Source organism: Sceloporus occidentalis, unplaced genomic scaffold (assembly GCF_023333645.1).
Source record: "Sceloporus occidentalis isolate IW3139 unplaced genomic scaffold, rSceOcc1.0.p SCAF_5, whole genome shotgun sequence".
Classification (NCBI taxonomy): domain Eukaryota; kingdom Metazoa; phylum Chordata; class Lepidosauria; order Squamata; family Phrynosomatidae; genus Sceloporus; species Sceloporus occidentalis.
Window position 1 is genome coordinate 69,669,524 of NW_028316985.1, and position 72,089 is coordinate 69,741,612.

A 72,089-nucleotide genomic window follows, 5' to 3' on the forward strand; every position below is an offset into this window, starting at 1 on the left:
ATGGTGATGATGTAAATATTAGGGAAAGATGGTGGAGAGAGGGAAAAACACATGGACCATCACCCTTTCATTGGCCTCATAATGGCATTATGCTGCCATGGATTTTAGAACACATTGTTGCCACAAGAGGAAGCATTTAATGTACATGTGAGCAACCCATGGTCCATAATTATTCTATGGAGCTTATTGCTTTGCTTAAATAACCCGGCTTCTTGCATCCAAATTCAAGCTTAAATCGAGAGGCAGCCGGGTCCTACCGCAAGGATTTTGCCACCAAAGTCACCAGGCAAGTACAACCCAGCTGCAGCCTGGGTCCCAGGCAAACTCCAGCAGCCATTTTCCCAAGTTAGAAAGCTCCCGGCTTCGAAATATGGCCACTGGAGCAAACCTGGGACCTGGGCTGCAACGGGGCTGGACTCGCCCAATGACTTCAGCAGCAAAATCCTTACAGTAGGGCTCAACTGTCTCCTGATTTAGGCTTGAATTTGGATGAGGTAAGCTGGATTTATGTAAGCAAAATAATAAGCTCCTATGAGTGGTCTCTGGAACCATGGGGATTTCTGTCCACTATTTTTTACTGTCCAATCATTCAGGTATCAAGATGGCCTATAATACACAGATGTCTGTCTCTCTATTACTGTTAGCAGAGAGAAGCAGGAATCTTCATCAGGAGCTGGGGGCTGGGTGTCTTTTGAAGCTAATGCCTTTTTCCTCCTCAGTGATCCTGATCAAGATAATTCTGCCCTTGAGGTAATAGTAGCAGGGGAAAGAGATCCTATCCATTTCAGGATCATTGAGTGGTGGGTAGGTTTAAACTTCTTCCACAGCAATCTCTGGGGATGGAAATTTTAACTTGTCCCATTCTAGTGATTCCTGCAGCCCAGAGGCCCTTTTACATCATGAACAGTACTATGATCACACTTTTACTACCATGATTGTATCCTACAGATTTCTGGGTTTTGTCATTCAGGGGGACACTAGAGCTTTCTGGCAGAGAAATCTGATTTCCTTTAGCTAAACTGCAAATCCCAGGATTCCATTCCCAAACTTGTCTCAGACTCTTCATATTTTTCATGCTCGCTGCTCTTTCAAAACTCCCTCAAACTTTGTGCAACAACAGCATTGTGATCACTGACACTGTCCCTTCATTTTGATTCTTTTTAGGCTCTACATACTACCTACGCGTTTGAGAAACTGATCAAGCAAATACATTACTTGTGTCTTCTTGTTGTTTATTGGAATCCATATATATGTTTAAGAATTTGAGTCTCCAGACTTGTAGTACATCAAGGTTGTACTCAAACCTGTCCTTTATTAGTAACTTCCAAGGCCTCAAGCACTCTGTCTCGCTCTTGAGCTTAACAGGAGTTTGACTAGAATAACCTTATTGTCCATCTTTAAATAGTTTGCACTGTTAAGAATTCTTGGGAAAGCTGAAAGGGTATGTGATTACATCTCCTACATCCTTAGAAAGCCTTGAGAAACTACTGAGAATAGGAAGGTTAACAATTCCAATTTTTGTTTTAATGAGATACTGCTGTCTTGAGAAAGCATTGGAGATAAGGAGTAAAATAACGACAAAATAAATGAGAAAAACCAGAGCTATAATAGAGTAAAATCAGGAGATACAAGCTATGTTTCAAACAAAGCCCTCATGAAATACGCTGTGGAAAATACACTGAGCCAATGTTCAAAGAGAAATATCTCATCTTTTGTCTCCTGTTCTATTTTTACAAAATAGTGACAATCATAAAAGAGCATTTGGTTATGAGATCAGATCCTGATTACATAAAGGACACAAAGCTGAGCAACAGAGCTGAGTAAGCCTATTCCCTTGCATCCAACTTTCATAGTGTGATTCAATCCTTAACTCAGATGAAGAAAAAAGTCTCTGCAAGTCCTAGGCCTGTTACAGACAGCCAAAATAAAGCTGCTTCGAGTCACTTTGGAGGTATGGTATTTCAATGATACATGCGGCCTAAGAGTCCAAAGGCCGCACCAAAGCCATGCTCCAGTCCTAAGGACTGGAGTGCAGCTTTGGTGAAACTTCCAGACTCTTAGGACTCATGCATCATTGAAATACCATACCTCCAAAGTGACTCGAAGCAGCTTTATTTTGGCTGTCTGTAACAGGCCCTAGTTTTGTTTTCCTCTGTGCAAACTGATTTTTTTAAAAAAGACTACATGATATTTTCTTCATCTAAAGTATTTCAAGGAAATTCCCAGCATTACTAAGGACTTTTCATTCCTACTTCCCAGGTTAATTCAAATTAACCCAGTATTTTCCAAAATGAAACGTATCTATACTTGGCTGTTTGTATAATTTTAGAACTTCCTAAAATGGTAGTCACCAGTAAACAAAGCTATTCTTTTCAGGATACAAATCCAACAGAAATCTAGTAGGAAAAGCAGATTTGCTGTGGGGCTGGGTAGGTTCATGTCCTAACTATATGAAATAGGCATACGTAATACTACAAATGCGGAACAACAGTCTGCACTGAATATATTCTACAGACAGTAGTGAAAGTAGAGTTGTGTACCACGTTGATGTGTCTACAGATTACACATTGCACCTTATCAGTTACACATTGGTCCCATTTCTTCATTGTCCAGTGGCCCTATTTAGCATATATTTAATATATCTGCACGTGAATGTTTACATTATGCTGGGGGGATGTTGGATTGCAGTCACAATACTAATTAGATTTTTGGATCACAAAGTTATTTGCAGAAAAGGGAAGAAGGAGCTTAAACCTCTTTAAACTCCATTATCCTATCCTTAGCAAGCCACATGGACTCTAGACTATAGAGACATAGCCATGTTAGTATTCAAAAGGATCTTGTAGCTAGCACCTTTGAGGCTGACTGAGTGAAAGAAGTTGTAGTATAAACCTTTGTAGACTTTGTGCACAGAAGTCTATGAAAGCTCACGCTTCAACTTCTTTTACTCAGCCTCAAAGGTGCTACAAGATCTCTTTGCATACATGGATTCTAGTATGCGGAAGAACTGTTTAAATAAAATATTTACTATTAATTATCTAATTCATACCTTGTTTTTGCTTTCTGATGAGGACCAAAAGGAAATGATAACACTGGAATCATAAAATTATGATTAATCATAATAGTCTCACTATACATTATCAAAATGAATAAACAATCCAGCTGAAATGAATTATACTAAAATCAACAACATCGGGAACAAAAATTACCTTCTGAAATGATATGTTGTGAAGCTTTGGTGACCTTCCCAGAGGAACAAATTCCACAGTGAGAATGCCACAAAAATTAATATTAATGATATTTGTTGTTGTATTCTGTGCCTTCAAGTCATTTCTGACAACCCTATAAGGATAATCTATAATGGGGTTTACTGGAACTGAGAGTGTGTGACTCACCACAGGAAGGTTTCTATGGCTGAGTAGGCACTCAAACCCTGGTTTCCAGACTAGTCACAATCCAATGCTCAAACCACTACACCATGCTGGTTCTTGTTAGTAAATGAAAATGTTCATATGTTTCTCTTTGCATCAAGTGTAGTAAATAAGATTAGTTCAAGATTCTAACAACTTTTTAAAAGCATTTTAATGATTATTTCAGTCTTTTTAGTGGTTACTACATATAGCATATATATTTTGTCATCAAATATACCTAGGAGAGGCAATGGAAACCCTCTGAACAAACCAAGAAAAACCCCATGATAGGGTCTTCATAAGTCAGAAATAACTTGAAGGCACAACACAACTACAACAATAACTACAGTCTTATAGGATAAAATGTGTACAATTCCCTTTGATTATGATTTCCATTGGAAAATCAAATGAAAATGTTCATATGTTTCTCTTTGCATTAAGTGTAGTAAATAAGATTAGTTCAAGATTCTAACACCTTTTAAAAAGTATTTTAATGATTATTTCAGTCTTTTTCTAGTTACTACTAAAAATAGGTTCCCATTGTATCCCAGTTAAACTCAACTTCATTTAGGGTACTGCTTAAAAATCCCCATAGCTCCCAGAAAACAACTAAACAACGCTCTGCATTGTTTTCTCTTGTCATGCACCTGCATGGATTGCATAAAGGGAAGATTTTTTAGTACTTGTCATGTGTCTTCTTGAAAAATGATTTTATGATTATTAAAAATGTATCTTGGCTCCAACATAGGCACAACAACAAATCATTTCAAATGTTTTATGGCAGTGCTCCCAGGAGCATTGCAAATTGACACTCAATCCCAGCTATTTTATCTTTACAGTTACTAAATTCACGATAAGGGAAATAAATTAGAGTTTTATAATAATGAATGCAATATGACCAAAAAACAAACAAACAAACAAAAAGTTAAACCATTGCTTCCTCTCCGCAAATTCATTTCAGTGCTCTTGACTCAGTTATTGACCTTTTTGCGGCAAAGAGTTGCAACCTACTGATGAAGGGAAGCACAGCATATGGAGCAAACATCTGACAAACATAGCACATTGCTGGAGGTAAAGAAGCCCCTACAATTTACACTAGCAGAGACACTTGAAGAACCAGAGGGAAGTGATCCAGACATTGGATGGCTCATTGGATGCTATCTGATACACCAGCTACTAGATGGAGGAGAAAATTTGGGATGGGACACTATGGGAGTCCAAACCACTAATACACAGTAATCCAAGCCATGACAGCCACACATAAAATTCCTGTACAATTCAGATATATCTAGTTGGGCCCATCGCCCATCCTTTGGAATTCTATAAATGTTCATTTGTGGCCTTAGAACATCAGAACTAGACTTAAGCTTTGTATCTTCTAAGTCCAAAATGATATAAAACATTAAGGACTTACTTTTTTAAAACAACAACACTTTTCCATACTTTTTGTACAGCTATAGCCTAAACATCAGCTATCACTACTCAGTTCATGATGCTATTCAATCTACCACTTTAGCCAGTGTTCCCCAGCCATAAATTAAATGATGGTCAACACTGCAGTTGATAGCAAACCTGAAATGGTAGCAATACCCAAGCAGGTGGACAGAAGCAAGCTGTAAAATCACATTATTTGAACCCATTAGATCAGTGACAGATGCAAAGGAGGAGGCAAGAAAAATAACAGTGCATGGGAAATGAGCATGGTAATCAGTTTTCATAACACAAGTGTCACAGTGGTGTTCCATCCATGTTTGTTCAACTTTGTAAAAGAAAACTTTTTGTGCTTTTGGCAAATTGAAAAGGATGGTGGTGCTTTAGATTTACCATAAAAAATGCAAGTGTCACAACAATCCAATATATTTTGACTAAATTTCCATTTAAATGTGCATTTGAACACAACCATTTTTCTTTAGAAGCAAACCAGTGAATACAAGTCTTATTTAAAATTATTTGCATCCCAGTCCTACCAATGTCCTTATTGGGGTACTAGAGGTCATGATTTACTTGATTCTAACATAACAGCAGCCTTATAGTACTGCTTGCTCTTTGTTAAAAATGTAGAATAGGGCAAAATCTACCGTTGTAGAGACCATATTAAATTCTTCCAACCTATAAAAAACTCAAGTGTGCCACCATCACAACAATGGATTTTAGCAGCACAGTAGCAGTGTCCCTCAGCTGTATTTTCATAACTTTCAAGTGTCCTGATTTTGCAGTTCCAGTATAGGGACTCAAGGTGGCTACCAACCAATTTAAAATACTACAAATTAAAAGCAATACAAAAACATCACAAACTATCAATATAGAAACAATTAAACAATTAAATTAAAAACATTAACATTAAAATATTAAAAGTTATGAAAAATTATAAACAATCATTGACATCTGAATTGCACAGTATTTAAAATCCCAGCCCTTATCAGTCTGCAAAAGCCTCCTAGGGAAGGAGTTCCAGAGCAAGAAGGCACTCTTCCATGTTCCCACCAAATGAATCTGAAAGGGTGGTGGGACAGAGAGAAGGGCCTCTCTGGATGACTGTAGCACTCCAATGGGCTCAAAAAGGGAGACATGGCTCCTCAAATAACCTGAATCCAAACTATATAGGACTCTAACTTAATAAATGGTGTGAAAGCCTCACCTGTCTTGTTTTATTGTAGCCTCAGGACTCGATAGACAGACACTTCGCGCTGGCCTGGGCCCAAACTAGGGATGCACGGGGGTTGAGCGTTTACATGCTCAGCAACCCTACTGTACACCCTGGCCACCATCACTGCTATGCCCATCCATACGGGGTGTGCAATGATGACGTCTGCACAGCGCAGCACCCTAACAGCACTGCGCAGACGTCATAATCGCACACAAGCATGCTGTGGCATTTGGTTGCTGTGGTCTCCATCTGGGGCGGAAAGAGGTGGCGTCTCCCTGTCCCTTTCTCCCAATCTGTATAGCCCCCCATTGCCTGAATGTGACTGTATGGCAAAAAAATTCAGTTATGTGAGAGCTTGGGGTTACAAAACAGGACAGAAGCCCGGTGTGCAGTTTATAGGCCATATGTTGCTATTCTTGATGGAAGCTGTGCAGGAAGGAAGGGAGGCATGTGCTGGAAAAAAACAATAGCGTGCGCTCCCGTGGTGTGTGCCCAGTGTGCCGCTGTGCTGCCACAGGCATGAGCCCCATTCATTTGAGCATCCACGTTTTTTCCTTACGTGGGGCCCCCGGAACGGATCCCCCACATAATGGAAGGGATGACTGTACTCTACAGTCTGTCAGGACTATTAAGGATGGCAAATGTAACCCAGCCTACAAGCAATAATTGTTAGGAAGATAAGAATTCTTCATGACTCAATAAAAATTTTCTTCACTTTCCAAATTTTGCACATTGCAGTAACTTAAAACTTCAATTGAGCATTTAGAAATACAGTTTTGAAATCCAAAGAAAAAGGGCAGGCAAAGTTCCGAAAGGGATACAAACACAGCAAATGAGTTTTAGGTGTGAACGATTTTCAGTGTTTCACCCTCTGCAACACTAGAAGTTTGGAGACTAAAGGAAAAATTCATTGTGGGAGAGTTCTTATTTGAGGGGGGGCAAGGCCCTAATTTCCCCCTCCTTAGTTATATCCCTAATCTGATAAAACAACAACTGTGTTCTCATAGTTTGGTATAGAAATGTGGGGTATCAGAATCAACAGAGCTCAGCAAAAATAATATGCTATTATTATGGATACATTATGTGTTCAGAAAAGATGAGTCTGCAGGGCTTTTCTTTGTTGCATTATTTTTCCAAGCTGTTTTTGACATTTTCAAAGATAAATATATTTTTATAATCTTTCCTTTATTTAGCTTCTTAAAAGAACCCCTATGCATGTCAGGAGAGAAAAGTTGGATGAAAGACAATTTTCTCTACAGTCTTCCAGCTATGTGCATACATGTATTATTATTAAATGAAAAGAAAAGAAAAATGGGAGAGATCAGAGAATGTCGTCTTCATGAAATATTAGGTCTATCACTATTAGCTGGGCTCAAATTGCTATTCATATTGGTATTTAGCATTCTCTTGCACTGCCAAGATGTTCTGACTGCCTCAAGTCAGTTTCTTGTTTGCTTCTATTATACTATGTTTGGAATAGTGTCTGCATAGAAATGAGGCAAGACGTTAGTGTCACATTTTTGGCAGCATATATGATAAAGTGAGTGGCTGGAATTCATTTTTTTTTTTCATTATTAAACTTTGATTTTCCTCCTTCTGAACTATGCTAATGTTTATATTAAATCCATTGTATTGTTGCCATTGATAGTGCAGCTGACCAGTCAGGTGTTTATGCAACTGGTCAGCGGTTGAGTGACAAAAAAAAATTATGGCCAGCATTGGCACCAGTGTATCACCCAGCCCAGTGGACCTGCCCTGACTGTTTCCACCACTGGCCTCCTGGATGCCCCCCCATCTCTGCAGGCATGCAGTCCACATGCCAGCACAATAGTTTACTCTTTCCAACTGGAACCAGAGCAAACTGTTTGTTTGTTTGTTTGTTTGTTTGTTTTGTGCTCCAGTGCTTAGCCCTTCAGTCCATTTGCCCTCTCTTTTGGCCATGTGTGTCATCTAAATGGATATGTTTCAAATTGGGTTGGGGCTATTTCTTTTAGCCCATATGAACAACCATTTGGTTTTTCTAAACCCAGTCACCATAATCTGAACTCCCAAATCCATTAGCGTCAACCACAGGTATTCACCATTTATTGCAATGCATGGCTCTTCCCCATGCAATGACAAAGGATCTGTAGATGTGTACAAACAGCTACTTAACTTGTACAGCTGAAATTAATAGAGAAAGCTAACTTGACAAGAGTTCAGTTTAGAGATGTGAAAGCCTCTCAAAGCCCCCAGTTTTTCCCACTTTCTCCAAACCATCCCCCTCAAAAACTGGGGGGAAATAAGAATTTTAAAAAATGGATTATGGGTTATTTACCTACAGAATCATAAATACTATGAAGATTTTCACATAGACAAAAATGATGGGAGCAAAGCGGGATGCTCCCATCACTACTGCACAATTGCGTGAAGATTATCAGATGACATTGCATGGTATCATGATAATTGCGTCCTTATGCAATGAATAAAGAGGAATTCTAGTGTCACTTTTTATTCATGAGAAAGTCCCATGAATAAAAATTGACAGGGAAATTCCTCTTTATTTACGGGATAAATACACAATTATCCCGATATTGGATGACTTTGTCTGATAATCTTTGCACAATTGTGTGATAGTGATGGGAGCAACCCGCTAATCTCCTGTCACTTTTGCCCATGGGAAAATCTCCTATGTTTAAGACAAAGTACATAAAGGTAAAGGTGATTGTCTAGTCATGTCCAACTGTAGGAGGTGGTGCTCATTTCCATTATTATATAGTTACAGTGGACCCTTATTATACGCTGGGGTTTGGTTCCAAGATCCTCCATGGATAACAAAATCATTGTATGCTCAAGTCCCATTAAATACTATGGCATAGCGAAATGGTGTCCCTTACATAAAATGGGAAAATCAAGGTTTGATATTTGAAATTTATACTTTTGTTGAACATTTTCAAACTGTGGATGTTTGAATCCATGTATAAAAAATCCGTGAATAAGAAGGGCCAACTGTATTGACCTTGAATTATTTCTAAAAACTATGGCGCGTTACAGACCGCCGGATTGCGGCGGTCTACTGCCGCCGCCAGTTGCTGTGTCCGGGAACTGCAGCAGCCAAATGGCGCGGTTCCCGGACACAGCAAAGAAGGAGCGCAAAAATCGTGCTCCTTCTTGCAGCCCAGAAGAGATGCCGCGAGGTGCTAGTCGCACACTCGCGGCATCACTTCCGCCGTGCGACTGCGGACGCAGAGCGTCCGTTACGTCAAAATAGTGGCGGCCGTGTGGAACAGCCGCCGCCATTTGTTACGGACTCAATCTGTGCTAGGGTTAGGGGCGTCTGGAAGAGATGCCCCTTTCTAACCCTAGCACGGACTGAGTCCGTCCTAGGGTGCCTGTTTGTAATGGGCCTAAGTAACAGGAAGATTTTTATTTTAGGACAATATGCCATTTTAGATCATTATAATTTCTGGTCTTAATTTCCTTTTCTCAGTTGTTTTTTTTTACAGTAATGAGTGATTTATCTCTGCTTGATGCTTTGAAAAATAGAGGGGGAAAATTCTATGTTACTAATGTTTTGCAGTTTTATTGCTCTCCTCCCACCTCTTAATAAGCTAGCAAAACCAAAGAGACTCCTTATAGGTAGGACCTTGTAGCTTCCTTTAAAACAGCTTTTTAACAAAGAATTTCACTTTGTAATTAATAATAATAATAATAATAATAATAATAGGATTTATTTATATGCTGCCCAATCACTGGGAATCTGGGTGGCTTACAACAGAGGGGATAATAGACGGTTCCCTGCCCTCAGGCTTACAATCTAAAAAGACACGACACAAAAGGAGAAGGGAATGGTGTGTGTGTGTGTGGGGGGGGGACCCTGTCCAGCATTCTTCTCTCCCTCTGAGGCCTGGACCAAGGCAGATGGACTGGAGGGAGGGCTCTTCTTCTTCAGGCTAGCCCTGATGGAGTTGGGCCTGCCTGGTCAACTCCCTCACAGGCCGGAAGATGACAGATATGGAGGGAGGAGTCTCTTCTTCCAGGCTAGCCCTGATGGAGCTGGGCCTGCCTGGTTATCTCCCTTGCAGGGTGGAAGATGACAGTTATGGAGGGAGAAATCTCTTCTTCCAGGCTAGCCCTGATGGAGCTGGGCCTGCCTGGACAACTCCCTCACAGGCTGGAGGATGACAGTTATGGAGGGAGGAGTCTCTTCTTCCAGGCTAACCCTGATGGAGCTGGGCCTGCCTGGGCAACTCCCTCACAGGCTGGAAGAATAATTAGTGTTGGAATAAATTGTATTTTTAATGTGCCAGATAGAATACATACAATGTTTCTAAAGTAACAAAGAAGCTTTCATTTTGTTTGTTGTTGTTTGATGATAACTGCCCTAGAATCATCCACAACCTATGGCAACCCTGTACATGAGACGTCTCCAAGACCCGCTGTCCTGTACAACTCTGCTTAGATCCTGTAAATTCATGACTGTGATATGCAGTCTCCATTCTGATCAATGGATGGGAACTTACTTTCTTTATATTCAGTTTGTAAAGGGTGTAAATATTAGATCTTTTTGTCCAATTTTTTTGGAATCTGGGGAGGAATCTGGTAATAACACCCTTTACAAATTGAAAGTTTAGGAAAAAAACCATTTCCCCCTCCCCCCCCCCCCCCCGGCTTCAAAATTTCTGGAAAATTTTCTCCTCTAGTTCCATGAAGTCTTGAGAGAAATGAATTCCAATCTAGACAGAGAAGACTTCAGGGCACAGTGAGTGATGTTTTAGCACTCTTTTAAATTTCCCCAGTACTTTATTAGGGGTTCCCCCAGCTTTGTAGTCTCAGTATATAAAGGTCCTCTGTAACTGAAGAATCTCCATTACAGGCACAGTCTACCTTGTTTTAAAGCCTTTAGGATTCAAATAAAATTTACAAAACAGTCACTTGTTAAACTTAGTACACTCTAAAGCTAAAATTTAATAAGTGCTATACCACGTTTTAGTTTTGGCCACTAGAGGGTCTTCTGCAATTTTTCAGCACAGCACAAGGAATTAATTTAATTGTAAGTGTGAGTGCCAAAATGTAAAAATCCTAAAGAAGCAGATTTACAGCCTGTTACTAAAAGTTACTGTGACACCACAGCCTTGAAATCCATTTGGGATAATTAGTTTTGGGTGGGGTCTTGTCTCTGCTCTCATATGATCACCCTTGCAAATTAGAGTCTCTACTTCATACATAAACAAGTATGAACCCCTCACTGTGATTGTAGTTAACTGTGCGAAGGCTGAATAACTCACTCATATGGTTCTCAAGTATGTAGTTATATTTGCTCCTTGAAGATTCTGTGGCATACTTTCAGTTATAAAACTCAATGCTTTCTCAAGGCTCATATGTTCTTGAAATGCCAACCCTGATTATAAAATGATCAGTAGTAATTTATTTTCAAAGAGGAAAAGGAAGGAGTAAAGGTTCTGTTACTTTCTTTGTGCTTTCTTTTCAGTTTGCAAAATTCTTCACCAAGAAGTAAAGGCTCCATTTTTTCTTCTTCTCTGGTCTGTTTCCCTTTTCCAGACGTCTTTGTAATTTGGTATGCCAAAGAAGAGGCAGTTACCCTGCAGCAAATAAATTTAGATGCTCAACTATCTGGTTTTAACTGCCTTACGTGAACTTCTAATTCATTTTTCTAAGGATGTTAATGCATGTATTGGCTACTGTTGGATTCATTGGTTAATTTTCTTACTTTGTCACAGCTTTGGCAGTGTGGACTGGGAGGGAAACTGGGCTTTGAACCCATAATTCCCTTTGTTACCCTTAAGAGATATTGGGGGTAGAGGAATTCCAGGTGATGCCCAGCAAAACATCTCTGAATAAATCTTGCCAAGAAAGGTCTAGGCAAGGGTCACCATCATTTTGAAGGCACATAACAACATGGAGTTGGTAGCTAGAAGCCACTTTGCCACGGAGCCACTATGTGATTTTCTACCATCTGAGGACAAGAAAAGTCACATCCCTGAATTTCCTCTTGCTTTGGATCAGGAGGCCAGATTGCTCTATATGTATTTGGGTCATTCAGGTCCAGCTTTTGAGCACTGGATCTGCACCTCATCCCTGACCAACACTTGTAATTGTAAGCACATCAAACAAAAATGTACAGTTATGTCTATAAGGGAACTTACACACATATAAGATGTCATAGGATTTAGGTTTAATGTATGTAAACCTAATGGACTTAGGGGACCTTTGATAGGGTGAAAGTCAAGCTCTGTCTAAAATATAATAATTGACCCAATTTCTCTTATTTTTTAAAATTACGACTTTGTATGTGTGTGTGTGTGTGTGTGTGTGTGTGTGTGTGTGTGCTTCCCTTGCTATTTTAAAATCTGTATTAAAAACTTTTTCTAAAGCATTTGGAACTTTATTGTTTTTTCATAATCCTGTATATTTGATTACATGTATTACTGTATAAATTCGTGTATATGTTGACCTCATGTATAAGTCAAAGACAGGTTTGGGGGGCAAAATCATGGATTTTAATATGACTCGTGGGTAAGTTGAGGGTCAAACTCAGGGGTATGTAACAAAGGATATAAATGGAAGGGGGGAAAACAACCACTTCGCTCTCTCCTTCTCCCTCTCTGGACCGCTCCCAAGGGTCACAGCCTGGGCATGCAAAATGTGGACAGAAACCTCCAATTTCCATTCCTTCCTCAAAATTTTCCCCAAGGCTGCTGTCTTGCAAAAACAGAACTCCAATTTCTCTCCCTTCTCTGCAACTTTCCCCAAGGCTGATGACTTGCAAAAAATAAGAAGACACAGATCTCCAATTTCCCTTTTTTCTCTCCGTCCTCCCTTCTCCACAGCTTTCCCAAGACTCATAGAGAAGCATTACCATATTGACCCATATACACGTCTACCTAGGATTCTGGAGCTCATTTTTGGGCTTACATTTTTCGACTTATATACGGTAGTTAGTTTGGTTTATATTATATTGTATTTTTGTATTCTGCCTAGATAATTTGATTTACAATGGTACTGTATAGTCTTATTTTATTATTCTTTCCTTCCCTCTGTGTATATGTGTATACACATATTTTAGATTGTATGCCTTTGGTAGAACCCATTGTTTTAGGTTGTTGTACCTGTAAAGCACCATGTAAATTGATGGTGCTATATAAACAAACAAATCAGTATTTAAGCCCTAAGCTCAGTTTGTCCTTCAGAGAAATTGGTCTCTACAAATGTGAATACAAAGGAGTTCTTTCCTGAGTTGTTATATAGGTCTAACCCTCCACCCCTTCAAACCATCTGACTTGAACTTTTTATTATTATATCCTTTGACTCCACTGGAGGTTGTTCCCTCCATTATTATCTCTGATTCTGCATATTGTGTTCCTTGTTCTTCACATACATGACTGCCCTGCCCTGCCCTTCACCCTACCAGTGCCAGTGGACAACTGCTGCCAAAATAGTGAGGCAATTTGAAACTAGAAGAAGAAAGATACCAAGGGCTCTTTCAGTCTTGCATCTGGTGCTGCATTTTATGATGGAGTGGGCTGCCTGTCACCATTGGAGAATACTTTACCTCCATTTGGGATCTGCATGAAGCAGGGCTTGTGACAAGCCAGTGAGGAAAATTGTTCACAAACTGTAGTTTCTTTTCTCTATGCTAAGGAAGACTGATATGCATTAAGCACTCATTGTTAAACTGCCAGACTGTCCCTTGAGTATTTAAGAGAAAGCCTCTGTTTCACAAGGGACCATTACCAGTTAGCAGAGGTACTTTAACAGGATGGCTGGAAAAAGGATAGAGGCAGAGCCTGACAAATAAGTGACAGATGCAGAATATACCCATGGCAACACCTATAGAAATATTTGCTTATCTTTATTGATGATTTAAGTATAATAGCTGAGTTAATTGCAAGTTTAATTTTTCAAAAACAAACAAGTAGTAAAGGCAGATGGGGAATGGAGTGGACCTCTTTGCATCATAGTGGTCCTGCTGTGTTCTGCATTGGGCACCTCACAGAGATTCCCCATCTGTCATGGAAAACCAAATTATGAAGCTCTTATACCTCAGCTTTTGCTGTGATACATGTGGGAGATAGCAAACTAAAGAAAGGAGGAGGAGATGAATATATATATATAGATAGATAGATAGATAGATAGATAGATAGATAGATAGAGATATAGATATATTAAAATGATGCAATGATTTCCTTCTCTCCCAATGTCAAGTGAAAAAACAAAGGGGAGGGAGTAAGTAAATTGACTGGTGATATTTTTCACTTATGTTCTGGGAGCAGAGGCCTTTAACTCAGTGCTTCTCAATTATTTTCTGTCATGCCCCCCCTGGGAAGATGAAAACATTTCGCGCCCCCCCCCCCCCGCGCGTCTGTAAATAGTATCATTTGTCTATAAAATTGTTATAAGTACACCTCTGCATAACAGAGCCTCACACCCCCTTTATGGAGCCTCGCGCCCCCCCTGGGGGGCCCGCTCCACTATTTGAGAAAGGCTGCTTTAACTTAAAGTGAAATGGCAGTTAAACATAAATGTAATCATTCATTCCCCCCTACCTCTAATGTAAACATAATGGAAATGTTATTGAATGCATTTTAGTTAATGATCAATTTAAATAAATCAACTCAGTTTATTCATTATTAAGTAAAATGTATTTCTACTAACTTCTTATCTGGTCATATCAAGCAAACCCATAGCCTACATGCATGGCTTATACCTGACCACTTGGATAGACGGTGTATACACACTGCAGAAATAACACAGTTTGACACCACTTTAACTGCCATGACTTTGTCCTACAGAACCCTGGCACCTGTAGTTTCATGAGGCACTGGGGCAAACCAGGCTAAATACCTCATCAAACTACGAATCTCAGGATCCCACAGGATGGAGCCATGACAGTTGAAGTGATGTCAAACTGCTTTATTTCTAGATTTCAGTCCTAGAATATATGAGGGGGAAGCTTTTAAAGCTTGGTTAGGTGTCTTATACCTGTCTGAAATGACTGATATGACATCAAGAGGTGGGGTGTAGATGTGATTTATCAACTGTCTTGAGGCCATTTTTCCTTATTCAAAAAAATACCAGACAGTAAGGCTGTGTAACATAATTGTTTTAATCATTTTTTTTTCTGGGGAGGGCATTTGCTTTACCCTTTCTTGCTAACTGTTGAAATATTATTATGGATAGTCACAGTGTATTGTTTCTATCTGTAGAAATCTAAATTGCTTTAGATAACATACTCTAGGCATTCCTGCAATGTTTGTTATAGCAAAGTGTCAAGACACAATTTCCATAATAATACTTCTATTTTGGGTTCTGCATGTGTGAAGAACCAGTTTGATGTCACCCTGTGAAACAGACAGGTTCATTTACTGCAGTGTTTGCTTCATCTCCATTATCTGCAGAACGGCAGGCAAACAGTTCACAGTGTGGAAAGTATCCCCAAGCCAAGGAAAAGGACTGTCATGTTAGGCTATGTCTGATGGCTTGCTGAAATAGCTTAGGGAAAAGAGTCTCATAGTAAATAAGGCTAGTTTGCCCCCCTCAGATTATCAGAAGCACGCTCTTCTCACAGATTCTTCTCAGGTCTGCTATATTGCATGCATAGAGGTGATTTAGGTTGTACCAATTTAAGATAGGACATCCAGCTAGTTTTTGCATCAGTTAGATTTACACACAAATGCAGAATGCTGGTGTAATCTGAAAATGACATCCAGCTGCCAAAACAACAGAGGGTCTTGGGGCTTCTTAAGTAGTAGAAAATTTATTATGGCACAGGCTTCTACAAACACACGTTCTGGTCAGATATAACATGGACCCCCTTGCAAGTAGTGACAGAATAATGTCGTGCCTAATGTTATACAGAGAACAAAATGTTCATCACTCATTTGGCAAAACAGCAAAAGCATGATCAGACTAAAGGTCAATTTAATGAAAAATCATGTTTTTCTCAGTGGTCAGTCAAATACCTCTGGAAAGCCGAGCATCAAGACATAAAGAAAATTGTCCTCTAGACACAGACACAGAAAAAAAAAACCCAGATCCGCAGTGAATTTGCAATGTTGCAAGCCTACCTTCATAGTGGTACCAGTCAAGATGACCATCCCACCCTATAAGCCTTGCCCATTTGTTCACTGCAGACTACTCCCACTTCTGCACCCTCTTTTTCCAGTTTGACTGTACAGTTCTTTGCTAGCTTGCTCCAGGTAGGAAAGGAAGATTCAGCAGTCGAGGTTGAGAGAGCTAGGCTGCATCCATACTGCAGAAATAACCCAGTTTGACATTGCTTTAATTGCCATGTCTCAATGCTATGGAATTCTTGGAATGGTAGTTTCCCAAGACATTTAGGTTTCTCTGTCAGAGAGCTCTGGGGCCGCAACAAACTACAATTCCCAGAATTCCATAGCATTAATTCGTGGCAGTTAAAGTGATGTCAAATTGGATTATTTCTGCAGTATGGATGCAGCCCTAGTTGTGGACAGGATAGCTGTCCCACATCTAAACTCCATCGTTAATGTGGGCTCACAGTGTAGCTGAGGATTCCCTTTTTATATTACATCTGTATTCAGTCTTATTTTACCCACATCCAGGACTCAAAGCTGTATTTCATTTTAGTGGGGGACAGTGTGAGGTGGGAGAGGATTAAAGCAAAACAAAACATGCATCACTCAACAAAGCATGAAATCCTGATTTCTGCTGGGACATTCTGAACGTCCTGAAACCTTCCGTCCTGAGATAAAAACAGAACTGCCTCTAGTTCACCACTATTTAATTATCAGTGGCACAACAATAGTTTTTCATTTTCACTGTGTCAATCTTCACAGCTCCCTAGCTTCCAAATGACCAATTAATGACAAGGCACTGAAGGCACTTCAGTTCTCCTGGTTTAGAATGCAGTCCAGCTTTCAGTTATGAGTGTTAACAGCCTTATAATTAGATTTCTTTCTACATTTAAGCTGGATTCAGTGAACAATTCTCAAGGTTTAAGACTTAAAGCAGTTACTTCACTGTGACTATGGCTCTTCTCTTAACCATGCCTTTGAATGGCTTTCTGTTGTAATAGGACATGGGCTTCATCTAGGTTTGTGAGATTCTCAAGTCCAGGTGCCATATTTGATCCATTGTTTTTCTTTTCTACTTGAACTGTGCCTGTGTGAGTGGCTCCCATTATTCTTTACTTTTGCCCAGGCAGGCAGGTTGAAACACTGAGGAATTACATTTGAGACATGGCATGTTTTATTATAACAATGACATGATGGAACAGTATCCAACAACAACAAAAAACAGCCCAAACACACCTAGACATGTCTGCTCAGAAACAGAACCTTTTAACTGCAATAGGACTTACTTCTAGGGGAGTGTTAACAAAAGTGAAACAGCTGTTCAGTGTATACACAATTGCCACTTGGAATTATACATACAACTTGTCATTCTAAATGAATTCTTTATCATAAAAATCAATGAGAAATAGACAGCAATCAATCTGATGTTGCCCAGCTTATGCTGCTCTCTGAAATTAATAAAACCTCAGTTTGTCTTTCTTTATCTATGTAAAGAATGGGACTTGAGTAGGACAAATGATGCCATCTGTTGATCAGGTATATTGGCCCGTTACAGACCTCCCCTTTGGGGCGGCCAGTAGGCACACCTTTCCCCGCCGGATCGGGCCTTAGCGGCCAGAGCAGCAGCCGCTGAGGCCCCGATCCACCGCTTTCCGGGCTGCGGGGAAGCGGCAAAAGGCCCCTTCCCCGCAGCCTGGAAAGGGGTGTCCTTGGGGCTTCAAGCCCCAAGGACACCCCGCGGCGGTGGGGAGAAGGAGAAAGGGGCCGTTTGGCCCCTTTCTCCTTTGGTCCACTGGGTGCAGCCGTCTGAAGGCTGCGCCCAGCGGACCAAACGAGGAAGGAGCTCTGAAATGGAGCTCCTTCCGGGGTTGCGGAAAGGGCGCCCTAGGTGCCCAGCCGCGACCCCACTACATCACAACCGCGGCACCTCGTTTGGAGGTGGCGCGGCCATGATGTGTCGACGGTGGCGGCCGTGTGGAACGGCTGCCGTTATTTTGTGCGCGCACAGCGTGCACTAGGGTTAGGGCGGTGCAGAAGCACTGCCCTGCCTTAACCCTAGTACGCGCTCTGCGCATACTTTTAAGCCCGTATGTAACGGGCCATTGTTTGATAGGATCAGTGAAACTTGTATTTGACAAAGGTTTTATGAAGTGAGATGAAAATCTGAATGAATGGAATTTCAGAATGAATATAGTTACCTCTTCAAGCTCAAATTTGCAAGTATAAAGCTTTTAAATGCAAAACCCATCCTATCACATAGAAATGTTAGATCATAAGATCTTTGGTCAAATTAAAAGCTGCTAAGCCCATAAGTCAACAAATTATTACTAAGTTCAGAGTCGAGTATGTCATACAATCAACATAGCACCATCCACTCATGACAGGGAAGTATCAGTAGAAATCAAAGGAATACCAAGTTTTGCAGAAATATAAGACATCTTTAGGAAGAAAACCTCTAAATGGAAACAACATCTCAATGAGGAATGAGCATGCTTAGCAGCCATGGAATACCAGCTGTTTGTTGGAAAAAAATATTTGTTTTCATATATATTTTATTGTAATGCTACTTGAATGATTTACATCATTCAATTATATATTGTTATATTTTATCAAAAGTAAGATATGTTGTTGCTGCTACTGATGCTGCTACTGCTAATGGAGATGTGCACAATATTTTAAAGCACCTTATCCCCAATGAGATAGAGGCTCATTTAAATTTACAAACAGATTTTGTCACATTCACTGTGGCTGGACAAATGCAGCCCATATACAGTCTGGATGCCAGCGGGTTACATTCGCCCAGCCATGGCTGAATGTGATAAGTCCTGTTTGTGAATTTATATGCACCTCTATCCCATTGGGGATAAAGCACTTTAAAAAAAGTGTGCTAATCTCCCATATCTGTCTACTATGAATAGGGAGCCTTTAGTCCACAAAGTCAGAGCACTATGATTCCACATTTACCACATGGCTCCATGTTGCAAAATTTTGGGCCTTGTATTGTTGACTCTTTGTATCCATGGATTCTTTATCCATGGATTCAACCATCCATGGCTTAAAAATATATTTAAAAAAATATATATTTCGAAAGGCAAACTGTAATTTTGCCATTTCGTATAAGGGACAACATCTGAATGGAAGTGGAAGGTACTTGGAAGTTGCAAGTGGTGTGTTTGTGCAACAGTGCACATGTATGGTGGGGAGGCAACAAAAATAATTACCTAACAGCATGGCTTGACACCGTTACTGTGTGGTCAGGCCATGTGTATTTGGCCTGTCTTGGGAGTGGGTAGTGCAGGTAGCAGGGTTTTGATCCACCTTTGGAAAAAGCAGGATCAAGCCACTTTTTCCTGCCTATCTGTTCCAGCTCTCTGTAATTATTCTTTTAATATTCTTCAAGGCAAGGTAACTACAGTGTCAAAAATTACATTAAAATCCTTTACTATGTACCCTACATTTTAGAAGAGATGAAGACTGATGGGTTATTGAACTGACCAACTGATTTGCAGTGTCAGTCTCCCCCACAACCATGGGTACTGGATTTATATACCACATCACAAACGTTGTGATTGGAAGAATTCATACATTTCTAAACTGTAATAGACAACTGACATCAGAGCAATTGAGTTGTAGATTGAAGATAACAGAAAAAAGAAATACTCTATCTGTAGCTTTTAGCCAGTCTATGGTAGACTCTGATTTTAACTAAATACATACAGAATGATTAAAATTACCTCTGTTGAGTTATACAACTGTGCTCATTGCTGTTGAATAGCTGACCAAGAACTGTTTAAGTTGGTATACAAATCAATGCTATCTTGGGGAAAACAAAGCAGGTAATGATTTAAAATGCTACTTGAAAATGCTTTGTTTTCTACTATGGTTCATAAGGTTCCATAGGCAATAATTTCAGTCATTTGATTCATTTTAATGTGAATGTCTTGGAAAAACAGCCAAGGTTACAATCCAAGAATGCAATCTTCTTTCTCTCCCTGAAGCAGCTGACTACACAATCTGTGGAACATCAATGACATTTAGACAAATGACTCCATAATACTGTTAGCAGGAGAAAGAATCTTCCCAAGGAAATTCCATTAAAAAAGAAAAAAAGAGAATACAATGACCAACTGCAGACTTGGTCTCGTATATGTAGTAATAAAAACCTTCATGCCCTACAGTTGTACTATGAGCAAAACCTCAAGTTCCTTAAAATATCTGTCTGTATATATGAACCTAGCTCTTATCTGGCTCTTAAGGGTACAAATGAAGAAAACAGTTTGCCAGCTTGGTTATACTGCCGAGTTAGGTCCACTTCTAATACTGGTGGAGAAAGAAACAGGCAAGAGATGTCCAGGGTCACACATCAACGACATTAAAGATTCCTGTATTTTCTCAGAATGGGAGGGAAATGGATTTAACAACAAGGACAACAAAAACCTAGAGGAAAGGAATGGTGAGTGCTACTATCAGCAGGAGACCAGCCAGTCATTGAAAATTTCATACTGCTCTGATCTCATAGGGCTTTGGCTTAGTAGTAGCACTGCACTGTTCATTTGCTGGTTAGAAAGAGTCATTGAACAGGATGTAGACCAAACAAAAATCTTGCATTGGCATTTCAGCTTTTTTCCTTTGGCCTTATATTACAGCAGTTCTGAAATCCTGGAGATAAATCTCACAGAAGGTACCCCATTCAGGGAACCTCAGCTACATATTTTGGGACAAGAGTCATTCTTATTAACAATAAATCCATGGATTTACTGCTGAATTCTTTGGTTTAGAAATGGCTTCATAGTTCCTCTAGGTGTGCATAACCTTACGGGACTAATCCAATTGTAATTTCCTACTGCAGTAAATCTATTGAATCAATGGAACTTACATATTTGTTGACTTAGTAAGTACCCCTTGCTTAAGTGGGACTACCAATTGAATTCAAGCCTAGATGTCAAATGTCTGATGTAAATCTAAAAGTATTGAGTTCCTTCCTATGGGATGGATCCCAACTAAGTTAGTTAGACCCCAGTGAACCCAACACAGCATGTTAATTAGGACTTAAGTCGATTAGTAATTAAATGCAAATACCTTATTCTGGATAAAAATCATGGTTTGTATGAAATGCTTCCTGAACATGCATTAGTTCACGAGTATAGTTCAGTTAATCATTAGTATTTATATTCAAGACTAAGAAAAACAATTTTAGAAAATAAACACAAAAGTAATCAAAACCATTTGACTTTCAGTACTTTCAGTGGAAGAACTTTAATGGATTTTGTTGTTCATCCTCACATACATATTTATAGAGACTGAACAACAAAATCCATTAAAGTGGTACCATCTAGTAAAAACTAGTAACTTTCTGACTGAATCAGTTTTGTTCATATTCTCAAAAGTTGTCTCAAGCAACTTTGACCAAGGTCAATACCCAGTATGGCTAGCAAATGCTATGGCTAATGGGGACAGACCAGGGCCTATGGGCACTAAGTAAGATTGATTTTGTTCTCTCCCGTTTCCTTTTTTTTAAAAAAAATAAATAAAAGTATTCATTAAAAAAATGATCTAGCCCTGTAGAGAAGCACAGGACCAAGCAACTATGGGCACCATTTTCTTCTTTTCAATGCTGCTAGGCCCTGCTCCTAACATGCCAAAGACACTGAAGAAAAGGAAGAAGAGGGCAGAGAAGCAGCCTCTCATGCCTGACTAGGCCAGCATCAGGAATGGTAAGGGACTTGTCTCTATTAGTATTACTTGAGGGAGGGGGAGTGATAGCAGAAGTGAGCAAATCCCTGGAAGCCCTGAGTAGCAGATGAACATCTGTATATCTGGCCAATATTCTCTCCAGGGAACAGCAGAGTGGTGTGGGAACAGTAAAGAATGGCAGTAGGGAGCCCTGATGGCATGGTGGTTACATGTCCATACTGCAGCTATTCACTCACAAACCATAACACTGTGAGTTCAGTCCCAACCAGGGGATCCAGGGTTGACTCAGCCTGGCATTCTTCCAAGGTCGCTAAAATGAGTACCCAGCTTGTTGGTGGCAATTAGCTTACACATTGTAAACTGCTTAGGGAATGCTTAAGTGCACTGATAAGCGGTATAGAAATATACTTGCTATTGCTATTGCCATAGCTGGTGAGCAACCACAAAGAATTGCCTCTGACTCTATTACTCAGGGTTGTTCCTTGAGTAAAACATTGTTTCTCAACATTAGATGGAGCCCCAGTAAAGGTTTTGTGTTCATTTGATTAAATGGGGTGTCTTGAAGCCTATCTGTAGGGACGTCACTAGTGGGGGGCATGGGGGAGTTCAAACCATTCTGGGTGACACCTAGATGAACATGCGATATGGCAGCTGTCCCTAGATGGAATGGGCTCCAGCAGCTCCAGCCCCCCATTAGTAGTACTTTTCTGGGGTGGCATGACTACTGCATGAGCAGCAAGGCCAGATTTAAAAAGGTCAATTTGCCAAGAGATAGAAACCCTCTGGTGCTTTCTGAGTTTGTACAGGCAGCTCTACCAGACTTAGAAGGAATGCCTCACATTGTTGCTGCTTTCTGGGTCTGGTGCAGCTTCATGTGCAGCAGCCACACCAGACATGGGAAGACTTGCCCTCATCAGCACTGATTTCCAAATGCCCCAGCAGCTTCAACCCCCCATGGCAGAGGTGATCCGGCTCGTGGAGTCAGGTGGCTGTGAGATGTGCCAGCCAGGGGCAGGGCATGATACCATGAGTTATCACATCAGGGTAACACTAGCCCTAGTGGTGCCACTACCTACTTGACTGAAGCATACAGAAAGGACTTTGCTATGGACCCTTCCAATCTCATTCCTATATTCCTGGAAAAGAAGATGCCTGGGCAAAGGGATCTTATAGCATTTTTGAAACTAACTGTTTGACTAACTCTTTGGGTTATCTTGTTTCCCAAGAACATAGGAACTGACTTACTCAAAGAAACTAACTGAAAGGTGCTACAAGATCCCATTGCATATTGATATTCCAGACAACCACAGTTATGTCTCTGAAGACATCAGGGGTAATTTTAACCACGAGTGTATGTGAAAGTGAGGTCCCAAAACACACTGCAGAAACAATCTAATTTGAGCCCACTTTAACTCCCCTGGCTCAGTGCTAGGGAATCCTGCAAACTGTAGTTTAATGGCACCAGAGCTCTCAAACAGAAAAGGCTGAATGTCTCACAAAACTACAGTTCCCAGAATTCCCTACAATGGTCTCAAAGTGGGTTATTTCTGCAGTGTGTTTTGGACCTGGATGGGAATGGAAGGACTCCAAACAGGAAGAGAAATTTAACCACACAGAACAAAAACAGATATGGGGAACAGTTACCAGAAAGTGACCCAGCGCTAGAGAAAAGAAGGTATAGAGAGAACTTGAATGCAATAAAGTTGTTTGTTTTTTATACTGTAATTATTGCTATCTGGTTAATTTCTTATCTCCTGTTTCTTGCAACAGGGGACCAAAGGCAACTAAAAATTCAGTTAAAACAGAATGCACTTAAAATAAGGCACAAGAGAAAGTTTAAAGCCCAATTAAAAACAATAACAACACTAATTAAAAATGCTGCCTGGCATGCTGTCAGTTACGTACAATGTTGCTAATTGCCATTCAGTTAACTTTAACATATTGTGACCCTATGGATGAGAGACTTCACTCTGGATATCAAGGTCTTGATACCAGACTGTGCTCAGATCTTGCAAATTCAGGGCTCTGGCTTGATTGCTTGAGTCAATTGACCTCTAATACAATCTTGCTCTTTTCCTACTGTCTTCTACTTTACCAAGCATTATTGTCTTTTCTAGTGAATCATATCTTCTCATGATATGCCCAAAATAGGACTGTCTCAGTTTAGTCATCCTGGCTTCTAAGAAGAGTTAAGGCTTGATTTTTCCTGGGACCTATTTATTTGTCTTTTTAGCAATCCATGGAATCCGTAGAACCCTTCTCCAGCACCAGTGTTAGTGTATCTCATATTCTCACAATATGGCCAAAGTGTGACATCCTCCATTACATTGTAAGTTAGACTTATGACTGTGTAACTGTTTTCTATTTACATTTATGATCATGGTGCCATCAGCATGGTCATGAATGCCCCCTAAATGCACCTTAAAAGCCAGTCATCTGTTCTGAGGCAACATAATGCTACAGTGCTGGTGAGTGGGGCATTACAAGAAGATGTGACCAGTCTCCCCTTGCCAGTGAGTGGCAGTGCAAATAGAAGATGCAGGGCCATGTTGCCTCTTTTTGTTACACTTTTGTTAGCTGGCTGGAGGAGGTTGGTCACATCATTCAGGAGCACCCCGCTCAGCAGAACCACAGAATATCATTGCTCGAATGTGAAAGGGTTATGTGTGACTAAGCTGACTGCATATTAATGTGAACAGATAAAAAAGGAATTCCCCTTATCTAAAAGCAAAATTTGTATCACACACACAAATTCAGTCAGGTTATATGTGTCAGGTATACCCTTGCTTTCTCCTCCCTAATAGGTAAACTTGGCTTGTTCCACAAAAGCTTCATCACTGGAGTTTATTAATAAAGGCAATAATATACTGTTCTGAGCATGCTACCCAAAATGCTGCTAGCATTTGCTTTCCTATTTCTCATATACCACTAAAATAAACAGAAAGGAAAATTCTTAGGGAGTACAGCTAGGTACACTTACTTGGAACTAAGAAAATATGACTTGCTTGTATGTGCACATATATAAGGTCATGTTCCACCTTGTTTCAGAAATGTAGGTACAATTATTTTTTAAAGAAATATAATAAATGTATTATAGTAAACTATTTTTATTTGTAGTTTTAAAATACTGGCATCTAATTGAAGTATGTGGTAATGGAATTAAATCAGTGGGAAAGTTAAACCAACAATAAGTGAATAGCCATTCATTACTATAAACAGGGACTGACAGTTGAACACTGGCTTGAGTTAAGGACATTTCAGTGACCATAAGTGCTCCCAATTTTCACCTATCTACCTCCTCTTTGCTGTTTTGCTTCTCTGTGTCTAGTGTTGTCGTAATTTTATTATTAGCCATTAATCAAACTATGGCAGACTGCCAGGAAAGCACTCAGAAACACATTCTATTCACCTGTCCATTCCAAAATACAATCATCCATCATGTGCTCAATTTGACTCTGCTAGGATTCTGTGTTGCCCAGCCAAAGCAAAAGAGGAAACCACTATTATGAAAAATAGTGTATACATGCAAAGGAAAAAAGTTCAGTCCATTATGGCTTTTAAATAATGTTATAGTTATCTTCAACATGGATTTGGAAAAGTTTTTCTACCAGATTCGAAAATTCAAGTTAACTCAGTAAATGCAGCATTCATTACAGTGAAGGTTCTCATGTTCAGTTTAGCACTGGACTGCAGTGTAGCTGCTTAATTAAGAACAAGTCTCATCTTCTGAGCAGGTTTTCTCTATTTTTAAAATTATTTTCAATGAACTAATAAAAAAAAAATCTAACAACTACTAACACTTTTCCTGTTTCTTTGCAGCTATTCAGAAATCTCTTTCATAGTGTTTCAGTGCATGAAAACAGATTTCAAACCTAGCACAATAGCATAGGTTGTATACCATGGCACTTGTGCATGGCAACAGTGCTGCTGGTAAGATCCCCCATGTCAGACAGGCTTTTGCTGAGGAGTCAGACTAAATGTGCCAAAGAGCTACTTGGCAGCAGCAGTAGTTGGGGGTGACATTGGCAGAGGATTTCATAGAAGGAGACATGGTAAACCCCTTTTGAATGTCTTTTACCATGAAAACCTTATGAAAATTCTATGATGAGACAATTCAAAATGAAACAAGTGCCAGAAGATAGGATTCCCAGGTTGGAAGGCACTCAGCTAGCTACTGGGTACAGTAGAGGATAAGTAGTGCTATGTCTAATGATGCAATTGGACTCAAGCTTTTGACATGGAATATGAAAAGCTAGACACAGTAAAACAACAAATGGGACATATAAACATTGAATACTTTGTGTAAGCAATCTAAAGCAGACAGATTTTTTATACACAGATTCAAGCATCCATGGTTTGAAAATGTTCAAAAAAGTATACATTTCAAAGATCAAACCTTGATTTTCCATTTTTAAAAAGGGACACAATTTTGCTCTGCCATTGTATTTAATGGGACTTAAGCATACACAGATTTTGTTATCCATGGGGGATCTTGAAACCAAATTCCAGCGTATAACAAGGGCCCACTGTATTGGTTGGAATTGTGTCAGTCACTGTCTTAGCTGTTAAACATTTTCAGCAGCAGACAGATAAGAGTAACAAGACAGCTAAAACACCACTGCATTGCTTTTCCTTCAATCCTAATCCTTCTTCTGCTGAAGCCCTCCAATCTTACTAAATCTGGCACAGAGAGACAAAGAGAGAGAGAGAGAGAGCCTCTACTCTTTAATAAATTCAAACAATCTAAAATAATTCATTTGAGTGTAGGATTAAATTCAGTATTAATCATGAAATTTATGAAGTTCTGCTACATTGGATGGAAATCAAATAAATAATTTAGTGAATTATTTATTTCCTAGCTCTACGTAGGGTTATGCAGCAGCTGCACAAAAAAGCAGACAAAATATGGAAGCCTAGTCAGCCTAGTTAGCCACTACCCTGCTTCCCTCACAGTTGCATTGCCAACATCCCTTATCCTCTTGTTACTACTGCTTATGCTCACATAGTTTTGCCACAAACAAGTTCCTGGTCATTTGAGAGAGGAGTTTTTAGCTTTTAACTATAATAAAATATGATAATTTATCACATCAGAACCCTAGACATGTTCACTCATAAATAAATCCCACTATATTTCTCTGAAATAACTGTGTATCAGATCTCAGTCTTGGGTACAAAAGAGTAGATGGCCTTTATTTTTGCTAATAGGATTTCACAGAAATGTTTGTATATGGTAAAATGTGCTACTTGTAAGAACACTGCATGTGCTAATAGATGATGCCTTTTGTAATCATTAAAACAATGCTGAATGATAAATAATCTTCCTCAAGGTTATATATTACAGAAACAAATACAGCAGTAGCTTCCTGAAATGGCTTTCCTCTTATACTCTGGAATTCTGCAGAAAAGATTAATGTAATGGGGCTTTTGTTGTTGTATGGTTTAACTATTTACCATTTGAGATAATTACTTCATGTTTCTCTCAGTTGTTTTGTTATTCCTATTAATGCTTCAATATGCATTGGGATAAAAATTCATTTTAAAATTTGGGAATCATCATGACAATAAGAAAACGTTATTTTAGTATTCTTGGTTATAATGAGAATCAACCTCCATAGACTAGTACTTCACCGGGGATTTCTATATAAGGAGCCAGGCTCGAATTCATGTGATTTCATTTTATTTCTTGGATTTTCTGTACAGTTCTCATAGATGGCCTTGCTAACTAAGAGGCGTTACAAACCGCCGCTTTGCGGCGGTCTCCCGGCGCTGCTGTTTGCTCCGCGAGGGAGCCGCCACAGCCAAACCAAAGAAGAAGCCAGAAGACCACCCCCAGCCAAAATGCACCTTCTTCTGGTGGCGTGATAATGACGCCGCAAGGCGCCAATTGCGCACTCACGACGTCATTAGCACCGCGCGACGTGCGGACGCACAGCATCCGTTACATCAAGATCATGGCGGCCATGTGGAACGGCCACTGCCATTTGTTATGGACAGAGTCCGTAACAGGAATATGGGTGTCTGGAAGAGACACCCCTTTTTTAAACTGGGACGTCCTGAGGACGTCCCAAGTGGCAGTTTGTAACCCGCCAAAAAGTCTTATTTGACATTTTAAAAATTAGACTAATATATATTTCCCCCTATCAGTTCTGCATTCAAATCATGGGTAGACAACATTCACATATGCCTCCTCATTGATCTTAAACAGCTGCTACTGGTTACACCATCCACCTATCTGGACACCTCTACTTTTTTAAAACACAACATGTAGCCTCTACAAAGAAGTCTGAAAGTCTGACGCACTTCCTAAACATCAGGGAATCGTCCCCTCACCTCCAGCGTCCCTGAATCATTCGGGAGCAGCCATTTCGCATTAACACAAACTTTCTGTTAATGGGAAATGGCTGTTACCCGAATGATTCAACAACACTGGAGGTGAGGGGACAATTCCCTGATATTTAGGAAGGGCGTCAGGCTTTCAGACACGTGCGCTTCCTAAATGTTTTACTGGAGTTTTACCAGCACTTACCCACTGATACCATATTCTATTCAACATTACATGTTACAGAATATGTCAGCTAGGCTGGTCACTGGACGCTCCAGGGCCGACCATATAACACCAATTTTGTATGATCTCCATTGGCTGCCTGTTCGCTTCCGGGCACAATACAAGGTGTTGGTTATAACCTATAAAGCCCTAAATGGCTTGGGCCCAGGGTACTTGGAGGACCGCCTCTCCCCATATAATCCATCCTGCACACTCAGGTCAGCTGGGAAGAGTTTATTGAGGATCCCTTCTACAAGATATAGGTCAACCTCTCAAAGGGCATTTTCCATCTTGGCCCCTGGGATCTGGAACACCCTCCCTGAGGAGCTCCGCACCGCCACCTCCCTGGATCTCTTTAAAAAGAGACTGAAGACCTTTTTGTTTCATCAAGCCTTCCCTGATGTTCCGTGATATGTGTGCCCCCCCCCCCCCATATGATTAACATCTTCGAGTATATTGCTGGCTTGGTTTAATTTGATTTTATGTATACTGTGCACTGTTTTGTAAGTTTTAATTATCTATTGCAATTTTTATCTTGTATTGTATCGTTATTGCTATTGTTGTACACCGCTGTGATCGAATGGAATAGTGGTATATAATAATAATTATTATTATTTCACCACAAACATACAGCAACAATGGTGGGATTTAAAGACATAGCTATGTTAGTTTGAAAAAATCAGTATGCAAAGGGATCTTGTAACACCTTAGACTAACTGAAAGAAAGGAGCATGAACTTTCGTACGCTTGAGCCTACTACTTGAGTAGTACTATTTCTGTAGGCTCAAGTCTAGAAAAGCTTATACTAACAACTTCTTTCTTTCAATTAATCTCAAAGGTGCTACAAGATCCCTTTGCATACAACAATAACGTAAAAGGATTTTTATCCTTGGCAGATAACTCTTTCATTAAAAAAAAAAAATCTCCATTGCTCATTTTGTATATACACATTCAATAATCTTCTACCCAAAAGACAGAAAACCTTATTCTTGGGATAGCTATGATTATTCAGGTAGCCATTCCCCCACCATTTCTGGCTCCCTTCCCTATAGCACATAGCTATATGCCTATAGGACATCTCAGTGTTGGTGTATATGATTTACATTGCTTGAAAAAAGTAGGCAAACTATGTATTTAGAACAATGATTCCATCATATGTATATTGGTTCATCATCATGTTTCCTTGCGCCTTTTGAGAATGAAAAGTTAGACATCCTACTAGTGCAAAATTAAACATGTAATTTCTATTAATACCATGGTCTCTGCTTTGATAATTTGCCTCACTGTTGATACTCCTCTGAATGTAATTTAATTTCTGGAATGTATCATTTTCACTCCTGAATAACAATAGCTATTGTCCTGAATACAAACAGGCAGCCTTAGATAGAAGTTATCACTAGTTTAAATAGACCCCTGAGCATGTTTCCCAAACAATTATAGAAAAGAGCACCATTTGCAGCTTTTGTATTGCATATTATTAAGTTGTCTCTATTTCATTACAGTGCTCAGTTGGGGCAAAACACAATAATCTATAACTGCAATAGCTCAAGGGGATTTTTTTTCCAAAAAAGAGTGAAAAAGTGTGATTTCTGTCAAACTCAAATGCTAATTTAAATTGTTCTGCTCTGTGAGTTTTGGGTGTGCAGTCTCTTTATTACATTTCTGCAGAGACTACTGAAGGAAAATGAGAAATAATCTTATGTCTGCACTACATTTGGTGAGGATCAGTTCTCATATTACTTTTTAATCTGGAAAGACACTGTGAGATTATTTTAAAGATGCTAGTATTATGTCACAAATATATTTCATTTGAATATGCCCTCATGTGGTGACAGCTGGAATTTATCACACAAAGGGAGCTCTTACAGCTAGTATTCACCCCGACAAAACATCAGCTCTTAGCAAAAGGCATTATTTGCCAACTGATCTTCATCCACATGCAATAGACGAATAAAATCGCCTCTCTGAAAGAAGAAAAGGAAATGGGCCCAGTTTTCTCAGTGATTTATTTATGAATGACATTTCTATATTGCTTTCCAGCCCACAAGGGCTCCCAGGGCAATGAACACATAAAAACAATTAAAATAGAACAAAGGGATTAAACAGTACAGAGTATATTAAAATATACTCTTTAAAAACATCTAAAAACAGTCTAAAATGTACAAGTACACATGTCTGTTTTAGTAACCACAACCAGTTAATGGGATATTGCTGCTATGTGCCATCAAGCCATTTCTGACTTAGGGTGAACCTAAGCCAACAGGGATGTGATCATTGGTGGTGCTTCTAAAGTGTAATTGAGGCTTCTAGCTATGTTCCCATTATGGAATTATTCATGGGGAAGGAGGAGGAGCCGTTTTCTGAATAACGGGAAATCCCCTTATTCAGAAAATGGCTTTCCTGTGAATGATTCCATGATGGGAACATAGCTGGAAGCCTCAATTACACTTTAGAATCGCCACAGATGATCACATCCTGGCACTTCCACAACGTTTCTGGAATGTTTTGATGATGTTTGGGCCAGGTGTGATAAGGTCCTAAGTGGGATTCCAATCCTGGTCTTCCAGAGTCCTCACCCAACACTTAAACCACTGCACTATGCTGGTTTGCTAATGGAATATAAGGATGTCAAAATCTGTTAATCTCACTATTCCTTACATAACACAAAATTAACTGGTATTATGTCTTGTCCCATTTTGGTATTGGGTGCAAGATCCTCCCCCCCCACCTCCAAAATGTGCACATCTTCTTTGTGTGTTTCTAGTGTGTATTTTTTTCCCATGCACTTTTTATGCAACATTTGCATAAGTACATATATCTTTCTAGTCATGCACATTTTAACAATTTATATATAGTTTGGTGTACACTTTTTCCAGCTGGAGTGCCTTGTAAAGTTCCCTAATGTACAAAATTTTGAAGCAGAATGCACTTTGGCTCACTGCCAAGGTTGGGGTGTGTGAAATGCATATTTTCATAGGGAAATGCCAAATCAACAAATTTCTTTTCCATCCCTAATAAGATATTTAAGAGTCTTAGTATTAACTTAGATTGTGGCAGGTATGTTTTTTTTTTTCTTATGGGTCTGAAAAGCCATACAGCTTTTCCTGCCAGGAAGTCTTATCTCTCTGCTGCAAAACTAAGCAGGTTTGATGCACTAGTAATGTGATAAGAGATGGAATAAATGCTAGTCACGTTTACAAGAAAACAAGCTATTATTTCATGGAATCTCCAACTGCTGGAGATTCTTGGATTGCCAAGAAGGAGAATTAAATATATGGAAGTAATGAAGCTTCTTTAAAGCTTTCATGTAACAGCAGCATATGTGATTCATCCCTCCATGAAAACATTAAAAAATATTTCTAGATAATCAGTCATACTAAAATATTTTGAACGGAAGTGAGAGATCATTTTAGGGGAGTGACAGGTTTTGTTTGTTTATTCAGCAGATATTGAATATATATGGGTTATTCCAGATCTGATCAAAAGCTGTTAAGATGGGAAAGGAGGTAAGAAAAGATGAACTCTTTAAGTGACATGAAGTGTATCTATATACATTTTTTCTCATACTACTTTTATTGCCATAGCTCTGTCCTATAAAATTCTGGAATGTATAGATTTGTGACTGAATTCTCTGCAAGAGGGCTCTAGTTCATTTCCCTGAACTATAACACTAGAGTCGTAGTGCAGGTATGCCATTTGATGTAATAAAAGAATTGCAGAAAAGAGAATGTGATGATAGATAAGGTCTGAGGTATAGTAAGAGTACAGTATGACAAAATCAACTGCATAAAAATTGTTAACAGTGGTCAGTGCTTAAGGTATACATTTCTTCTGAGTAAACGTTATAGTTATAAATCAGTGTATTACAAAACTGAGTAAATACCAGTTTTTCCACCCACAATAACAGAAATGTTAAGACTTGTTAAAGAGGTGGGGTGGGAGAATGTACCTTAAAATTCACATATGGAGGGTCCCATAACACAGCATAACATAACATAGCAATGCATACCAATGACATCTGTCACAGGGTGTAATGATGCTGAGTGCAATGGGATGGGAGTTAGGATTCCATGCAGTTTCATGCATCTGATGTGTCAGTTACTGTTGCAAACTTTACCACAAGAAACAGAGCCATTTTGATCTTGCAAATATGTGGGATTATGTGAGGGATGTCTTTATTCATTTTATCAAATGTTTAGCAGTGGCCTCCAAACCCTTGTACATTTTATGGCACCAATATGCCATTCCTAAAAATTTACTGCAATACCTCATGTGTATAGTTTATTCCCAGTGAAATTTTACATATGCATGCTTTTCATTACAAGTGACTTAGCTGCCATATAAACTAATAGCTCAGGGCAATATAAACTCAAAACATACAAATAAAATCCATATAATTCAAATAAAAAAGTATAAAAAAAAAGTATAAAAAAACAAATCAATACATTAAATAAAAGCAGCAGAGACTCATATAAGTACCATGGGGGGGGGGGGGGGAAATCTCAAAATACTACAGGTAATTAAAACTTTTAAAAAACACAATGTAATAGCAGAAATACAAGAAAATTAAAAGTACTAGGGGGATAAAAGGAACCTTCCTTGGTGCTAAAACACCAACCATGTAGAGGCCAGGCAGATTGGGAAGGGTATTCCATAATTTGGGAGAGGCTGGTGCATACCCTCCAACATTTCACAGATGAAAACTGGAACATGTGTGACCAAGCGACTCTAGAGTGTTGTTAAGACAGCAAAAGTTATTAATGAGGAAGAATTGACATGCTAGGAGAGGCTGAAGCAGTTTGCATTTGACCAAGGTTGCATTTCCACTGTAGAAATAATCCAGGTTGAAACTACTTTAACTGCCATGGCTCAGTGCTATGGAATCCCAGGAACTGTAGTATCGGAAAACACTGTATCAAAATGCTTAGTTAATATTCTCATGCCCAACCCAAAAAACTCTGGAATGGTTTAGCTGTCCCCAAAGGAACTTGGTGTCATAATGGTTTTTCAGCTTTTAAAAATGTCTGCCTCATTTCTAATACTTTTTAAAAATGATTTCTCTAAAGAACAAATCAATACACTCTTAAAACTGGGATTGTTGAACAAATACTGACTTTTCAAGAGGATATTTTTTTTCTTCATAAATGTGTGAATGCTGTAAATGAAAGTTTTCAACCCACAGAAAATAATATATTTTAAAAGTTTATATGGTGGGTTACTTTTAATGCTGTTCTTAATCCATCAGAGTGGACTTCCCTAGTAAATAAATCTCTCCGCATGCCACCAAACCTTCTTATGTTTGGTGGGAATGGCCTAGTACAGATGGGCTTTTTAACACGTAACGAATACGTGCTAAGGTTACCTTGGGGCATCGCTTACAGACGTCCCGCAACTCTAGTACATATTCGGTATGTCAAAAGGGTGGCACCTTGTACACACAGGTGCTACCATTTTGACGTGACAGATGCTTAGCATCCTCATGTCGCAGTGCACTTGTGACATCATGAGTGCACCATTGGCAAACTCGGGGGTCACAAGTGCACCAGAAAAAGAACCCGCTTTTTGCGGGTTCTTTTTTTTGCCGGCAGGAAACCACACGGTTTATCCGCTGCGGCTTCCCACCGGCGGAAAAGGAGGCGCCGGCAGACCACCCTTTTTGGGCAGTCTGTATCCCACCAATAATATCCATTTCATTGTCATCTACCTTCAAATGTTTTCAAACCTCGTCTTTCTGTGTGAAATATGAAGACATTTGCATATGTTGGGAAATTCTACAAAAATGCCTCCAGCATCTGCACTGGCCAAAAGGGTTGCTCCACTGTGGAGAGGAACTATCCTGCCCTGAAAGGAGAAATTGGTCAGTTTTTATTTCTCCCACATTCATATCTTTAAAATCTTTAAATCCTTCTACCTCAAACATGAGCATGAAGAAATTTGCAAAGTTTTGCAAATTCCTTCTCAGAAATGAACAAAAACCCTCCCCCTTCCTAACCCTAGCTTCTCCACTGTAGCTTGTTGAGAAATCATGATAAAAATTCTAAAAAATATACAACAACAACAACAGAGATAGATTTAAAATAAACAATACAGGAAAAGAAAACTTAACATCACATGGATAATTCCATTATTTGTGGTCAGTGAGATTATAAACCCAAAACTTTTTTTGTATCGTGTTCCAAAAAATGTACGGAAGGAAATGCACTGAGGGTCAGGGTTTAAGACACCTGGTGGTACTATCTGATGATGGGAGGATGAAGGGATGCATATCATGTGCAACACAGCAGACCAAGCATTGCAGAAAAGTCTTTCATATTCTCACACCCCATCTCACCTCGGCAACATTGCTTTTCAGTGGAACCATTTTAATCTGGGAGAAGGTCTTTTGCAAATAAAAGAGGTTTTTCTCCCTCTGTGTTTGTGTGTACATTTTTAAAAGACTTCCTGCCAGATGCCTCAGCTGCTGGATGCAAACTCTGGCATTGAACACCAGAGGCATCTGGCAGGAAGCAGTTTTCTATCTCCACAATCTAACTCTAAGCTAAGGAGGTCAAGGAAAGATAGCGCAAGAGCTCAGCTTCAGTAGCAAAAAGAATAATAGCCTTTGATGCTGTTATAAAGTGAATTAAAAAGCTTGCCTATGGCTTGTTTAGGAGGGAAAAAGTGGCTGCATGGCTACTTTCTCCTGAAATTCAGGAGCATCGCCAGCCTTGTTTAAACGTCCTTAAAATCTTAATTCATCTCTTTATTTATTTATTTTTAACTTTCCCTATAAGTGTCCACATTTCGGTCTAAAATGTATTGGATATATCCATCCCTCTGTGAACTGAATTGTTTCTTCCATTTCTGAAAGCAACTGGTTTCAGTCCCTTTATGACTGTAAGGAAGCCATTCTGTCAGACTATTTCAAGAAATATAACTTTAAAAACTGGCCTGTGAGGTTCTTGCTTGCTCCCTCCCTCTGTCTCCTTCCCATTGTCCTTGTGAATCATGTGGACGCTCACACCCCATTAAATGCAACGGCACAGTGAAATGGTGTCCCTTATATAAAATGACAAAAGCAGGGTTTGCTTTTTGGAATTTATATATATTTAAAATATGTTCAAATTGTCAGTGGTTGAATCTGTGAATAAAGAATCTGTGGACACAGAGGACACAGAGATATGAGGATTGCTTAACTTCAGATATTTGTATGCTACTTTACAGGCGTCTTAGGTTAAGAAGATGATTAATAATAATAATAATAATAATAATAGGAAAGGATCTAAGAAGTGAAAGTGGTAAGGGGGAAAACTTGTCCTATTTTGGAGTTCAAGAATGGAAGCTTGATAAATGAAAGGAAGCTGTTTAACAACATGGTGCCAATCTACTTGTCAGCACTTCATCTGAACAATTGGCCACTGAAGCAAACATACTTTGTAGAAGTTTTGGAAGACATAACTAACAACAGCATACACCATATAGCAAACTATTGGAAGATACTGGAGATATATTAGCCAAACATGAACATGCAGTAATTAAGCTTCAATAGAAAATTAGCAAGCATGTCAAAGGTGCCTAACATTTTCCTCATATGTCAGATTGTTATTGCTAATAGGAGAAAGCACCAGTTAGTCAATGATCAAGTCAGAATGCTCTGGCAATGCTTAAACTACTTTCCCTTGAGATTACTGTGTAATTATGCAGTGTTTTCCTTGGGCCGAAACAGACAGGCCCAATAAAGCAGGCCGCAGCTGCTCTGGCGTTGATTGCACTGGGGCCACGGCAACTGCATGTGCCCAGCCCCAATTTGGGCTGCTGCTGTGCTTTTTAAAACAGACCAGCAAAACAAGTGGATCCTTTTTTGGTCCAGTTCTTCAGCAAAGATGTGGCCTTGGTGCAGCTTCTGATCATGCTTGGGACATGAGTCATTTAAACTCTACACCCAGAATGTGATTGGAAGCCAGGTTATTTGGACTGTCTGTTTCATGCCCTTGACTCAGAATACTTTTCTTTTAGCAAAACTCTATTTTACTTGGCCTTGAAGTCAACCCGTGATCTATCCCTTCGTTGTTCTGATATCCCACACTGAAAAAGCTGAAGAGCCACAACCCATTTTACAAATAAAAACAACTGAGATATGGCCTGTTGAAGCCCAACTAGAATTAAAATCTCCCAACAGCCAGCCCTAGTTTATTTGAGACTCATGGTCATGTATTGAAGACATTGTTGATTTCTGTGGGCATTCCTTCAGGGTACTCAATAAATAAGCCCTCTTTATGAACAATGACATTACTGCAAATGTGAAAAACTTCACTTAACTTCCCAAGGGTCTGCGTAATCAGGAACCAAACAAGGAAGGCACTATAGAGTAGGAAATATACATACATAAATAATAAAAATCTAGACACTGAATGGCTGATCACCCAGTCTTTGAAAATCTAAGTGACAGAGATATTATGCCATTTAGCATTCTGTTTAAAAATAGGTGGATTTGGTCATTCAGGAAATTGACAGAGGACTGGATCCAGACTTACTGTATATACTTGACTGAAGTTGGACTCATGTATAAGTGTAGAGCAGATGCTGGAGCCAAAATTGTGGAGTTTGATATGATCCATGGATAAGTCCAGGGTAAAACTTCAGAGCATGTAAAGGATGAATGTTAGCAGTGATTATAGCTTTTAACTTTAAAATGATAATATTGCCTGATTTTAACACAGAAAAGCAGGCAAACATACACTAATGTCTTATTCAAATCCTTTAAAGCCCAATTGATCTTGGCATGCATTTCAGGAGAAGCACCAAAGAGCTGCTACTGTTGCCATTTTCCTGCTATTGAAAGAGATCAGAAGGGGAGAGATTAGATGAGACCACTTCTTCTTTTAGGTTCTCCCAGGATTGACTAAACTCCCACTCTTTGCCACTCTACTCAGGGAAGGGGATGGCTACTTTTGTGTTAAAATACAGTACTTATATTGACCCATTTTGGCCATTTTAAGCTAAAATGTCTACACATGCATGAATATATACAGTATTCACACTTTGATTTGACCTACTGAACCCACTGGGATTTTTGTTTGTCAGGATGACAAAATCCTCATTTGTTTCACTGGGTCTGTTCCAAGTATAACAAAAATTTGGTTCCATCCCATATTGTGTACTGGACCAAAGTGTTGCTCCGTCTTTCTTCATTTGAACACACAGAAGAAAAATGTTTCTCTATTTTCCAGGCTGCAAGCACACAATAGCCATTGTACATCTGGACTGAAATTAGATTCCTGGTTTGTTAATTCACCAGAGTGCATGGGGGGGGGGGGGAAGTCTTCACGAACACCCTTTATGGAAAATGAGCTATCCACCTTAGTCTAAAGAAATAGATGGCTGATCTACATGGTAATTTAATACATCAATATTTAAGATTGCACTTACATATTCTGGATAACATTTCCTCTGAACAGACAGGAATTTGAATTACCCTTGTTTTAAGAAATCTGCCTTGAATCTTAATGGTCCTTTTACCCTCAAAGGCATGTTATCATTTTTCCTATCTCTTTTTTTAAAAGACAGATACATTTCAACTTCCATTTTCGAATTAGTGTTAATCTCTGCTTTCTGTCTTCTTGCTTGCTTATTTCTTAGTCCTTTTCTGTTTTCTTTTCCATTACATTCTATTCTGTTTCTTCTTTGGTTCCTCCTAACTTCTCTGTGGAAATCCATTTGAAGAGGTTCAGCCTGAGGTCAGATGTTTAAACTCACATGTTGAATACAGAAAATCTTCATTAAAACTTTAGTAACCTGCAGATTAATGTTTCATGATTGGACTTGGAGAAATACTACTGGACTGTGACAAATATCTGTGCTAAAACTACTGATGGAATATCCATTATTTTTCATATTAGTAAGATGCTATTCACCTGCTATATATCAAAGTTCAGAGACTCCACTCAGTCAGTAGTTATTTGCTTAGACTATATTGATGTATAATGAGGTCCTCTGCTGTCAACTGATCATCATTCAAATTAATAAGCAGATGATAGCCAGTGTGGTGTAGTAGTTTGAGTGTTGGACTATGACTCTGAAGAGCAGGACATGAATCCCTGTTTCCATAAAAAAACACTAGGGGCTGAAACAGACAGCCCTTTTCCACCACTCTCCAGGTGGCTTTGGAGCACAGCGTTTACATGCCACACACTCCCAAGCCACCCAGAAGCCATCTGGCCATTAACACTGCTGCAGCTTCAAGACACTGGGGCGGCTTCATGACACTCTGGCAGCATGGCTTTTATACACTTCACACTGCAAGAGATTTATGAAGCTGGCTTTCAGCAGTGATGCGGCTGCAAAGCCAGTTTTTTTCCACCAAAAAAGGAGCAGCTCTTTGCCACTCCTTTTTCAGGGAGCTTCAAGGCGGATTGGAGCCATGGCATGAGTTGCCAAGGCCCGAATCCACCTTCAGACAGGATGGCTTAAAACATCTGTTTTCTTCTGTATCTGTGAACTGGATTTGTTCATTTAAATAAGCATTGCAATTTGCATGTACTAAACCTCTTATGTGCATGTAAACACACAAAATAACTAGAATGTGTGGGTGAGTTAGGGGCTGTGCAGACAGTCTTTTACAGCCAGATCAGGGCTGTGGCAACTGCATGCCCATTCCCAATCTGGCCTTTCCAGGGCATGAAAAGGAGCAGAAAAAAAGCAGCTCCTTTTTGCACCCTAGAAAGGGTTCAATAGCCACATCACAGCAGTTTTATGGTGCTCCTTCATCACTGCATCCCAGAGGAGTGCCATGATGCCATACACCATGTGGTGCAGCATTTGGTGTCACGCTGCCCTAGGGGCAGAGCCAGCTCATGCGTCATATGGATGCTACACCCCCAACCCAGCCTTTAAGGACAGTCTGCAAAGGGCTTAGTTAGAATTATGAGCATGCCTAATTTTAAAAATAAGTTGTTGTTATGTACCTCCATGTTGACTCTGACTTATGGCAGCTCTATCATAGCATTTTCTTGGCAAGATTTATTTGAGGTAGTTTGGCATTGTCTTTACCAAAGCATGAGAGCATGTGACTGGCGCATGATCACCCAGTGGGTTTCCATGGCTGAATGGGGATTTAAACCCTGGTGTCCAGGAGCCCTAGTCGAACACTCAAACCACTATGTCATGCTGGCTCTCTTACAAACTGGGAAGGGTTTTTTTTTTTTACAGATTTCTATGATTCAAACTTCCAAACCTTCTTAATTAATGAAGTGATTGTTCAATCAGCTCTGACGCTAGCACTCAGTCACGATTCCTACTGAAATGTTTATTTTCAGCTAATTTTTACTCTTTCATAGATGAAAAAAGAGCTTATTTGTTTGAAATAGCAAAAAAAAAAAGGTGGGGGAGAAAGAAAGGATGAACATTGACATGAATTAAACATGTGCATTACCTTTGTCTCTAAAGGTAAAAAGATAGTTAAAAATTATGCTTAGCAATTTCCAGCTTAATCACATGAAGTGGAATTATTTGATTTTACCAAGTGCTTCAATTAAAAAAAAAAGTAAACAGAACATTGAGTTCCTGTCACTGCTTGTGTGACATGGGTCTTGCATAATTCAAGCACCAAAGTGCATACATAAGGGACAGATAAAGAGTCTGTGCGCAGGAACTAGCAAAATCTATTAGGGCAAAAGGATGACAGTTGCTTAGACATATTATCTCAGAACCTTGTACTGTATTTCAAATTGTCTGAGATCCCTAGAGCAATTTCAAACTGAAAGAACATGAGCTAATATAATTAGGTTAGAGATCACGCCTTCATTGGCAGGTGAGCTACAGCATGAGCAATGAGATATTGCCATCAAAGGGATTTGACTTCATCAGTGATTGCACTAGGCTGATTCATCCACTCTTTCCAAATCCTATCCAGAGCAGAGTTCAGAATCCAAGGAAGCTCCAGGCATGTTAAGAATGCAAGCCATAGTTTTACTCAGCCACTCATAATCAGTGGCACCACATGCTTGTCATTTGGTGGACTCCTTCTCTGTGGAAACTGAACCTGCATTGATAAGGTAACCGACAGAAAGTAATTTCATTAGATGCAAGTGATTTCATTTAGTTCAAGCACACAGGAATGCAGACACTTGGCTGATTAGCTGTACTGAGACAGTTGAAGGTTTTATCTGGGCAAGCAAGATGGCAACTTGCAGGATTATAGCAATCATTAGGTCTAAGAATAACTTTCTATCATTGTTGATTTTGAATGTGCAGCAAGTATTTCAGGGGGTTGCTAAATATTCCTGAGCTTGGAAAACTTACATGCTTGATTTTATCTTTCAGAATACCCCACACTTGCAGGAGGATTCTGGGAGTTGCTATCCAAAACTGACATTTCTGAGCTATGCTCTTTTATAAAAATCTATAAATCTGTAAAAAGACTTAGGGTGCCACAAAAGAACAGCTATTTATTTTGAGTCTCCTTTATCGGGAATTATGAAATCCATAATCTAAAATTGTCCACTTGTGTGTATGAGATAGTGACACCTTGTTGTCTGTTGGTTCAGTGTACACAAACTTTGTTTCATGTACAAAACTATTAAAAATATTATCTATAAAATTACCTCCTGGCTATGTGTATAAGGCATATATGAAACATAAATGAATTTTATATTTCCAAGATATCTCATTATGTATATGGAAATATTCAAAAATCTGAAGAAACCAAAGCAAAATACAAAACAATTCTGCTCCCAAGCATTTTGGTTAAGGGAGACTCAACCTGTAGTAATATACTTTTATTAAGAAACTTGCTTATGTGATTGTTTCATGTACCTGAATAATTGGGCTGATTTTGGACACTGTGCTTCTTGACCTGGATAACTGAGTGTAGATGCGGTGCTCTGACTCAGGCAGAAAAATGTCTTGGGCCAATCCTGTGCAAATATCTGGGTCACTTACAACATAATTCCCATTTTCCAAGGCATATGCCCTAAAAGATTGGGCTTATTCCCTATGAAGGATGGTGTCAAAGGCTGGATGTTTGACCTGATATGGAGGGGACTTTACATAGGTTTCCTATTAAAGGATGTATTGCACTGAGAGCAAGTTAGGCCAACAGCATAATAACAGATGAAAGATTGCTTCTGCTGAGACCCACAAGACATACACTCACAACTTTTGAGACCACCACCAGACTCTGCTGCTCAGCTGTGAGGAGGCTGTGCCTGTGAGAGAGGCATTTCTTAAGGCCTGCTTGCAGGTAAAAGCCTCAGACCACCACCAGACTCTGCTGCTCAGCTATGAGGAGGCTGTGCCTGTGAGAGAGGCATTTCTTAAGGCCTGCTTGCAGGTAAAAGCCACAAACCACCACCGGACTCTGCTGCTCAGCTGTGAGGGGGCTATGCCTGTGAGAGAGGCATTTCTTAAGGCCTGCTTGCAGGTAAAAGCCTCAGACCACCACCGGACTCTGCTGCTCAGCTGTGAGGAGGCTGTGCCTGTGAGAGAGGCATTTCTTAAGGCCTGCTTGCAGGTAAAAGCCTCAGACCACCACCAGACTCTGCTGCTCAGCTATGAGGAGGCTGTGCCTGTGAGAGAGGCATCTCTTAAGGCCTGTTTGCAAAAGCCCCCTCCGTTGTCTACCGGGCACACCGCTGCTGGAGCTGCGACTGCTGCCGGGCGGCCTTCCCCGGGTTGTCAGAGGTGCGCATTTGCGCACCGTCCCGGGGGAGCCGCCCATGGACTGGTAGTTGGACTTTGCCTCCATCTCAGCGTTTCCCGCGGCGGCTGGAGAAAACCACATTGAGGACACCTGGGGGGAAGGCGAGGGAGAGGCGCACCAGTGAGAGAGGTGCGCATAAAAGCCGGGTTGCCGGGCCTTCTTCGCCACGCCCCCCTCCGCTCTCTACCGGGCACACCGCTGCTGGAGCTGCGATTGCTGCCGGGCGGCCTTCCCCGGGTTGTCGGAGGTGCGCATCTGCGCACCGTCCCGGGGGAGCCGCCTACGGACTGCTGTTGGACTCTGCATCTCCGCAGCTGCGCATTTTCAGCGGCGGAGTGAGGGCAAGGGAGGTGTTCCTGTGCCGAATGGGGCAGAGAATGACTGAAGTGTCTTCTCTCTGCCCTTTCCATGGTGCTACAGGGGGAGGGGGGGATATGGACTCGGGGAATGTTTTGGCTGGGGAGGTAGAGGGTAACTCTCTATGCTTTTACGGGGCTCCCATTGAGGTAGTGTGGGGCAAGGGGAGGTATGGCGGTAGGAGAGTGGACCAGCGTTACAGGGGAAGGCGAGATCGATGCGTAATATCTATCATGCCTTCCTGTCCCTCTCCTAACCAAAGAGACCTGAGGGTCGCTCCAACTGTACCACAAACCCTGTCTCTGCTCCTGTGCAATGCCAGGTCTATTAACAACAAATCCCATATAATATACGATCTGCTTGAGGATAACAACTGTGACCTGGCTTGCATTACTGAGACCTGGCTTGGGCCTGAGGGAGAAGCTGTATGGGCTCAGGCCCTACCTGCTGGGTACTCAGTGAAGGACCAGACCAGGTTAGGTGGGCGGGGAGGGGGTGTTGCCTTGGTGCATAAGAACACCTTGTCTCTAACCAGGAACCATGTGCATCAAACGTCCTATATTGAGTGTATGTATCTGACCCTGAAGGCCAGAGACAGTTTAGGGATTCTCTTGGTCTATCAGCCATCCCGTGCGCTAACAGACTCCCTTAACGATCTGACACAGTTGGTCTCGAAGCTGATGCTGGAGTCCCCCAGGCTTTTAGTCCTGGGGGACTTCAACATCCCCCTCGCGGCCAACTATGTTCCATCCAGTGCGGCTCGGGAATTCATGGAAACCATGACAGCCATGGGCCTGTCACAACTGGTCTCAGGGCCTACGCATTCTGCGGGTAATACACTCGATTTGGTCTTTTGTACGGACATGGAAATTCCGTGGGCGGAAATATCGAATATTTCCCCCTTGTCATGGACGGATCATTTCCTGGTGGAGGCAAAAATCAAGGCTTCTACCCAGATCCTCCCCGGGGGTGGCGGACCTATTAAAATGGTCCACCCTCGAAGGCTGATGGAACCCAAAAGGTTCCAAGAAGCCCTAGAGGGGTCTACGGTTGGAACCGACGGCGACTCTGTTGATGCCCTGACTGGTATCTGGGATACCAACCTTTCCAGGGCTATACACAGCATCGCTCCCAAGCGTCCTCTCAGACCTGCTTCCAAAAGGAAGCCCTGGTACACGGAAGACTTCCGGGCAAGGAAGCGGGTTCTGTGACGACTAGAGCATCGCTGGCGGAAACACCAGCACTTATCCGACAAGACTCTCCTAGACCACCTTTTGGAGGACTATGGAGAGGCGATACGTGCAGCTAAGAATTAGTTCTATGGTGCACGTGTTGCGTCCGCGGAGTCGCGTCCGGCAGAGTTGTTCAGGGTTGTGAGGGAGCTAACCCAGCTCCCTCCTGCCCCGAACCAGATCCTTGAACCTTCCAAGGCCTGCTGTGACAGATTTAACAACTTCTTCGCGGATAAAATCTCTCGGATAAGTGAAGGTCTAGATGCCAGTGTTAAAGCAGAGACCAGAGTAGAGGTATCCAGAGCTTCCGTGGACTTGGTTAAACTGGATCACTTTGAGCCTGTAAGTACTGAGGATGTGGACAGGATCCTTAGGAGTGTTAGGAAGACGACCTGCTCCCTCGATCCCTGTCCCTCATGGCTGGCGGCTCAGGGGGGACCGGTGGTAACTTTAATGTTACACTGGATTATCAATACATCTTTCAGGGAAGGGCAATTTCCATCGAAATTAAAATTGGCCACTGTAAGACCTTTACTAAAAAAGCCCTCCCTGGACCCCCTGATGCACAATAATTATCGGCCTGTATCGCTGTTGCCATTTTTGGGTAAGGTGATCGAGAGGGCGGTTGCGATCCAGCTCCAATCGATCCTGGATGATACGGATTATCTAGACCCATTTCAAACCGGCTTTCGGGCGGGTTACGGGGTTGAGACTGCCATGGTCGCCTTGGTCGATGACCTCTGTCTGAGCATCGACAGGGGAAGCGTGTCCCTGTTGGTGCTCTTGGACATCTCAGCGGCTTTTGATACCATAGACCATGGTATCCTTCTGGAGCGCCTGGAGGAGGTGGGGATCGGGGGCACTGTGCTTCAGTGGTTCTGGTCCTACCTCACTGGGAGGTTCCAGATGGTGCAGCTGGGAGACGTGTGCTCCGACAAGAGACTCCTAACATCTGGGGTCCCTCAAGGGGCCATTCTGTCTCCCATGCTTTTCAACATCTACATGAAACCGCTGGGAGAGATCATCCGGAGACATGGGGCGCGGGGTTATCAGTACGCTGATGACACCCAAATAATTTTCTCTATGTCTCCGACTGATGCAGTGACCGGGGATGGCATCTCTCCTCTCGTGGCCTGTCTGGAGTCGGTAATGGGCTGGATGAGGGAAAACAGGCTCAGCTTGAATCCAGAGAAAACGGAAGTACTCGCGATAGGTTCTCCTGGCCCAGGGATGGCGGTGGTTCCACCTGTCCTGAACGGGATCACGCTCCCTGTGAAGGACTCTGTACGCAGTCTGGGGGTGCTCCTTGACTCGTCGCTCCACCTTACATCTCAGGTGGATGCGATGGTCAGGAGCACCTGTTATCAGCTTCGGCTGATACGCCCGCTGCGTCCCTACCTGAGCCGGGGGGACCTAGAAACAGTAGTACACGCTCTGGTAACCTCTCGGTTGGATTTCTGCAATGCGCTCTACATGGGGCAACCCTTGTACCATACCCGGAAGCTGCAACTAGTGCAGAATATGGCAGCAAGACTGGTCACTAATACACCTAGGACCAGTCATATAACACCGGTCTTAAAGGACCTACATTGGCTGCCTATTCGCTTCCGGGCGCAATACAAGGTGTTGGTTATAACCTATAAAGCCCTAAATGGCCTGGGCCCAGAGTACTTGAAGGACCGCCTCTCTCCGTACAATCCGCCCCGCACGCTCAGATCCAGCAGGCAGCAGCTACTAAAAGTTCCAGAGGCTAGATTGAACAACACCACCAGAAGGGCCTTTTCGACCTCGGCCCCCATCCTCTGGAACGCGCTGCCTACCGAGCTCCGTTCAGCAACCTCCCTGGCCCAATTCAAGAAGGAGCTAAAGATGCTTCTCTTTAGGCAGGCTTATCCCTAAGCCTCTGCCTTGTGAGCCCTTCCCCCCTCTGTTAAGTCCCTGTTAAGTCCCTTTGTTAGTTCCCCTGTTAGCCATTGGTGAGTCATCTGTGATTTGGCGCAGACTATTTTTACTGTATTGATGGTTTTAATATGTTGTTTTAATAATTGTATGGATGTCTGCTGTGAACCGCCCTGATGTTTCGAAGGGCGGTATACAAATAAAGTTTTATATTATATATATATTATATATTTTGGCTTTACAACAGGCATTTCTCAAATTACAATACCCTCCTAAGGAGTGAAGAAACAAATTTACAAGGCAAGATTAATTTCCAGGAACCATCTTCTATATGGCAGACCAAAACCACAAAATGCAGAACACTCCCAGTTGTTACTTACACTCCTCAGCTGAGACCACTCAAAGGCATAATCAATGATCTACAACCAATTCTGGAGTAGAGTTCTGGGAGGCATACCTTTATAGACCTACAGACCAACTCCAAATCTTAAACAACTACTTATTTATAACATGATATATAAAATGAATTGTAATAGGGGTATGGATGGGACAAGACCCTGACACAAATACAGATGCTAACTGCCTCCCCACATCTACTATGGGAGCAATGTTATGGAGGCCAACAGCATTGTTCACAACTTCAGGGGTGCATTTACTTGTTCTTTCTTCAGTGTGATATATACCATTCCATGCCAGCAATGCCCTTCTGTATTGGACAAACAGAACAGGCTCTATGCAAGAGAAAATGGAGAGAAATCTGAAATTGGAAATGGAAGTACCCAAAAACCAGTTGCAGGACATGTCATCCTTCCCGAATGTACGGTAAGGGATTTAAATGTTGTGATCCTTGAACAAGGAAATAACATAGGAAGACTAGAAAAAGAAACAGCTGCATTGAATTATATTCACAAATTCCAATCCATTAGCAGAGGTATGGACAAAGACATTGGTTTCATGGCACACTGCTTATATTTATACAAGAGTCCTCAGTACTGCACATGTAGCAAAAAGGATTTCCAGAGAGAGTTTTGAACCCAGGAAACTGACTTTTAGTAAGCAGATTGATTGTTTTTATACATCTGCATTGTTTTTATACCTCTGCACTGTAAAGATCTGAAATATTTGTATCACCTCATCCAGCCCTTTGAAAATTTAGGGCAAAGAACATGATTTGCATCTTTCCAGATCCTTTTACATTGTAGCCTACTCCCACAATTATATAAAATGCTTTATTTAATACCGCTTAATACCACTCGCTACTGTATCTGAAGAAGTGGTTTATATTCATAAAAATAAAAAAAGGTTTTAAAATGCTGCCGCATTTCTTTTTTTACTCCCTCACCCTTCCTCCCTTTTAAACCTAAGGATAGTGTGAGAGATTCCCTCCATTTCTTTGTGGACAGTGGATGGAGGAATAGCAGTGGACCTAGGAAAATAAAGGGCACAACCTGGAAATGTTATTGTTTTGGCCCATTTTTCCAGGAATTCTCAGTAAATATGCTGTCCAAACAAGAAAAATGTACTTTCTGTACAACTCTGATAGTCACAGTAAAAAATATAACTTTTCTAATCTCTAGCATTAACTGGGTGTACTCAAAGTCCCTTGTTTTTATAGATTACATAGGAGACTATGACAGGTTATTTCTAATCCTGAGAACCAGCATAATATAGTGGTTTGAACATTGAACTGTGACTCTAGACATCAGGGTTTGATTCCCCACTTGGCCATGGAAAGCCACTGGTGACCTTGGGCAAATCACTCAGCTCCAGAAAACCCCATTTTACATTTGCCTTAGGGTCGCTGTAAATCAGCAATGACTTGAAGGCACACAGCAACAACAATTTTTAATCCTGTGATATTTATTGTCATAAGAACAGACTCTGGTTATGACATCTTCTGCTCTAAATACTTTTCATATGCAAATAAAAATAACCTTCCATCCATCTGTAAAACAACTGTGCCTTGAAAAGGAGGTGAAGAGGTGCAGATAACATGAGGGCTGTCATTTGAAAATGCCAATGCGATACATTGTTATCACCATCTTTCTTACCCCCGGGGGCATTAAAATTCAAATGCCTCATTCTTATAATAAATATTATAGCAAGCACAGGATAAAATGTGCTATAACATGACTACATTCATTTGACAGTGACTGTAATGAAAATGGATTGAGTGGCACACATTTAAAACGTGGCCCTCACTGTAAGCAGGGAAGTGGAGATGCTGGGATTTATTTAAGGTTTCCCAAACTTACTTGCTGATGACGGTAACAGAATGTAAGAGTGAAACGGTATGTATCCTCAAGGACAGCCACTTTGGGGGATGTTAGATGCAGATAGTACCCACAAAGAGGGTCAGGGATGTGGGGTAAAAGGGCTGGTGGTATGCAGAATCAGGCAGTGTCCCAATGAGGCAGACTTGCAAGTAATTTCTTCCTGTACTGTATCTTGTGATTCAATGAGCAATACATTTATGAAAATCTGCTTTTGTGACTACACTTCATTGTCTGGTTAGACACCACACACCCTTAGAGGCAGATAGAACTTTTAAAAAAATTACTCTTTTGAACTACAGCTCCCGGAGTACCTGAGCAACATAGTTGGGGTCCACATTGGAGCTATGTATCTCAGGAGTTCAGTATTGTACAAGACATCCCATATTTGAGGGCTTAAAATTCAGTCTCATATTGGACTAACAAAGGATATCCCAAATCCCATATTTTTCAATTAGTTTGTTGTGTTGGAATTTTTATCTTTTCCTTTTTTCAAAACTGGTTTATTTTCAAATGGTTTTAAATTTTTAATAGTTGAATCATGTTTTAACTTTTGTATTTTGTGAATTTCAGCTATGTGTTCTTTATCTGCTGCATGTTGCCTTGAATCCCAAACTGGAAACGGGGGGATATAAATAAATTTAACAACAACAGCAACTGCTTGGACCAAGTCAGCCCAGAGAGAGAAAAGAGAAAAGGCAGTGCTTTACAAAGCAAGGCTCAGCCACCAAATATTAGATATGCAGCAAAATTATGTGCCAGACTTTGAGGTGGATGTCAGTGCTGGTTCTTCCTCATCTTTTTTTCTGAGCAGTAATTTTTTGATCTCACAACTCTTGCCTAGTTTTTCTTAAATAAAATTTAAGAATTTTATGAGATCTGGAATTGAGATGAACCTTATTTAGGCTTAATTCATGTGTTCCCAAAAACTCTTGCACTGGTTGGCTGATAGGATATGTTAAATTTTAGAATGTGAGTGACTGTAGGTAAGCCAGATTTGCCACTAACACAAAATGCATGTTCAAGTTTATTAATTATACTTATTCCTCTTAGGGTAAATTTCCAAGTTCAATAGAGAAGCTAGCAAATGAGATCTAGCTTTTCTGCTGAAATCCTTCTCTAAATATTTGAAAATTACCTGAGAAACATTCCAGGATTCTTTTTCTCTGTGTTTGCTTAAATGGCTTATCTGTATCTTTCAGCCCATTCCAGTCCACCTCTTCACAAAGATTTCTTGTGAGGAGATTATGGAACATATATATTCTGCAAGAAAATATCAGGCATATAATAAAGACTAATCAATTTCATTAGGCAGATGTTTGTTCCTTGAGCAGATAAAGTACAGATAAGCAGCCTGTGGCAGTGTACCCTAAAGACTAATCAATTTATTATCTTTGTTTTTAAGGCAGATTTATATTTATTTGGGAGTGAATCATGAACTGCAATGTGATCGGAAATTTGATTCTGAGTGGTAAGAATCCAGCTTAGAAGGAAACCCCACTGAGATTGACTTAAATACTGCATTATAGGCAGGTTACAGACTGCCATAAGGGACGTCCTCGGGACGTCCTCAGGACGTCCTGGGTTTAAAAAGGGGGGTCACTTCTTGACGCCCCCAAGCCAAATACGTCCTGAGGACGTACAAGATGGTGGCGCCCCATCTACATGGGGGCTGCCATGATGGCATCATGAACGCGCCATCTCCAAATGAGGCGGCGCGGATGTGACACCGTTGCACCGTGCGAGGGCGCTTAGTGCGCCTTTTCGTGGGTGCAGGAAGGAGCTCTGAAACGGAGCTCCTTCCTCATTTTGCATCGCTGGCGCAGCCTTTAGATGGCCCCTTTTTCCTCTTCCCCGCCGCCGTGGGGTGTCCTTGGGGCTTGAAGCCCCAAGGACACCCCTTTCCAGGCCTCGGACTGGAAAGTGGCAAATCGGGGCCTCAGTGGCTGCCGCTCTGGCCGCTGAGGCCCCGATCCGGCGGGGAAAGGGGCGGGTGCAGGCTGCCGCTTTTCAGCAGTCTGTAACGCGCCATAGGCTATGGTAGAGATTCTACCTCATTCTGTGTTTTGGAACTTGATGAATCCAAATTTATGTTACAGAAATGCAATGCAACCCTGCAATGCACAGCCATACACCAGCAAGAGTGTTCCGATGCATATTAGGTACTTCTGATGTGCTTTGGGTACCACTGATGATCATCAGTTTTGTGATGCCCACTGGGCACCTCTGATGCACATTGGACATTTCTGATGTGCACTGGGCACTTCTCATGCTCACAGAATAGTTCCTTTTTTTAATTTATTTTTATTGAAATATACATATATATACATATATAGCCAATGCACACACATACAAACAGAAAATCAAGCAAAAAGCCAAAGAAGAGTTGTTCAGTTTCCATTACATTGACCATTACTCTTATCTTCCCATAATTTTGATACTCTTTCCCATTTTTCTTCATATTGTTGTGAGGTTCTATCGTTTTTGAATATTGAAATCATATCAGATATATCTAATTCATTCAGCTTCAAACTCCACTCATCTAACACTTGCAATGTGCATTGGAGGCTTCTGACATTGGTCACTTCTGTTGCTCTCTAGCACTATCTAGCCAATGGCTGGCTGTGTATTGGGAGTGCCTGATATGAATCAGTGCTTATTGCACGTTGGGACCATGGAATATCAGGTTCGTTGATAAATGGCAAAGAAATTACAGTCCTTCAGAATAAGAGAGAAGGATGGGGAATCACACCCATTTCAACTGTTCTGGTTTCTTTAAAATAAATTCTTTCCTGTTTTTGATGTATACCCCGCAATAGTAGGCAACACCATTCTAAGTAGTAGCACCTGGCAATAAATGCCTTAACAATTAACATATTTCATTTGGCAGATTTATATTTACACAGCTAAAATACAGATAGACAACTCGTAGCAGGACACCTAAGAGATTAAGAGCCGAAACAGATGGCTGTATAGGGGCAGCTTGATGCTGCTATTATGAGTGCCAGATCAGGGGCTGCCACATTCACCTGCAGGCGGCAGCACTGAGCTGGCATTTTTCTGGTGCAAAAAGAAGTGGCAAAATGCCACTCCTTTTTGCACCAGAAAAAAGGGCTGCTTTTCTGTCCTTTTTGGCTCTCCTGTGTAAATGCTGCATTGCCAGAGCACCACAACTCTGGCTGCCATCTAGATGGGTGAGTGGCATGATGCTGGCTTGGGGGCAGTGTCACAGCATGTGTCGTCTAAACACCATGCCACCATGTTGCCTGAACCCAGTGTATTGTGCCGGTCTGTTTCACCCTATCACTGTATCACTGTTGTGCATCTAGAATTTGGACTGCCTTTTATTACTGTTTTGAAAACCTGGCAACCCTGCTTGTGAAATTCTGAAAAGTGTAGTAAAAAAAAGTAACTTTGAACTCATTGAGCTGGTATGAAAACGTGATTGCATATTCCGTTTTGTACCGCATTTTGTTCTCATCACGAAGTAGTGATGGGAAACTCTATCACTTCACTGAGTTTTTCTGGATCCCACCAGAACGTTCCTTTTTGCATTAGGGAGGCAAGGAGACGGGGGAGGAGAAGGAGTATTGCCTAGAAATTCATATGAATTTTAATGCCTTTTCCTAATATGTTCATCTGGACACTCACTTTACCCAATGTATACTTTTTATTTCATTGATTACAGTCTGTTTGTACACTTTCTCCAATACTGTGTATTTTTCACTGCTGAGATTTTAAAAATGTTTATGTATGGTTTCACGTCACTTTATTTCTCTTAAATACTCCACAAACAAGTAGATTCTGAAAGCAAGGTATATTTCTTCTTGCTTCAAGTTGCAAGAGAAGTGAAAAAGTTACTTGTATTCTGACTGGCAAATCAAATGAAATATTCTTCCATCTGTATTACTGACTCCTATGCCCAAAAAGATGGCACTGACAAACAGAGTAAGTGACCATAGTCATTGCATTCTTGTGGACAACCCATTCTTGTTAATGTTTTGGAAACCTATGTCCATTGATTCTGCCCATAGTAAACAAGTCACACACTTGACAGATATGCAATTGCTTCCAATTTTCCTTATTGTGTAGTACTTCTCCTAAGAACAACAATGTGATTGTTTGAATTCCAATTTGCCCTACATTAAAATATGTTAGCTAAAGAGAAAGGGATATTGAAGACTGACTAGAATAGAAAAGCAAAACTGTGTCATTGATCTATGCCAATGGATGAGTTTATAATCCAATCTTAAAGAAAATGAATACCATATTGGATGCATTTCTGTGTTTTCATTTTCCAAGTAATTTCCAGCCAATGTGGTAAACTGAATGTAGTAGTTTGTGGGCTGAGCAAGGAATAAGGCTTATGTCATATGACCATTGATTATATGACAATAATATTCTGCTTACCAGCATTTTTGCATATACTGAAATAGATGGATCAACTTATCAGCAATGATCAACTCAAAAAGAGGCTAAGGAATGAAAGGAAAGCTGACAAATGTGGAACAGGGCATGTAAAACCACTGCAATCAGACTCAATGATCATTCACATTAAGGCAGGTGGTAATTTGCTGTGACTTCTCACATCTTCTCATCATTCAGGAAGTGCTCTGTCAATATTCTATTTACACGGCTTGAATTACTGAGCTCAGTAGGGAGGAGATCCTTTCTCAATCCCTGAGAATATATTGGCCTTGCCCACTGTTTTACAACAGTTATGTTCCTGTTGATGTTTAATGTACATGTACATGTAATTGAAATGTATAAGGTCAATTTGAGTTCAGTGATAATTTTACCTGACTAAGGACTATGGAAGTTTGCACCAAAGTTTTACATGTTGTCCTCAACATGGTTTCAGAGCAGCATACTCTGACTCTTAATGTTTTCTCTCAGTGTTGATAGAAGACAATGGCTGCATCTGCACTTCAGAAACAATGCAACTAACCACTGCTATGGAATCCTAGTATTTGTAATCTTCTGAGGCACAAGAACTTCTGTCAAAGAAGACTAAATACCTCACAAAACTAAAAATCTCAGCATTCCATAGCATTGAGACATGGCAGTTAAAGCAGTGTCAAATTGCATTATTTCTGCAGTGCAGATTTGAGTCAGTGGCTTAGGACGTTATCAAACAAGGGAAATTGGAAGTATAATCCAATGGTAATCCGATAGACTACCACACACAAATCGGGCAATGGGAAGTCAGTCCAAACGCAATCATGGGGTTTCATGTTATTGCGTGAGAGGTGATCACACGCAATTTCGAGCAATGGCAAGCTACTTTTGGGCAATGGGAAGTCAGTTAGAACGCAATTCGAATTCACATAAATTTGCTGAACTAGCGAATTCACACGAATGTGTTCTGGCCCCACTTTCTTTTCATTCGAAATTAAGAAAAATTCCTCCCGTGTGATAAACTCCTCAGTTTAGATGGAGAGAAACTATGGATCAAGTTATAAGAACAAGGCTTGTCTCCCTTGATAATGAGAAAATGATGTATTGTGTTTGTCAATAGAATGGGGCTTTTAGCCAGAAAAAACAAATTAGCCTTTTGGTTTAGTTTTTGCATCACTGAACATTAAATGGCTATCCCAAGCATTGTGTTCTGAAGATTAAAACATTACCAGGTACATATTCTTAAAAACTGATAATGAAATATAAATAGCAATGGTGATGATTGTGATGATTTCCTTTTGAAATTACACATTATTAGTCAAAGTTGCTTATCACCAGTGTATCAGAAAGATAACTGTTACCGCTAAAGAGAGAAACCTAGAGGAGAACTTTGCTCACACAAGCTGCCCTTCCTTTTACTCACCATTACAGCCTACTTTGGGCTTCTCCTAAATGGTATTACATACAGTTGGAGAAGAATTGGTAATGATAAGCAGGAAGTTTGCATATGATGATGTGCTTTCTGGTTGTGTAAGAGCAAGTTTGTTAAGAGCAAATTTTGATTGCTATAGGCGGGTTACAGACCGCCGAAAAGAGGCGACCTGCACCCGCCCCTTTCCCAGCCGAATCGGGGCCTCAGTGGTCAGAGTGGCAGCCGCTGAGGCCCCAATCCGCCACTTTCCAGGCTGCGGGGAAGCGGCAAAAGGCCCCTTCCCCACAGCCTGGAAAGGGGTGTCCTTGGGGCTTCAAGCCCCAAGGACACGCCGCGGTGGTGGGGAGGAGGAAAAAGGGGCCGCTTGGCCCCTTTCTCCTCTGTGTCGCTGGGTGCAGCCGTCTGAAGGCTGCGACCAGCGACGCAAACGGTAAAGGAGCTCCATTTCGGAGCTCCTTTTGCAGCCAGGGAAGGGGCGCACTATTCGCCCTGGCACGGCGTGACGACGTCACATCCGCGCCGCCCTGTACAGAGGCGGCGTGGTCGTGACATCATAATGGCGGCGGCCGTGTGGAACGGCCGCCGCCATTTTGTGTGTGCTCCGCACGTGCTAGGGTTGGGGGCGTCCGGAAAGGACGCCTCTTTCTAACCCTAGCATGCACTGAGTGTGCACTTTAAGGCCCGTTTGTAATGGACCATAGTTTGTTTGATTTGTGCTTTTTTGCCCAATGAGCTCAAGTCTCTCTTCATCCATGCTTGTTTCTCATAACAACCTCATGAAGTCAATCAGGCTGAGAAAAAGTGACTGACATAAGCTCTAGTCCAATACTATATGTATCACACCTCAGTGGTACAGCCAGCCCTCTGTATCCACAGATTTTTTTTTATCCATGGATTCAACCATCCACAGCTTTAAATTTTTAAAAAAATATCATAAATTCCAAAAAGCAAACCTTGTTTTTGCCATTTTAGTGAAGGAACACCATTTCACTATGCCATTGTATTTAACTTGAGCATCCATGCACTTTGATATATAAAGGGGGAGGGGGTCCTGGAACCAAGCCCCAGAGGATACCAAGGGATCTCTGTACCACACTAAAATAAACGTGATTCAAATGGTTACTTTTGGTTTTGTGTCTAAGAAACTTGTGGAAGAGACATGAAGTAATAATGTCCATTTTAAATATTTCCAGTCTCCTGTGGAGGAAAATAACTGTGAAATGATTAACAATTTAGTGGCCTTCCTAATCTAGTGGTTCTCAACCTTTGGTCCTCCGAATGTTTTGGATTTCACCTTCTAGAAGCCTACCCCAATGTGGCTGAAGGGCAGGAATTCTGGGAGGCCATGTCGAAAAGATGGCAAAAGATTGAGAACCGCTGTCATGTGGTGCACCTATATTATAGAAATAACATAGTGTGATGTCACATTAAATTCTGGAGCTCAATCCTATGTAATCCTGGGATTTGTAGCTTTACAGTGTCTTCAACCTTCTCTGCCAAAAAGTGCTGGTGCCTCACACAACTACACATCCCAGGGTCATGCAGGATGGAGTCATGGCAGTTAAAGTGATGTCAAACTGCATCGTTTCTACAGTGTAGTTGCACCCCTAATCTGTTGATGATAAAGCAGTCTAACCCTGATTTATTTTTCATGCTAAACAACTTCATAAGGCTGAAGCACATCTTTATAACTGGCTACAGCAAAGTGTAAAGCCTTTCAAAGGTTCCATGTAGTCTGCTTCTGTTATGGATGGACAGCTGTATTTCAATTTTATGTTTAATTCAGAAGCACTAACACAGCAGGGAGGCAAGTTATTTTTTTGTTAATCCAGTCAAAGAGTCTTCATTTTCCCCTTTGAACAGCTGATCAGTAGGTGACACAGTGAATGTGAACTTCATGGCAGGAAATCGCAGTATGGTGCCTTAGTTCAGAGAGATCCTGCTATGGGAAGACCACCATGGCCTTCTGTATGGAGTTTATTTACCTCTGCAGAAAATGTGCAGTCAAATGCAGCACTGGTGGCACAAAGCAGCTGGAAAATCAAGCCAATTGTACTTCATAAAAGATCGAACCACCTGCTATTAGATTCCCTGGTTATTGGGGTTATTAGAAAGGGATTATTAGAAAGGGAAGTCATTCTATTTATAGTAGGCATTGGCATACAGTAGAGCTCTTCCCCAGGCTGATTTTTTTCACATAACAAAACCTGAAGTGATCAGCTTGAGGGCAGAATACAGTTTTTTTAAAAGACACTGTGCAATTCTTAATATGAGAATAGCCGAGAATTTGCTGCAGTGCCCCTTTGTCTACTTCCTGAAAGATTAACACATTATTATTTCAAAGGAAAGGTGGTACATATATAGTGCAGGAACACTTTTTAAAGGGATGGCTGTAGTGACATAAGCAAAGATGGACTGTGGAATGTATCTCAGCCTCTTCCCACCTCTTGGGCCTCCATAGGCCACATTTACAGAGTGTGAGAAAATAGGATGTTAATGGAAAACTACTTAAAAAGTGATTTGGAATGAAACAAAGTTAAGGGCATATGCCTTGTTTTAGCTGAGAGATGGAGTTCCCATTTTTTCTAACTACTTTAGGATGGTCCTTGAAAGCCGCATGAAAGGTCCTCATAGCCTTCATGTAGCCTGTAGGTCATAGTTCCTAACCCTAATCTTAATATTGGTCACTTTGGTACCCAGAACCTTAATTAAAAGACAAGAAAGGCTCAAATTTCAAGTAATTTTTAAAAAATCCCATGCCTTCCTTCCTAATGCTAATAACAAACAGAATGTTCCTCAGATGAGACCATGGGTGTATCCACACTGCACAGTTATAGTATTATAATTCCACTCTCTCCTATAGAATTCTTGGATTTGTAGTTTGCTGGTATACTTTGTTGGTATACTTGGAATTCTCCAGTGGACCTCCTTGTACTTGGGCTCTCTGACAGAGTATTCTAAATAGCTCACCAAAATACAAATCCCAGGATTCCATGAACATAGCCATGGAAATTAAGGTGTTATCATGCCACTACAATTATGTATTATGGATAATCCTCATGCCATTTATGGATACATCTGAGCTTGTGTGGTATTTTTTTTTTTTTTGTAATAATGTTGTCCCTTTCTTTAGTCAACAGAAAAATCTGTCACATTTGGAGCCTATAAAGTAGATCACAAAGGTGTAAAAATGACCAGGTAATTCCAATTTCACACCAATGAATCATTTACCATTCAATACATTAAAATAGCTGACTTGCACAAAGTGCAGTTTGGAACTGAAGAGTGTAGGTTATAGACAAAAACAAATTTAAAGTCAATTACAGAATCTAGCACTAAAAAACAAAAATCTATTAGGCATCTATTAGGCGTTTGGCTTGTCCCCAAACATGAAGCAACCCAGTGTTACAGCTACAATTTTGTTATAAGAAATAAGCAAACTCACCAAACTACTGTCTTTTCAGCACCTTAACTATCCATTTTTTGTACAGCATGACCTCAAATATGCAAAGAAGGCCATGCTACAAAATGAAATACAATATATGTCAGATGCTATTCTTTAACATATATCTTGTTATGTAACAAAGAATCCCCTGGGTTGTGTCAATAATATTTTTTAAAAACTCATTATAATATAATCTTCACTTTCTCAGATTAAACACAAAAAGCAGCTGTGCAACAAATAATGGTTGAACTTTTACTGCTAAATAATTTGAATGTAAGCAATAATACAGTTGGCCCTCGGTATCTGCGGACTTGCCATTGACGGATTTGAGTATCTGCAGATGGCCAACCCCCTGTCCCCTGTGATGACACATGCCTAATGCTGCATCATCATTAGGGACAATGTTTGGAAACTACCTGGGTAGCCACACTCCCACAAGCCAAGCAAGAAGTGTCTCTGTGGGGTGGTACTGGAGGACAGTGCTCTTTTCTGTGGGCACCAACATGGCTGGTGGGATGGGGTCATCCCACCTTCCATGGCTGGGACGTTGAGGTCCCGCTCTGTCCACTGGAGAGCCGAAAGGAGGATGTTTCCACTGCCGATGCCCCCCCAGGATACCTTTCCCTCCCATCGCAGCATGGACGGGCAGGAGGCTGCTCTGTCACTCCCATCCTGCCCGCCCCACCACCGCTGGGGTCTCTCCATGGCTCTGACCGCATTGAATAGGACAGGGGCACTTCTCTGCAGCACTGCCATGTGGCAGGCTTTCTTTTTCCTCTACAGATGGCAAGCCTCCAGCCGTGGCAGGGAAGGAGGAACACCCCTGACCCCCTGGGTGTGGTCAAGGCCATGGAGAGATCCCAGCTGGGCATTGGGGGGAGCCAGCAGAGGTGGTGGGACTAGAAGTCAGGGAGCATCAGTGGAGCCTCCTGCCTGCCCATGCTGGGGTGGGAGGGAAGGGTTGTGCAGGGGGTGGCAGCAGCATAAGCACCCACCCTGACTCTTACCCTTTGGCTGTCCAGTGGGCAGAGGGGGACCTCAACTCCTGAGCATGGAAGGTGGGATGACCTCATCCCACCAGCCATACTGATGCCCACAGAAAAGAGCTCTGCCCTCCAGTCTGCAGAGAAGGAGGAGGAGGAGGCTTGGACACAGAAGAAGGAGGAGTGAAAATAGGAGGAAGGAATATCAACAATCTAAGATAGGCAGAGAACACATAATACTAGCAGAAAACCTCCCAGGCCTAGAACAGCTATTAAAGAACCTCAAAGAAGAATGTGCAAAGGTAGGTCTACTGTTGAACATAAAGGCGGGATACAAACCGCCGCTTTGCGGCGCTTCCCTCCGGCGCCATTTGCTTTGCACGGGAGCTGCAGCAGCCAAACCGCGCGGCTCCCGCGCGGAGCAAAAAAGAAGCTCCATTTCGGAGCTTCTTCTTGCGGCGCATTGATGACGTCGCGAAGCGCCGCTGGCGCATTCGTGACATCATAGGCGCCGCGACACGTCCGGACGCTATGCGTCCAGTATGTAAAGATGGTGGCGCCCATGTGGAAGGGGCGCCGCCATCTTGTATGTATTGTATACGTACTAGGGTTAGGGGGTGCGGAAGCACCGCCCCTTCCTAACCCTAGTACGTATACAATACGTACTATATGGCGGTGTGTATCCCGCCAAAGAAAACAAAAATGATGACAATGGAGAAACTAGACAAATTCAACCTATACAATGAAGAAATAGAAGTAGCAAAAGAGTTTTCATGCTGGGGTCAAACAATGCCATGGTATATACCGCCCCGAAAGGGCGGGCTGGAGGTGTCCGTTTTAACTTGGAGGGATGCCGCAACAGCCACACCATGTGGTGTCCCTCCGCCGGAAAAAGAACCTGGAAAAAATGGGTTCTTTTTAAGGAGTGAGGCACCCATTGCATGCATTTTGCCACTGATGCCATCAGCTGGGTGAATCCTGGGTAACTTCCAGGTAGAAGCTGCGCTCAGCCAGCCTTTTTTCAAAATTGAGAAGCTCCCAGCTTTGCAATCAGCCGGTTGAGCTGAGATTCTACCTGGGATTCACCTGGCCAGTGGCATTGGCAACAAAATGCATGCGATAAAATCCAGATGTATCCCAAATTTGAATTGAAATCGGCAACGGTAAGTCATGTTTTTTTAGCTGTGTGCTAAACTTCTTATTCTTAATAATTTTTCATGACTGCTTTCAGGAACCTTCATATAACCTTAATGCAATTTCTTCTTTGTAAACTGATGTTTTCTGAACATGTTTCAGAGTTCTCTTCTGGTTATTATGCTTCTGTCATGTTGACACCTCAGTATAGATGTGAAAAGATTTATTTAAAATGACCCTGAGACATTACATTGAATGCATTGCTCTTTGACTTCCTTCCCAGCAGTTTTCATAAGCTGCCAAAGTTCATCTTTTAATGTTCTATCTCCAGCTCCTAATATATGTTTTTCTGACACTGCCTTGCTGTTGTCTATCATCAGGGCCAGCCCTATCATTTCGCTATATAAAGTAGCTGTTTCAGACAGCTGATTTCAGCTGCCATAAAAGTAAAGGGTTACTTATTTAATTTATAATTGCTGCATTCTTCACTGCCAGGAGGATGGCTATGTGTGAGATTTTCTCAGATATTGGAAAAGTTACTTTTTTTGACTACAGCTCTCAGAAATCTGGGGTTAAACAAGAAAATATTACTTTCTCAAGGTCTCCTTTTAATATTACGTATATGCTAATGATACCCATCTCTCTCTCTCTCTCTCTCTCTCTCTCTCTCTCTATATATATATATATATATATATATATATATATATTGGGCTTTCCATCCTCACACAATCTGACATCACCAACTGATATTTCCACATAGATTTCAATAATATTTTGCCAGCAAAAAACCCTTCATCACTGTTGTAGTGGAGGAGACTAGTGAGATGGAAGAGTCTTTTGTACTGTATCCATTTCCATTCCCAGCATGTAGCACTCCTGCCCTCCACTAAGAAAAACACAAGGTAATATAACATAAACAATTGGATGTTTCATCACTGTCTCAGATTCATTACACTGAAGAATGAACTTCTTGTCATTCTTCCCAAACTTTCTCCTCTGTATATCAGTTGATGTCACCTCCTTGAACAGGCACAAAGACTTTGCTTTTCTCTCATTCCTTCCCCCCCCCCCCCCCGCTCATTCAGACTGCTGCACGTCAGTGTTACTTATCCCTCTGCAAATATGTCAAAATACAATTCTTCCTGCCCTGTTGTTAAAAACCTCTCTGCTTCTTTAGTCAAATTCATGACTCTGCTAGTTATTATCAATGCAGACATTTCTTCTTGATCCTTACACTGCCACATCTCAAATCACTGACCTCTGTCCAGGTTCTGAAACTTCTCTTACCATCCACAACAAGTGGTGCTTCACCTCAATTCCCAATAATTCCTTGTACAGGCTCTTGTTATCTAGTGCAAGGTAAGGAAGTAAGAAATGTTTGCAACATTTCTCATTCGCAACGAGAGAAGCTGTCACAACAGCCTGCCAAGATGTTACCAGCATCTTCAAGAGCATTTCCCCCCCTGTAATTTGCACATTTGCCCACCTGTTGTGTGATCCTGTAAAATAGGGTAGGGTATAAATACTGTAATAAACAAACAAACAGCACAGGGATGTAGCCAGGATTTTGGGAAGGGGGGGTCCAGACTAAGTGCCACCATTATAATGGGGCTTAGGCAAAGTGGCACACACCATTCATTGTATCTAATGGAAGAGGGGGTCCGGATCCCCCAGACCTGCCCTTGGCTACATCCCTGAACAGCAGCCATTTAACAATCAATCAAACAAACAAATAAAACATCCACTGGCAGAGTTGCACTAGCAATCCTGTAACTTAATACCAATATAGCACAACTTATGTGAGTCTATGGTGGTCAGTGGTAAATAATCAATGGCTTTTAATGTTTGAAATTTCTCTGTTTTAAAATTATATTTTAGAATTGGTTTTAGAATGGTTTTAAAAGTATTTAAGGACTATTTTAATGTATTTTAATACATTTAAAATTTTCGTATTTTACTGTACATTTTTATTTATCTTTATCGTTATCATTTTTATTATTTTCTTTTTATTTGTTACATATCCACAGATTCAGTGTCCATTGCTTCAACCATCCACAACTTGAAAATATCTTAAAAATTCCAAAAATCAAACCTTGATTTTTCCATTTTATATAAGGGTCATTATTTTACTATGTCATTGTGTACAATGAGACTTGAGCATCCATGGATTTTGGTTTCCATGCAGGGGGCGGTAGATACCAAGGGGCCACTGTATTTGTGTTTATTTGTAAATCTTTGTATGGTTTTGATTGCCTTCATTTTTTTCCCAGGGAGGCGATACAGAAATAGCTTAAATAAATAATAAATGTGTGTGACTAATCACCAATTCAACAATATGCAATTTTATGTATGCCACTGTCAGATGGATATGTTCCTTATGCATTGTCTCAAGTAATAATAATAACCACTCTATGGATGCATATGTCACTAATAGGTTGCCAGACATGAAATGTTTCTCCAATCTACAGAAGTCCACCCTTATCCACACTTTCATTTCCCACAGTTTCAGTTACCCATGGTCAGCCACAATCTGAAATAATAATGTAGCCCCCCCCCCCCCCTTATCTACAGATTTGTTTTCTGTGGTTTCAGTTATCCAAGGCCAATCACATTCTGAAAACATCCCATTTATTGGATTTGGCCACTGTGAGCCAACATGGTGTAGCGGTTTGAGCACTGGGTTACAACTCTGGAGACTGGAGTTTTATTCCCCACTCAGCTATAGATATCCATCTGGTGACCTTGGATGGTCACACACTCTCAGCCCAAAAAACCCTGTGATAGCTTAATCTTAGGGTTGCCTTAGGTCAGAAATGGCTTGAAACCACACAACAACAAATAAGTGGGGACTGCTGTATATAGCGGTAACTTTCAACTCTAGTTGCAAGGTCTGAGGTGTGGGTGGCCTGGATTCCAAAGTGGGCTACCAGGCCCAGGACCATGGATGGTGAACTTAGAGAGTCTAATGGACCAGAGGCAGGAGGTAAGGTCAAGAAGGAAGAGGAAGAATCATGGAGCAGACCAGTCTAAACACAGCAAGGCAGAAGTTTAGTACAATGGGGCAGAAGCAGGGGCCAGACTAGGGTCTGCACACAGCAAGGCAAAATGCAACCAGAGCAGCTATAGGCAGCACAGAAAACTCTTGTTGTGGCAAGAGTGGAAAGGCCAGTGCAGTCCTAAAATTACTGTACCTACAGCTGCCCTGCACAAGCAGAGCCAGCGGTGCCTGTTGTCTAGCCCTGAACCTTCCAGGACTCTAGCAGCTTGGTCCTGGTCCTGCAAAGACTTTAGTAACAGGATTACAACAGCCAGAGGTCCCATCCTGCAATGACTTACAAGGGTGGACTCTTACATCTAGCCATAGAAAGGGTCAGCTAGAGGGAGCAGAAATGCAAAAAAAAATCCTGATATGCTTCCAAGGGACATGTTGAACAACACATATGTTTGGGTCCTGGGATTTTGCCAGGATTATTCCTTAAAATTCCATGACAGTTCAAATGCATGCATACAACTTTAAGATGCCTCAGCCATCTATCCTGTAAGGAAGGATATCAGGTTTTTAAGTAAATAAATTTCAGGCATGGGGACACAGAGTGGGGAGGGGAATTAATGTGATCTGTCAAGTAGTTTTATTATTTATGTATTTATTTTAAAACTTGCTTTCATATCAATATTGCATCCATATATTCTATATGGGCTGTTAGGTGATTTTTAATCTTAATGGGACAGTTGTCATGCCCCAAGATTTCTTTATGTTTTTTTTTTCTGTCAGGGAAGACTGGCAGTCCTTGACTCACTGCTTTTAGCACTGATCTGTCTTTCACATCAGCAGCAGCCAATTTATCTCTCACCCACAGTCCCTTCCTTAAAGCACTTGGAAGCTTCTGTGGCATTTACCTTTCTGAAATGCTGCCTTTATTCATTTCATGTCAGCTGTGCAGTATCATGTTTAACTTTTTTTTTGGGGGGGGGGGCTACTGATTTAGTGTGGGTGTGTTAAATAAAATGGTCATTAGCCTTTGCACAGTGGCTTTTAAGTACTCCTGGAATAACTTGTTCTCTATACATCTTGGAGAACTTGTCAATGGGTTGTTGTATACAGGTTTGTCAGTTGCTATGCATGAAATACCAGGAAGAGGAAAAAGAATATTTCAAATGTTACTTGTGATCAGAGCTTGGCAAAGTTTCTTTCTTGAACTAGGGACATTATTATGTGAGCCTCACTCTTGGTGCAATCGTGTCAGTAAGAGGAAATGGATACATACCAGTACAGGAGCTTTCCTTATATGTTCCTTTAGTAGTATGATAGCAGCTGTTTCTGCCATTGATGGTCCCACACATTCTCTTCCAACACTTCTCCTTAACCCCACCTTCCCTGCCCTATGCCCTACCCAACATGTCTTTCATATTTTTGTTTTTACTTGTAACACAATTTAGCAATTATGACAATGTGATTTACTAAACAAAAGATGCAAGGAAAAAAAAAGAAAGTAAAAGAAAAATGAAAACCAGTCTGCTCATGAATAGCGACAGGGAAGGGGGAGAGGAGGAGACTGACACCACATGACTGTCCAGTGTTTGAACTGCCACGGAACTTATCACACTTGAGGACTAATGGCACAGCAGCCATTAATGACAGGTTTCCCCCCATCGACTAAGTATGCTCCATAGGCACAGCAGCAATGTGTTGGAGATGACAAAATGCAATAGTCATCACCAAAGATGCTATTTTCCAACTTTAATTGTATTTTAAAAGCCATGTGTGATAATCTTCTACAACATCTACAATCCCATGCTTTAGTTCAAAAAGGTATTTTCTAAGTTCTGTTTGTGATTGTTGTTGGAATTAAGTTTGTACATTCTGTATTTCAAGGGCATATAATGGAGGCTATTGTACTTTCATTCATAGGGTCGCCATAACTTAAATCTGACTTGATTGCAGTTAACAACAAATGGAGAGAACCTTTAAAAAGGCACACACTTCATGCAAATACACCATCTAAAGACAAAAATGACAAGCAAACAGATGCTAAAAACCTAAATTATTATACAAAAAATACTTTGTATAAGCCTTCACATATTTAACTCATATTTTGAAATCACATCTATAGTACCTTCACTGCAGACTGGATTCAAACAGCCACTTTTTTTCCCATGGTACAATTTTTTGCAATGCTGCAACATGCCTTTATCTCTGGGTCACACATAGAAATCGTCAAAGTACAGTGCTTCATGACACTTTGGTGACAGAATGACACTGGATGAAGTAATTAATGGAACTCAGTTCAAGATGGAATTCCATCATGAAGCAATTGCAAAAAGTCACCTTGTAATGCATAAAATGGCTGCACAGTTCGTTTGAAGAGAGGCAAAGTTTTTGGATGGGAGGGGGACCAAACAGGCATGAGATTATTCCATCCTTTTCAGTCTCCATTTGCCTTTAATATTTTTAGCAGACTGATTATCACTCCACTTCTGTGCATGTTTACGTCAATCTCATTCAAGTTTTGCTGCTAATATGGTAACATTCTTCTGCCCTTCCAGCACAGCCAGAATCTTTTGTGTTTCTTGTAGAATTTCCCAAAAGTCAATTTTTCTTTCTGTAAGATTGTCTCGCTTTTTAAAAAATATCCAACCTATTAAGAGTTTAATAGATTTTGATAAGAAACAAGCATACAACATATTAATGTAAAAATGGAGGGGGGTCTAGAATAAGAAACAATTGTAGCCAGTGGCTTCAAAGTCAATGATGCAGTGACTCTGCTCTTCCATTTAGTCTGAACTTTAAAGGAGCTATTGACTATTTAAGGAATAATCCTTTTAAAAGCCAGATTAAAACCCAGAATAAATTCAGTGCCCTGGTGACACACAAGTCAGCAGCTACTGCATTTGTGATATCATAAATAAAACTGATTAAATTATAGGTATAATTGTTTCCCTAAGAAGATGGGTTACAAAAGACAAACTGCCTTCAGATAGTAGCTTCCAGAGATGGATACAATTATTTCAAGAAATTGAAAAGGCACAAATCTGCCATTATGTTCCTTATTATTTCTCAGTAATAGCACAGTGGGCTGGAAATAATGTATATGGAATGCCTCTCATTCAGTTCAGTGCTTCTGAGTATTCTTAAAATGCAAGAAAACTAAATCTTAAAGTTTAATCTATGGTTCCTAGAAAGATTTTTTTTTTAAAAAAACCCACCAAACCAAACAAACAGTCAAACAAAACTCAGTATATCTTCCTGGACATGGTAGAATGAAATGCAGTTATTGCAATAGGTACTGAGAGTTATCCTTAATAATTTGTATGGCTTTTAAACATATAAATGTGTTTTAAGGTACACTCCATTCATACTGACAGCACTGCAGTGGGGATTATATTGATTTGCTGTTTGGGGAGGAATACTGGAGAGAAGAAGCTGTGTTCAGTCCCCCCGCTCCTGCCATACTTCTGATTTACACAATTCTTGCTACATGCACAGATCCCTGCAGTTAACACAATACTATTTCTAAGCCAGAATGTCTCATAGAACAATAAGAAGACATTAATTCTAACATTGTTTTTTTATTAATATGGCCTAGACTTCAAAGGTTCTGGAGATAACTTATATAATAGAAAAAGGAAGGGGGAGAACGGTAAAGTTCCTGCGTTGCTTCAGAGTAGTGCAAATATCCACTGGGGGAGTGATATTACACAACCCCTGTATTAAGTATCAGTGTAGTGCAGTGTATGTGGATCAGTGGCCAGTGAGCATGGCTTGTAACCTAGTTTACAATTGCAATGCACAATGTGGAAAGGAAATGCATGGAGGCAATGAGTATTCAGCACTCTGTGTACTTTATTGCTGCACCACGTGCAGAATGCTCTGCATGAATAACTCTGCTTCTGCTTGCAGCTAGATATCACTGTTGTGCAGTGTTTAAAAACAAAAAAGGCTGATAACAACCCCACTCTGCATGAGTGGTGCATCTTACACTCTGTATGTCTCTAACAGGGTGCCAGTCAATAGATGTAGTTTAGCTAGTGGAACTTTGAAGCAAGGGGGGAATTCACACTCAGTTTAAAGAAACTTGCATAAGGATTTTTGTGTCTTATTCTTGGCTGGCCTAATAAAAATGGATATGGGGATTTGCTTTGTGACCAGTATTTCTCCACTGGTTAAAATCTTTCCCTTTCCCCATTCAATCCAGTTTCCAATCCACAGCATGTGGCCTCTGTAAACCCCTTACACACACACTAGCGGTGCCCCGCCCCACCCCAATGTCCTTCCTCACTGCAGAAAAGCTTCTCCTTTTGCACTTGGTCACCTTGGGAGCTGCAACTGAGCAGCTGGCTAAGCAGCCACCAAGAGGCTTCTTGCCCACACTGGCCTTTGTTGTAAGGCAGTGGCATCACTAGGATTAGTGTCACTTGGTGCAATCAATCATGCTATCACCCCCCCTCCCAAAAAAACCCTCTTCCCCTGTCAGATCATACAGAATCCTTAGTACAGTGAGCCCGTGCCATATGCAGGCTTCATTTCTCTGGTTTATAGCATACGCTGAAACCGCAGGACAATCTGGTGAATAGTGCATGCGTGCACCCATGGCACATGCATGAGCATACACAATTTTCCCCTTACACAGGGGGTCCAGAACGGATCCCCCATGTAAGGAAAGGGCTGACTGTAATGTTTTTTGTACTAAAGCTATACCTTAATAATTTCATATATCATTGAATGTAATGGCAATAGTTATGGCTTAAACAATTCCTAAACAACTTCTTCATCCTCTTAGCTCTTGAAGCTGAAGTCTGCTGTCTTCCGTTCACACAAGAGACTCCAGTTTCATGCAATTCAGAGATTCTTTTTCCTCTTAATACCTGACACAGAAGGTTGTTGTTAGAATGGAGATGGCATCATCCAGCTTGGGAGTGAGGTGCAGAAGGAACTGGGGATTCTTTGTCCTTCTAGCTCCTGAAGCAGAATCCTTGGATCCCTCCTTGTTTTTGTTGTTGTTCTGTGGCCCCTTTGGAAAAACAAAACAAAAAACCCCAACCAAACCAAACAAAAACACCTGGGGGATTGTGTAGTGTTGTTGCCTTCCCAGAGAGACCTGATTTTATCACTTAACATTTGTAATCAGAATGCTGGATCTGATAGAAAAGAATAGAACATTGGTTTGGTCCATCAAAGCTCTTCTTATATTCATAACAAAATATAAGGAATTTCATCCACCAACACATACTCAAGAAATGCTAACAATTTACATAATCCAGTTTCTTGGGGTGAGTGAGTAAAGACAAAAGGAAGACTCTATTGAGTTCTATTCTCTTTCCACCTCTCCCAAGATATGACTGCAAAGTTACTTTGGAAAAAAGAAATACTTGTGTGAATGGAATCTATTTCAAGAGAGAAACTTTGTTAGATTGCATTAGTCCCCTGAGAAAAGGAAGAAAGCAAAAGTAAGTGCAAATAATAATTATTCACACTGTAATTTAGAAAAAAAAAGTCATGTTATAATGCATATGGTTAGGGATTATAGATCTGCAACAGAAACCCAAAGAGAGATTATTTTTAATACATTAATTCAAAAAATGTATAGTTAGTTGAACAGATGGTAATTGATTCTGAGAATTAATAAAACATATACTAAAGCGTTGGCTTTTACTTTGAAATGTGAAACACTCTTCCATTTATATTGTATCTTTCCCCATTCTTAATGCATATTAATATAATGATTTTATTCATATACTTTATTGATTTTTTAAAGTTTCATTACTGCCAGGGGAGAGCACTTGATTACAAGATTTGGTTCATGCTCCAACACTGTGATTCAGAAAACATCACCATTTGACTTGGATTGATCCAGAGGCCACCTACTTCAACTCAAGCCCTGCATCCAAGTCAAGATGTGAAAGTCTATTATCTCATTTATTAGCAGCAGATTTTTTTTTAAAAAGCCATGAATTTGGTTCTCTTAGTCAGAATTAGATGAAAATTTCAGGCACAGTAGTGATTAAAAGGGGGAATATATCTGACCACTTGCAGATAAATAGGTTCAGGAAAAATATGTGCTATATGACATTACATTTGATGCTTTTTTAAAAAAAGAGCACTGTTGATAACTTTTTAAATTCCTTCACATAATTAGAAGAAATGTACAGCCTTAATGTTACCTATGAAGGGGATTCCTGACATATGGTGATCCTATCATGGGGTTTTCTTGGCAAGATTTGTTCAGAGGAGGTTTGCCATTGCCTGGGGCTGAGAACTTGTGATGTGCCCAAGATCACCCAGTGGGTTTCATGGCAGCACAGGAATCAAATCCTGTCTTCATTTCTACCATATTATAGACACAGGCAGCGGTGTCTTAAAAAATGAAAGCACCAAAGTCAGACAAAGGAAAAAGGACAAGGTGGTTGAGAGATGTTGAACATACTGGGACACAGCAGAAGAACATGAACATCCAGCACTTCCCAAGCAAGCATCCTAATGCTACACATCCCCAGCTTTCACAGTCTCCAGTAAGGCCAAAACACACTGCAGAAATAATCCAGGTTAAGATCACTTTAACTGCCCTGTCTCAGTGCTAGAGAATCCTGGGATAACCCTGGTGGACTGGACAGTTAATTTTGGTAATTTTGGTAAATCTTCTTGGGAAACAGCTATTCATAAGAAACTGAGAGTCTCGACAGACCTCCTGAAAACAGCGGGACTGCAAGCTCCTGTTTTAACTCCGGAGGAACACTGCAGCAGCCAAGCAGGTTCTTTTTGTGGCATGCTCCATATGCCTGTCATGCGTCCATGATGTAAATGTGGTGCCCAGAGGTGAGGATGGTGCTGTCCATACATGCTAGGGTTCTGGAGCGTGCAGATGCTGTGCACTCCAGAACCCTAGAATTCACCACAGGCCACTGCAAACTGCCGCAAACTAGCAGTCTGTACCGGGCCTTCTTGGATTTTCTAGTGATACCATTCTAAAGTTAGGTTTGGATCAAGCAAAATCGGTCATGAGGCAAAGGATTCTAGATATTGAAGGTCAGACAGAAATTGCTGCCTTTTCCAGTCATTTATTTGCAACCAATCAAATGTTGACATCTCATCCTGTCTCTTATCCATTTTATGTCACAGTGCCTAAGTTCAGGAGAGCTCTATCCTTAGTCTGATTTAATGCTCTTCCAACAGCAGTACTGGAAGGAAAATGCCTGTATGAACTCCAGTTCTGTCCTTGTGATTCTGGTGCTATAGGCCCTGTACAGATGGGCCGTTTAGCACGTACTGAGTATGTGCTAGGGTTGCCTGGGAGCACCCTTTACAGATGCTCCCTAACCCTAGCATGTACTCCGTACGTCAAAATGGTGGCACCTTGTCTACATGGGTGCCGCCATTTTGACATGATGGCCGCGTCATATCCAAACAGCGCAGTGCAGCCATTACGTGCTGGCACCCTTTCAACAGCACCAAAAGGAGCTCTGAAACGAAGCTCCTTTCGCCACGGGTATCGCTGGCGCAGCCTTCACACAGCCATGCCGGCGATACAGAAGAGAAAGGGGGCAAGTGGCCCCTTTGTCTCTTTCCTCGCCGCTGTCGGGGTGTCCTTGGGGCATGAAGCCCCATGGACACCCCTTTTCATGCTGCGGGGAAGCGGCGTTTTGCTGCTTCCCTGAGGCCTGGAGAAGTGGCGGATTGGGGCCTCCGGGGCTGCCACTGTGGTCGCTGAGGCCCTGATCCATCAGGGAAAGGTGCGGGTGCAGGCCACCCCAAAGGGGCGGTCTGTACCCTGCCATAGAAACTACAGCTCATGTACTCTTATACTGTCAATTCTATAAGGACATTCACTATCAGCTGATTACCCCAATTCTAACTAAATTTTCTGGACATACTGATGTTTTCTATTTACGCTATTTGTTCGATAGTCACAACCAAACTGTTATATTCATGGTAGCAAAATTTTGTTTCATCATGTGTAAAATACGTCCCCAAATGGTTGGCAATAATTGATGTCAGACGGCAGAGATCAATTTTGATCATTGTTTTATTTCTGTTCCTGTTTAACAACTGTAATTTGTTTATTTTAAGTTATCTTACTTTATATTTTTTCTGTTACACACACACACACACACACACACACACACACACACACACACACATTCTCCATTATTTTTATACTGGTCAATGACTGAAATACATTATTGATTGATTGATTGATTGAGCCTGGGAATTGTAGTTTGTTGTGGCATCAGAGCTCTCTGACAGAGAAGACTAGATGTCTCACAAAACTACAGTTTCCAAAACTTCCTAGCATTGAGCCAGGGCACTTCAAACTGGATTATTTCTGCAGTGGGTTTTGAACCTAAAACATTTTTAACATTCTTTCTTTTATGAGAGAAAAGTAAGAAATGACACTGGGTAATCAGAAATACCTGTAATATATTACTGCAATTTTCCTGCCCCACCACTGAGACAGGACTGCCTGGTAAACGGTTTTTGAATTGAACATTAAGGCTACCGTTACACACCCTTCTCTCCCTTCTATCTTGCACCACTCTGATGTTTTTGTCATATTAGGAGTGGGTAAAGTGTGAGTCCCAGGCTTTTGAATATTTTTAAAATGACTAAAAAAGTCTTTGTACTCTCTAGGGGCCCTACTGGGCAATTTCACCATATCCTCCACCTCTCTTAGACTGCTGCCACACTGTAGAATTAATGAAGTTTGACACTGCTTTCATTTTCATAGTTCCATCCTATGGGATCCTGGGATTCATAGTTTGTTGTGGAACCAGAGCTCTCTGACAGAGAAGGCTAAATATTTCACAAAACTACAAATCCCAGATTGTAGGATTTGTTGCATTGCACCGTGGCAGTTAAAATGGTATTAAGCTGCTTTACTTCTGCAGTTAATGATGCATCCCTAAACTGAAGGATACTTTTTCCTAAATAGAAAGAGAACATCCCCAAATAGGTTGAGAAAAAGGCCTCTCTTGAGCCTAAGGTAAGCAAGACAAGCCTCAAAACATGATAAAATTGTCCTGTCTCTGAATGGTATAGGGTTTTCAACTATTCCAAAATATTTTTTAAAAATCACAACTTTCTGGTATGTGTGTGTAGTGTGTACTGACATGTGGCCCTTCCAGTTGCATCAGGGTATTTCTATCTCCCTCTCTTTCTCTCTCTGCACGTTATCAGATGGGGAAATTGAGGGAAATTGGAAGGTCAATGCAGTGTGATCCCGGATGCAATCATGCGGATTTACATTATTGCATGAGAGGTTATTACAAGTAATCGAAGTCAATGCTAGGTCAGTTTGAACCTAATCCAGGGTCAACCGAGAAATGTGTAAACTGAGGGAAATACAGAATTCACAAATCCTGTTCCACTCCAAAGTTGCATTCAATTCGAATTTGGCAGGTATGGAACGCATGTCTTGGTCACCCTTGGATTGCCTTCGAATCAGACTACAATTCCCAAGCTCCTTTGCTGGCTGCAATTTTTTCTCCCTCCCTTTCTCCCTCCCTCTGGGTGTGGGGAGTTTTTCTCTCCTCTCAGAGTACTTCTGGAGCTGTTTTGGGGATGAAGCAGCCCTCCCCCCCCCACACACTGCCTCCCTCCCTCCTCCTCTCAGCCCTTTCCGACTCTTTCCCTTTGCAAAACTCATCCTCTCCAACTGGAGGGAAGGGATTGGCTCTCTCTTTGGCAGGTTTATTCAGATAGGGTTTGCCATTGCCATTTTCTGAGGAGGCTGAGAGGATGTGACTTGCACCAGGTCACCCAGTGGGAGTCGATCCTTGCCTTCTAGAGTCATAGCCCAATGCTGAAACCAAGTACAAAGTTGCTTTGGACTAGTTTTGAATTGGTAGATTGCCTAAATTATGTGAAATAAGGGGTAATGAATGCACAAATAAAGTGAATTGCATAAATAACGTGA